Source organism: Lytechinus pictus, chromosome 18 (genome assembly GCF_037042905.1).
Source record: "Lytechinus pictus isolate F3 Inbred chromosome 18, Lp3.0, whole genome shotgun sequence".
In the NCBI taxonomy this organism is placed as follows: Eukaryota; Metazoa; Echinodermata; class Echinoidea; order Temnopleuroida; family Toxopneustidae; genus Lytechinus; species Lytechinus pictus.
The window spans coordinates 19,122,586-19,187,500 of NC_087262.1; the positions used below are offsets into that span (position 1 = coordinate 19,122,586).

Genomic DNA, 64,915 nt, shown 5'->3' on the forward strand with positions numbered 1-64,915 from the left:
GTGAAGGCCTTTTTTTTTGCTTGTCAAAATTTTTCGGGAACGAAATATCATTAACGTTTGGTTAAAAAACCTTTTGGTTTTTTGGGGTCAAATTTATCCTCTGAAAAATGTGCATCCCCTTTTGGAAAATCCTGGATCCGACCCTGTACCAAACAATATTGGTTCAGTAAAACCTATTGTACATACATGGACATGTTTCTTGAAACTTTTGCCACACAAATATCAGTAAAGAAGTTGAATTACACATTTACTTTATGGATTTAAGCAATTCCAAACAAACCCACAATATACATGTACGCGAAAGTCAACACACATAATCGTAACTGGCCATTCTCACCCCCTTTCCATTTCATATGCAATTTGAACTAAAAATTTTACTCTTTAAATACTTCTTTTCACAATAATGCCCCATAGGACTATTTTCAAATGAAAGAGATGATCTTGACGTCATCTTCGTGAACTGGGAGATCCCCTAAACAGTTAATAACCCCCTTTCAGATGCTATTGCCACTCGCAATGGGCTATCAATCACCAATGGCGATAGATTGCACTTTCGAATGCCCCTTTACTGCAAGTGGTGATTGAACTCTACTCAAGAACGTGTTTAGTGTTATGGATATAACAAGTGGCGATAAAGTCCGAGAGTGTTATGCCTTCAATGCATGCTACTATTTGCATTTGTCACCATGACAAACTTACATGTAGGGGGTGTTGCAAGGAAATATCTGCAATAAATTTTTATAGTCACAATTATACAAATTTAAAAGAGATAGATAAACTTCAAATAAAACAAACCAATTTCTTTTTGTTGATGCAAGAAGCAGACCTGGGCTCCGTCTTACAAAGAGTTATGATTGATCCAATCAATTGTATCTCTATGAAAATCCATCAATGTCATAATTCTTTCAAAAGGAAATTTGCAAAATATCCTTTGAAAACAAAGGAGAACACACCAAATTGTCAAAAAATATGTTGACTTTGCAGGTTTTCCATAGTTGCGATTGATCGGGTCCATCGCAACTCTTTGTAAGACGGGACCTTGAGATCAATAGTAAATTTGCAATCAATTGCAAGACTTATGATTGATTTTTGGACCTAACATTGACTTGCAATTGAATGCAAGTTTCTTGAAACACCTCATTAGTGTGTTATGCCTTTATACAATGTTATTACTTGCTTTGACACCATGTTCACAGTGTTCATTGTGCACTGCGAGAGACGCATCACACATCACAACACGTTATTAGAATCATGGACTCATGTGCTACATATCGTAAGTGGTAAGAACAGCACTGAATAACATGTTAGTATTACTAGGGACCATCTCATGTCCCTGGTAAAATACTGCATTCTTGTTGCAATCTATATTAAGTGGCCACAACATGCAGATAACATGTTACTGATCACCGGAGGATACTGATAGCGCTTTCCACAATGGTGATAATATCTGAAAGTGCCCAAGATAAAGCTAAGAAATATACAAATCTTGGACAATGCAACATTGATAATTTTCTTATGCAAGGCCATCAGACAAAAGAAAAATACAAATTCATAAAGAAACAGGCAAATCACAAACAATCATGCTTTCACAAACAATGCTATTAATTTAATTGATAAAGCAAACAAACAAAACCATACAAAATATAATAAAAGCGTCTTATAACCACACCAACCATTTACTGATCGTCCTATCTTACTAAAATTCTGATAGAGGTGAAATGAATTGAATTTTTCAAATCAATTTGTGATACATGTGCTCTGCCTTATAAGGATTTACGTGTACTAAAAACAGTGTGTAGCCCGGTGTTTAGCTACATGTACCGTACATACATGTACTGTGCCCATCACTGTTGGGCACCCATTTAAGCTTTTTATTACATACATATGTGCTGTTTTGAGTGTCCAGTCTTTCCCTTGTAGTGCCTTTGATGTCACTATCAACAATGTACAGGCAAATTCATAAATATTGTGCTTTACTGTGGAGTGATGACTGCATCTTCATTCAGCTTCCCGGAGGGGGGGGGGGGGGGAGTGGAATGGAAGTGCCCCCCCCCCCCCGGTTCAGCTTAGGTATCTAAAACTGTTAACATATTTTACAACATGCTTATGGCATGATAGTCCTGCTCATTATTCGTATCGCAATGAAATGGGAAACTTGACTATTATACAGATATTGCCTACCTAGAGTTTGAATATAACATTTCCTCTCCCCGACGGAGTTATATTTTTCCCAAGGGATTATATTTTGCCCGAAGCGCGCAGCGCTGAGGGAAAATATTCTCACGAGGGAAAAATATAGCTTCGGAGGGGAGTTGAAATGTTATTTATTAAAACGATAGACCAGGCAATATCTGTTATATTATATAGTCTATATGGATTCGCCATCAGAGATTGCCTTTATCATCTGGCCCCAACCCGAAATTCTTGCTACAGCTCTGATTCGTCTACGTCATAATAGAAAAAAATTTGGAAAATACATCAAGCGCGTTCTTCATGCAATCGACGCATTAACACTAGCGCGTACATCAAATAAACTACATGATTACGCAACTTGTAAGCAGCGAGTGACGTCACCTTAGTGAATATAACGCCGCAATTGAAAATACAACGCAGTTATATTCACTGAGGTGACGTCAAAACCTCGAATATACCAAATGCGATCCTCGCAGCTATGATCACGTGATGGCGTATTGACCTATCACTGATTCGAACCTACATAGGCTATGTAATATAAATCCATATATCATACATGTATAGGTTCAGATCATGTACACTGTACCAGAAATGCAAATTGTAAATACATGCCAAAATAATTGCCAAGTTTATAATAAGGGGTTTCAGACCGCCTTGAAGATCATCAGTTCCAGGTATTTTCTGAGCGGGAAATTTACCACGATTAGAAAATACATGTACCAGGTAATTTTGGTAGTGTGAAAGCGAATTAGGCAAAATATCCCCAAAAGAAAATACCCGGTAAATAGTAGGTACTTGTCAAAATTACAAGACTTTCACAGGGAGTTTTCAAAGGTCGCAGATATTTTGGCAGTGTGAAAGCAAATTACGGGAACTTGAAGCCCAGCGTGTAGTTTGGCGTGGGTACCGTGGGTGGCTGCAGAACTAGCAATTTTGAATTTCGCGCCCTGCTTGCTTATAATCAGACCATACTGCTCATGTTCGTAACTTCAAGAACTTGAATACCTAGAAGGGTATGTTTCGGGGCCGCGTGAATATGGGAATAATTAATGGGTATATTTTAGCCTTAAAATAGTTATCGTAATTTATTAAACAAAGATTCTTATGATCGAGGCGGTTTGAAACCAGCTACTGTTTCAAAAATATTTCCATATGGAAAGCTTATCCCAGGAGGCCTAATTTTATCAAAATACACTACCAGCAAAAGTAACCGTGACAATATCATTTCATGTTATCACGATGGAAATAAACGAATAGATATAATACTTTGGCAGGCACTTTATTCTAAAGAGCTGTCTGGTCAAATTGAACTTGGAATATGAATACGGGAATGGTAATAATACAATACCTGGGAGCACACACACACACACACACACATATATATGTATATATCTTTTTTTTTTCCATATATATATATGTATGTATATACTTCATTTAGGAACTAGTTATTAATCACAGATTATGTAGTCTTTTGTGCATTCATTATTCTAGGGCCTGTTTCACAAAAGTTGTTATACTAAGTAATAACAAATTCGCAATTACAGTGAAAAGCTACTGAAATCATTTGATTTGATTGGCTCACAGTAAACTTGTTATATAAATTGCGCAATTCTTATTATATCAAGTCTTCATGAAATGGGTCCAGTTCTAATTTTGACTTCTCTTATACTAGAGGTACATGTAGACTTCAGTATCGGGGGGGGGGGGGGGGCAGGTAATGTCATACTTTTTGTTTGGAATCACTTATGCAAAGCCTTGCCTGTTATGAATTGGGTTTTCAAATTTGCATTGATCAGTGCCCTTACAATTAACTGCACAATTTATGTAATGTACATTTATCTCCTTCACCCATTCTTTACAATGTAAGAATAAAGATATCAATAACAGAATGGGTGGAGGAAATTTAAAAGAAAAAGATGATTGTTACAATAATCCCCTCAATTCGACACAGATTTTTTTCACTGACTATCATCTATTGCATCCTCGGGTTACACTTGGGTACACAAGTAAGACAAATTTCAAGTAGGTACATGTAAAATAAATATCCATATATTGCACTATAATATTGTTACATGCATTTAAATATTGCATGTTCAGTATACAACATGCCTCGAAAGGATTGATTTACATGTAATTTTCAAACCTAAGGTAATCATTAAGCGTTTGATAATAAAAATAACTCTGTGAAGTAAGTTAGTACACACAAGTGTAAGCATGAAGAAATTTTCTACTGAAAATAAGATATCCCATCTTACAATCTCTCTATAGTCCTGACCAGTGTGTTTCATTGAGTTGAGCTGAATTTCCTACATGTATATTCACTACTTAACATATAAACTTGGCATTCAAATGCTTAAAGGTCAAGTCCACCCCATGAAAATGCTGACTTGAATAAATAGAGAAAAATCAAACTAGCATAGTGCTGAAAATTTCATCAAAATCGGATGTAAAATAAGAAAGTTATGACATTTTAAAGTTTCGCTTATTTTTCACAAAACAGTGATATGCACAACAAGGTGAGTCAGTCGATGATGTCCATCACTCACTATTTCTTTTGTTTTTTATTGTTTGAATTATACAATATTTCATTTTTTATAGATTTGACAATAAGGACCAACTTGACTGAACCATTTAGTGTTAAACAATGTCAACTTCACATGTTCAGGGAGGAATTAATCGTTGTATCACTTGACAATGAGGAGAAAATTAGAATATTTCATATTTCATATAATAAAATACAAAAGAAATTGTGAGTGGATGACGTCATAGTCTCCTCATTTGCATACCAGCCAGGATGTGCATATAACTGTTTTGTGAAGTTAAGCGAAACTTTAAAATGTCATAACTTTCTTATTTTACATCCGATTTTGATGAAATTTTTAGTGTTATGCTTGTTGGATTTTTCTCTTTTTATTCAAATCAACTTTTTGTTGGGGTGGACTTGTCCTTTAATATTAAGAATTTGTGTTGATGAGTACCAAACTCAATTAAATCAAATCTATGGGAATAAATACAAAATGATTGCATAACTCATTTAGCACCCAGGAACATGTTCCAGAATTTTATGAAGTCAAACAAAAATTCTTAAAATACTTGTGGCAGATTTTGGGGGCAATTTTGAAGAAAATGGTTGCCCCAAACAGCAAGGTTTTGAGGATATTTAGGAACGACTCAAGCTACAATAGGGGCAAAATCGCCTGTCAGTGCACCCTGGGTTATTTTCTACCCTGTTAATTGCATTGTGGAAGGATAATGAAAAGGATATGATAATACATGCTCCTTAATTTTTATTTAATATTTTTGAATCCCTGTACACCCTGTACGAAACTTGCTATTCCCCCAATGCATGGAGTATGAAAATGAATTATCAAGACATATCCAGTTTCTATCAAACTTGGCAGGAAAAACTATATTTGATTTGAAAATTATATTACAATGTATGCATTAATAAATCCCATTTTGAGTTATAATACAAATTGCACAAATTGAATCCAAGTATATCATAATAAACTATCAAGACTTACAATGTTTGGCAAAATTTGTACAGAATAATTTATGAAATATTATGATGTAGTACCGTAATACCTACTGTCAGTACAAGCAATGAGTTCACATGTGAAATATGAAACTGTCATCATTTTAATCTACATTCATTGCTGGGATATTACCCTTCTAATCAAATTAATTATCTCCTCTGACAATGCGACATGCAATTTTTTTGTTGACATTCTCCTACAATGTACATGAGAAACCAAAGAACCCCCAGTACTGGTTAATGCTTAAGTGCAGAACTATGATTTAAAAAACCACCATTTTGAAGTATGGCACATCATAACGTAACCCACCACCAAACCAAATACCAATTACAACCCACCACAAATACACGTACAAGAAATCATATGAATTGAACAAGTTAGTGCAAAAAGACTCATGTTACACCAAAATAAATGCCAGGATGTCCCGACCCTTTTATGTCATGTAGATATTTAATGGGAGCAGGCTGGGACTCTCATTTTCCGGAAGACTACATGTAATTTGATAGTGAATGAATCTCACATCATTTACCGATTTCAAATGATATACAGTCCTCAATGAGATCCAGCCCCTCCCACCCCACCCCAGCAAGTCTTTAGAGATCCAATAGAAGCACCCAACACCTGCTGAAGAATTTGGGGCAAAAATCTGTATCAAAAAGATTATCTGACCTGGTAAAGTATTAAAAGAGGAGGCTGGCTTTTCGGGTCAACCTTATTAAAAACGTTTTTTTATTAGTGTCTTGATCTCGGCAACATGTAATTATTTTGGTGTAACATGAGCTAAAGGCTTGAAAATATGAATTGATACAAAGTAAAAATGTTAGTACTGGCCTAGATGGAGTCCATGGTGTTAGTAGTGCGTTAGATGTTAAGGTGTCTATAATTAGCTCGATGAGCGGCGCGCTGTTCTTCGGTGTATCCATCATAGTAAAAAAGGAAGATGTACAATATGCCCAGGCATGCTATTATAGCTCCTGGGAGGGGGGTATGGAGTGTAAGGTGGGGTGGAGGGGAGGGGAAGAGAGAAAACAAACAAGGGGGTGTTTTAAAAATCATTACACTATACTCCAAATCATATGGTAATGATGTCACAATGGTTTTGATGGGTGAGATGATTTTGATTGGTTGATGGAATGGTGCATGAGAGGAAGATACATAATATTTTCAAGGAAGGTTGGCTAAAAAGAAGAAGATATTTTGATTTTTTTTTCCTAATTAAAAATGAAGAAAGAGGTGATGCAAAGGAGTGGGTGATGCAATAGGGAGATTCAGTATGAGCTTATTCACATATAAAATATATGAAAAGTTACAAAAAGTTATCCAGAATACAAAATTTAAATTGTTGGGATACATGTATTTTTATAAAGTTGGGATGGTTCTAATTCACAATTTTCCACTTAATTGAAATATTCCCATTATTAATAATTTTCAATACAAAAATTAATGACAATATATTCATCCAGCCGTATCACTGATCAAAAGTTTGGGTCACATCACTTGGCTTCGTGGGGGGGTATGTACATGATTTCAGTTATTTGAACTGCGTGCCTTTCAAACTGATAAGGATTGAGCAAGCAAATCAGGAACCTACAGAGCTGCATCCATACACATGGGTCAAGAAGATTATATACTGCACCCTAAACAAGTATTTTCCATGTTCTGAAAATGCACCCCTTAACAAGTATTGGCGTGTGAAACTCTACCGTTAACAAGTATTGGAAACAAAACCCTTGACAAGTATTCCCTGAATTGACCCCCTAAACAAGTACAATGATATCTTAATTGTTATATCACGGACGTCGGCTTTACCGTTACTTTCATTCGGTTTTGTACCACCCCACACATCTCGCTCAAATCAGACCCTAAACAGGTACATGTAGTGTTGGGGCAAAAAGATATTGTAGTCTTTTTTTACCCTTGCAAATTGGACCGTAAACACATAGGCCTGTATTCTGAAGTCAGGTTTAACTTAAGCTCAGGTTTAAAGTTGTGGTTTAAGTATGGATAGCCAATTGTTACATAAATCACTAACGGTAGAGATATCATCTTTCAGCTCATTTGGCTCTGAAATCATTCATAATTGTCTAGGAAGTATAAATAGATGATTGTCTTCACCATCGATGAATCAGGAAAGAGTACAGTAAACATAAGAAGCATACAACTTAATGAAAAAAAATGATACTTTTGGCTTCCCATACTTAAACCACAACTTTAAACCTGAGTTTAAGTTAAACCTGACTTCAGAATAAGGGCCATAGTTTTCAAGGCGAAATATATGTACCTTTTTTCATTATTTTAGTGTTTTTTATCCTCTTATTACGTTACGTACGTAACGTGCCCTATCTTGAAAAAGAGATCCTTTTTACATATTTTTTGGGTCACGCATGGTATCCACTTGTCAATGGAAGTGGCCCCCTTGGGGGTAGCATGAACATAATGGTTTCCATCAGGAATCTTAACCAGAAGGCGAATGATGTGCAGTTCTAACTAAAATTGGCATTCTTGCAAGTTAACACATTCGCATGAATACAATAATCAGTATTGCTTGGGCAATACAATATTGCCAACTGTGTACTATTAAGCATTTCAATGGGTAGCTTGCCAGTCTGCCGAGCTGTAAATTATTGAATCCCCTCATCTGCTGACAAAACTTTCCAATGCTTCCATGATTGTGCAGTTTTGACATTTATCATTTTGTTAATTAATACACACTCTATATTAATACAATTACCAATATAAGTAATAATACAATTCAATACCAAATGTACTGTAAATGCCCTGATGTTAAAGTTGCTTTGGGAGTGCAGGAGTAAAACAAACATCGTTTGCTATATAAAAAAGATTGATTTATTTCAGATGATTTGCAAAATATTGATTACTTACAACCTCAAAATAATTTTTACATTTTCAATCCCAGTATTTTATATCAGGTTTAGTAGAACAACCTACATGTAATGTATAATCTTATCACTCCTAATATCAGAAATGTTTTTTCCAGACACACACCAATTATTTGCATCGTGCAAATATTCCTGTTTGATAAAGTAAATACATTAATCATATTACAACACAACACTCGATCTACTATCATTATGAGGTATACTGGTACATATGCATAATACCTGCATTGTATCGTACACATGTTGTATGCTATTTCATGTACACAATTACAGTATTCATTCACAAAACTGTTCAGTACAGCAAATAAAAACCAAAAAAAAAAACCAGACACTAGCCTATTGTGATTTCTGTACCGTATGCCTGCACATGATATTACTTGTGTTGCCAGTGAACATTATGTAAAAGAACATATTAAAAGTGGCAAAAGGCCTTTTATTTACCATGATTCTTAATTGTATGAATCTTTATCTGAAAAACAAGAGGGAATCCCCCTTCTTTTTAATCTAGATTATAAATACAAACTACAGATAATGAATGACGAACACCATGCTATGGCATACATGTACATTACATCAGTCCAAACAAAAATTAATCAATTTTCAGGGGCTATTTTACATAACCCACTGCCTAAAGCTATAACTTTTAATAAGCTTTAAAAGTACATGTAGTGCATTAGGATTTTCAGGGGCTTTTTTTAATTTCCCAGGGCTCTCGTGAGCAATTCAGGGGTGAAATCGCTCCGATCCCCCATGTAATTTTTTTCTGTTACATGTACATGTAAAGCTCACCTGCCCATTTTTTACACAATGAGCTAAAACTTGCTTCTAGTGTAATGAGAGGAACATGCACCGTATCAAGTCTATACATGTACATACATGTATGTATCTTTATAAAAAGCAACAAATAATCAAGGAGGTTTCAAATGAGATGGAGTAACAGCATATAAAATCTCTTTGAACAAGGTTAAAAGCCGCCAGCAGAAAGTATGTCAGGCATGCACTTTGCTCAACATATCTTGCAATTGTGTAGACAAATGATTCCCGCATGACTCGTAGCTATAGGTCATACATAAAAGGAAATATGCTTTTGTGATGATAATTACTTTTTCGCGGCATCTTCATGATCTTGGTCTATATGAGTAGTACATAATTCGGGGCATGCGAAAATAAACTATGCAATATGTCCTGAAATATGACTCAAATCTGCTCGGCTGGGCATGTGCGGGCACTCATCTGGCATATACAGTAATAAACAACAATATTCCACCGACCACATTTGACATTTTTATTCGCCGCAAACGATCGGAAAAGTGTTAAAATCTTGTTTAAGTAAAGGTCAAATTCTTTCTTTTTTCACCAATTAAAGGTTAATTGACATAGTCTGGGCAAATATCTTGTCGTAATATTGCTTGGTTATTGATGTTTTGTCATGCATTCAAATTTCAGTTTGTTTATTAATATGAAAGATGGAAAATTGATACAAATGGATATTCGTAAAATTTCACCCCTCGGATATCTTCACCGAAACTGGCGGCTTCGAAGGCGGACATCAAAAGGTCCTTATTGCCGTTCTTTCTTTTGTGCTTCTTTAGAAATGAACATCTGCTGGAATAAATTTGTTGCCTGTTGGAACTCCAGTCATAGAATCTTCTTGAAATAATCCATATAATCTTGCCGTATACCATAACATTCATGTGAGGGTTGGAGCAGCAGAAGCCTGCAACACACAGAGAGCAATGCCAACCAGAAGAATAGATGTTACATACATGCATTGACATCATCATGCCTCCATATTAGAGGCTAGTAAAGGCTTTACAGTAATCTGCAGCTGGCGCATCTCTGACAACTCCGTTTACGCGTATTCCTATATCCTCTGAGGGAGGGCGCTATGAGATTTTGACATCATATATTTTCTTAATGGTTTGAGACATGAATTCTTTACAGTAAATAGCTTGATACATGTATATCAACGTCCACAGTCTTTAAAGCTCAGTGCCGACCACAAAGAAACGTTGTTAGCCTAACAGAGTATCTGAGTATAGATAAATCAACTGGGGAAGATCATGTCAGCTGCAAACTTTTAAAGATGACAAAAAATGTTATCGCAGAGTCCCTTTGTGATATTATTAACAAATCCCTTACTACTGGAGTTGTTCCTCGTGAATGGAAAAAGGCTCGGGTAGTACCAATATTTAAATCTGGTGATATGTCTTCGTTGAATAATTACCGCCCAATTTCTATATTACCAATCGTGAGTAAAATTTTAGAAAGGGCTGTTCACCAACAGCTAAGTGAATTCTTGGACGTGAATGATTTATTACACCCAAATCAATCTGGTTTTCGGCCTATGCATTCAACAACTACTGCCCTTGCAAAACTTGTAAATCAGTGGTCGTTAAACATTGATAACAATTTAATTTCTGGAGTTGCGTTCATAGATCTTCGGAAGGCCTTTGATACCGTGGACCATGAGCTGCTTTTAAAGAAATTAACTTGCATTGGTTGTAGTAAGAGGACTATCACTTGGTTCAAATCATATTTATTTGATCGACAACAAGTGACACAATTTAAAGAAGCCAAATCGCACCCTTCAATCGTCAAATTAGGCGTGCCACAAGGGTCAATTCTAGGTCCCCTTTTATTTTCAATATATGTTAATAGTTTACCTGAATGTATTCATGAAGGTATTATAGATATGTACGCTGACGACACGACACTTACCGTCAGTGCGAATGATGCGACAGTTTTGGAAGAAAAATTAACTGTTGCATTAAACAACGTCATGGCATGGATTAAAGATAATCAGCTCGTCCTCAACACTGAAAAAACTTGTGTCATGATAATAGGTTCTCGTGCTAATCTCAGGAAAATAGATTCTTTCACGATTTTGTTAAACGGTGATTTGATAAATAGAGTTCAATTCACCAAATGTTTAGGAGTTTTGATAGATGAAGAACTGAAATGGTCAAAACAAATAGAAAATGTATGTAAACTTACTCAGAAAAGCATTGGCATAATAAAGAGAGCGAAAAGTTCTTTGCCTGTGCAGTCCTTAAAGTTGCTTTATAACAGTTTAGTGTTGCCAAGATTTGATTACTGTTCTGCTGTATGGTCGAATAGATTTCAATCCCATACAATTAAGCTGCAAAAAATTCAGAAGAGGGCTGCAAGAATTATATTGAACAAGACATACGACACACCGTCGGCTGATTTGTTCACAAGTCTTAAATGGATGACACTAGACAAACGATTTGAGCTCAGTCGCGTTTTGATGATATTTAAATGTGTCCATAATTTAGCACCTTCTTACCTTCGGGTAAACTTAACCAATCCAAATGATGTACATGAACATCATACCAGACAGAGAGACAGTGGATATTTACGCGTGCCCAAGTTTCGCACTGATTGTTATAAGTGTAGTCCAATCGTATCTTCAATATTTAAATGGAATAAGCTTGATAATTCAATTAGAACAGCTCCTTCTGTCATTTCATTTAAGAGAATGTTTAAAAGAACTTGTAATTTATAAATAACTTGCGGAACATCCACTGTTGTGCTTATTTTGTGTTAGCATGACCTTGATGATTTGGTGTATATTATCAGTATTTTCAAGATGTCCTTCTTAATTAATTTGATTTATTGATATTTTATTATGCGTCAAACGAGTGCCCGTCTGCGTTTTGTTTGCTGCTAAGTTTGTTAATGTTTCGTTTTACATTCAAATCCTAATGTGAATCTTAATGATGTAACATTCTGTACATACGTTATGCATTTTGTAAATATGTTTATTGTTATTCAGGGCCTCATGGAAGACCACTACTTATTGGTGAATGGGCTACCCTGTCAAAATATCAGAAATAAATAAATAAAAAATAAAATAAATAAAAAAACAGAGTGCCAACAGTAAGCTCAGTCACATCTTTCGGATTGTTAAGTCAAAACATTATTTACATTTTAAGCAATGCATTGTTCTAACATTAGGCATCGCTGCCACATTACCGGTTGTAACAGGGCCTCTGTTAGTGCAATGTTTAATAGCGCTAACAACGTTTCTGTGCGGTCAGTACAGGTAATTCCCTTTTAGGAAATTGGCAAAGCCGATCTCCTAATATTTATATAAAAGTTAGGTCCTACCTTAATTCTTGCTCGCCAGAAGATAGAATGGGATCCAGCCGCTCAGAATCTCAGATAAATTGCACAAATCCGTGAATAGAAATATATACACTTCACAATTTCAAATAGAGTAGAAAAAGGGACAGATGTCACAAAATGTCTCGCGAAGTAATGAGCTCATTAAATATGCAGAGAATATAGACTTCGAAGGAGTGGAAGTGACGGTAAGGAATAAGATTGGAAAATGCAGAGAAATAATTAAGTATAAGTTGATCCTCCACAAGATTTGATTCAATCCTCACTAGCAGCTGGATGAGATGGTCAGCATGAGTGGACAGGACGAAGGCAGAGAGTAGAGTGATGATGTGGTGGAGAAAACAAGTTGTTTTTGACCAACATCAGAAAAGATGAGACAAAGAAATAAGCGCCAAAAAGGGAGGCAAAACAAAGTTGAAAAGAACAAAGAAGAGAGAAGCAGACTGTGAGAAAAGCAAACATGCCAGCATCTCTGTAGTGATGTTGTATACCTGCAAGTTTATTGCAATAAACAAGGAACAATGAAAGGATGTTTGCTCCAAGTCTAGGAACAAAAGAAAGGTTGTTTCTCAATATAAGAATGTGTTTGCCAAGTAGATTTGGACAGAAAATGAGTTGGCTTGCTCTGTGAATGTACAGTATTGTAGTACATACACATGGCGTGAACAAGTGAGAATATATGAAATTGGAAATAAAAGAAAGAATTTATATACATATACAGAATGTTGAAATATAAATGAAAATATATACAAGGAAAGAATATATAGATGTAGATATATAAAAAGATATAGTCAAGTCACTACAGTAGCTCCCCCCTAGATTTGTACCGAATAGAAATGTAGTAACAAATCGACAAGGGAAAGTAAAAGGGAACTTGGCTATATAAAACAAGAAAATAAAAGGAGTGGAAACATCAGTGAATTTTGAGAAATGTTTCAACCGTCTCCGAAAAATTGAACGTACTTGGCAGGAAACCTGACCTGGCGACCAGAACGGGTCTTACGAATTTCGGGAGGCATATGCTTGTCATCAGGATCCCCCGCCAAGTCCGTGGAGTTGGATTGTTGATGAACTTGGTCAGGTGGATCTTGATGATGAAATGGAGTGGTAGCCTCCTGCTCGATGAAAGCCGGTTTCAGTCTGTCGACACTGACATTTTCATGTTTACCATTATAATCAATGGTAAAATACTTGTCAGTGCGACGGATGACTCGGAAGGGTCCTCTGTATGGAGGCTGCAATGGCTTTGTAACCGTATCATCTCTAAGAAAGATGTGAGATGAAGAATGGAGTTCAGGATGTACCTGCGTTCGAGTTTGCTGTTTTCTAGTAGGAGTGGGATGTAATTCCCGCATCATTCTCTTTAGTCTGTGGGCATAGTTAGATGGGTCATCGGCAGAATCAATCTGTGAAGGAGCTACAAATTGTGCAGGTAGAGTGACTGTAGTCCCAAATACTAGTTCTGCTGCAGAGCATCCAATGTCCGCCTTGATTGCTGTGCGTATACCTAGCAAGACTAAAGGGAGTGACTCAGTCCAACGGACCTTGTTATGAGCTTTGAGAGAGGCTTTAAGTTGGCGATGAAAACGCTCCACTAAACCATTTGCGGCAGGATGGTATGCTGTTGTGCGGATGCGTTTAGTGCCAAGGAGGTTGGTGAGTGAAAGGAAAAGTGCTGACTCAAATTGCCTACCTCTGTCTGTTGTGATGGTAGTAGGTGCGCCAAACACTGCTACCCATCTGGCCACAAATGCTCGCGCTACCGTCTCCGCAGTGATGTCTGGGATAGGGATAGCTTCTGGCCATCTGGTGTAGCGATCAACACAAGTAAGAAGATAATTGTTACCCTCTGATGAAGGAAGCGGGCCAACAAGATCAATGTGCACATGAGAGAAGCGTGCATCAGGTGAAGTGAAAGTACCAAGTGGTGCTTTGGTGTGCCGATGTACTTTACACTTTTGACATTCGAGGCATGTTTTGGCCCATTTTCTGACATCAGCGTTGATGCTAGGCCAAACAAAGCGCTCTGTAATGAGCTTTTGAGTAGCTCTGATTCCTGGATGAGAAAGTCCATGAAGGGAATCAAAAATAGCTCTTCTATGTTTGACTGGTACCAGAGGCCTGGCAGTACCAGTTGATATATCGCACAGAATAGTAGTGCTAGAACCTGGGAGAGCAATTGACTTGAGTTGAAGTGAGGAGTCTTTCACCTCAGTTTCATCTTCCTGATCTTTTGCGATGGCCGCAAAGTCTATGATTGAGGAAGAATCAACTCTGTCAATATACAGACGAGAGAGGGCGTCTGCTGCTGTGTTCTCCTTACCTGAAATGTGCTGTATATCAGAAGTGAACTGAGAAATGAAATCGAGTTGTCGGATTTCACGTGGCGAATGCCTATCCGGTTTCGATTTGAGTGCATGGGTAAGAGGTTTGTGGTCAGTGTAGATAGTAAATGACCTACCTTCAAGAAGATGGCGAAAGTGCTTGATACCCAGATATGCTGCAAGCAACTCCCTACCAAAAGTGCTGTATTTGGTTTCAGCGGGTTGTAACCTCTTAGAGAAGAAAGCCAGAGGCTGCCAAACTCCATCTACTCGTTGTTGGATAGCTCCCCCAACTCCTACGTCAGAAGCGTCGACTAGTAGGCACAAGGGAACATCAGTGCGAGGGTGCACAAGAACAGTAGAGTTAGCCAATTGATCTTTAGCATGATTGAAAGCAAGAAGCTCTTTCTCTCCAAGATCAATTGGCATGTTCTTTTTTGTTCTGTTTTTCAACAGATCAGTCAGTGGTTGCAGCACCTCTGCGCAACGAGGAATGAATCGCCTGTAGAAGTTTATCAATCCCAGGAATTCTCGAAGTTTGGTGAGTGACGTAGGTGCGGGAAAATCACGGATGATTTTCACTTTGTCGCTAAGAGGGCGGATTCCGGTGTTGTCCACCATATGTCCGAGAAAAGATAGCGATGAAGCACCAAACTGACATTTCGAGGGATTTACGATGATGCCATACTCCTGCAGGCGATCGAAAAGCTGACGGAGATGTGTCTCATGTTCATCCTTAGAGGAACTGGCTACCAGTATGTCATCCAGATAAACATAGACAAATGGCAGGCCGCGAATGACGGTGTCCATCAATCGCTGGAATGTTTGTGCTGCATTCCTAAGGCCGAATGGCATTCGAACGAACTCGAATAAGCCGAATGGAGTGGTCACGGCAGTCTTGTGAATGTCGCTAGGCTCGACTGGGATCTGATGATATGCCCTAACGAGATCAATTTTGGAAAAAATTGTCTTACCTGCAAGAGTTGAAGAGAAATCTTGCAAGTGTGGGATAGGGTATCGATCCGGGACCGTGCGAGCGTTGAGCAAGCGATAATCACCACAAGGCCGCCAGTCCCCTGGCGTTTTCTTGGGAACCATGTGCAATGGACTTGACCAGTTGCTCTCAGATTGTCGGATAATGCCAAGTTCAAGCATGTGCTCGAACTCTGCCTGGGCAATTCTCTGACGATCTGGAGCAAGTCGACGAGGGCGCGCTGCCGCGGGCGGGCCTCGAGTTGGGATGTGATGCGTGGTAGTATGTTTCACTTCTGAGTGCTTGTAAACCGGTCGTGTGATATCCGGATACTGACGGAGAATGGAGTGAAACCGCTCCGATGAGTCGTGTTGAACATACATCGGGCTAATAGTACCTGTATATGAACCACATCCCTGGACTGTAAGAGTGGTTTTGGTGTCTATCAATCGGCGGTGTTTGATATCCACCAACAGTCCAAATTGGTCAAGAAAATCGGCACCCAAAATCGGCGTGGGTATATCTGTCACAACAAATATCCAGCGGAAAACACGCCGTAAACCGAGATCAAGTGTGAAAGACTTTTGTCCGAAAGTCTTGATTGGTGATCGATTTACAGCCTGTAGTTGGATATTTGTCGCGTCAACCCTAGCCGGTTTTCCCAATTTTGAATGAGGGAAAATGCTCACCTCAGCACCTGTGTCGACGAGATAGCGCGTACCAGTGTACTTATCGTTGACAAAGAAAAGGCGACTGGGTTGGGTGCTGCCAAGGGGGTTAGTCGCCGCTATTCCTTGGCGGGGTCGTTTCCCTGGGCCTGTCTTGCTGAGAAAGAGCAAGGACTAATGCACTTTTGAGCACTGCTCCCATATTTCCAGTGATACCAGCACTGGGCACCTGCATGCTGTTTACAGTGATGCGGGCTGCGCGAAACCGACTTGCGCTGTCGACTACGAGTCCATCTCTGGTTTTCCAGCATGGAGCAGGTTAATGCTTGAACCTGCATTGTGAGCTGGTCAACCTGAGCGGAGAGTTGGTCGATTGGAGAAAGGAAAGATTCAGGAGTAGAAGAAACATTAGGGATAGTCATGTTGTAGGGTTAAGAAAACTTGAGGAGTAGAAAGGAAACAAAAATAGTGAAGTGAGAAGCAAGAATAGCGAAGTGAGAGAAATGAATAAAGGGCGATAAAAGAAAATTAAGGATTCAGGATCACGTCGGGGTCACCAGTTTAGGAAATTGGCAAAGCCGATCTCCTAATATTTATATAAAAGTTAGGTCCTACCTTAATTCTTGCTCGCCAGAAGATAGAATGGGATCCAGCCGCTCAGAATCTCAGATAAATTGCACAAATCCGTGAATAGAAATATATACACTTCACAATTTCAAATAGAGTAGAAAAAGGGACAGATGTCACAAAATGTCTCGCGAAGTAATGAGCTCATTAAATATGCAGAGAATATAGACTTCGAAGGAGTGGAAGTGACGGTAAGGAATAAGATTGGAAAATGCAGAGAAATAATTAAGTACAAGTTGATCCTCCACAAGATTTGATTCAATCCTCACTAGCAGCTGGATGAGATGGTCAGCATGAGTGGACAGGACGAAGGCAGAGAGTAGAGTGATGATGTGGTGGAGAAAACAAGTTGTTTTTGACCAACATCAGAAAAGATGAGACAAAGAAATAAGCGCCAAAAAGGGAGGCAAAACAAAGTTGAAAAGAACAAAGAAGAGAGAAGCAGACTGTGAGAAAAGCAAACATGCCAGCATCTCTGTAGTGATGTTGTATACCTGCAAGTTTATTGCAATAAACAAGGAACAATGAAAGGATGTTTGCTCCAAGTCTAGGAACAAAAGAAAGGTTGTTTCTCAATATAAGAATGTGTTTGCCAAGTAGATTTGGACAGAAAATGAGTTGGCTTGCTCTGTGAATGTACAGTATTGTAGTACATACACATGGCGTGAACAAGTGAGAATATATGAAATTGGAAATAAAAGAAAGAATTTATATACATATACAGAATGTTGAAATATAAATGAAAATATATACAAGGAAAGAATATATAGATGTAGATATATAAAAAGATATAGTCAAGTCACTACACCCTTCTCATCAAAAGGTTTGCAATAATTACAAAAGTAGCTGAAAAGGTGAAATGTACTATGAATCCTGGAATTTAATATCTGCCTCTAAGACTATTTGTTTTGATAAACATAGGTTTGGAAAGACAGGGCTCGACACTAGCGCCGGTCCAACGGTCCCAGACCGGTAAAAATCACTGTCGGGCCGGTAGATTTTCAAAAATAGCAAGATTTACTGGTCCGACATGACCAGTAAGAAAATATCATTGTCGGGCCGGTAATTTTTCAAAAAATAGCAAGATTTATGGGTCCGACATAAACAGTAATAAAAACCATTGTTGGGCCAGTAACTTTTCCAGAAATGGTCAAATTCACTAGTCCAACATAAATATAAAAATATTCCATGACTCAAATTGCAAACCATTTTTCCTCCCGTTAAATTTTGTCATTCACACACAGAATACACACAGAATGAATCGCATGCAATTTTTACTTGGGTAACATACAGTGTACATGTGGCTAGCCATCCACACAGCCCACATGGTAAATTTTCTACTGGCTGCACGAACGAAGCTTGGCAAACCTCTGGCAGAAATCTCTCACAGAATTGTCAAAATTCACATTTCACACTAATGAAAAGCTCTTATAATGTCCATATTTCCTAAAAATTGGGGTAACTCTGTCATTTGTAAGCAGTAAAAGGAAACATTTTCACTTCTGTTTTAGTTCAAAGAGATCGGGTTTCGAGTGATATCGTTTGAATACATGATAGCCCCACATATGCATTTGTGTGTGTGTTGAACTGTTGATACACTTGGGTTTCTTTCGTAGCTATATCTTAATTGAGCCAAAAAGAAACTGATAATTTATTTATGATAGTTTTAGCTTTCTTCCTCTGTTTTCTTTCTATCTTTCTTTCTTTTCAATCTTTCTTTGTTCCCTCTCTTTTTAAATTTTTTTTGTTACTGTCTTTCTTTTTTAATTTTCCTTTTTTCTTTGTCTTTCATTCTTTCTGTCCTTTTAATATTTTTCTCTTTCTTTTTTGATTTCTTTCTTTCTTTAATTCTTGAGTCCATCCATCCTATATTTATCTCTTCTTTCTTTCTTCCTTTCCTTCCTTCTTTTTACCCTTTTTTCCTTCATTTTTTGTTACTTCCTTTGTTTCGTTCTTCATTCCATCCATCCTTCACCATTTCTTGTTTTTTATTTCTTCCTTCTTTCAGCCCTTTCTCTCTTTCATTCATTCATTCCTTCCTTTCTTTCTTCTTTCTGTCTTTTGTTCTAAATCTTTTTTTCCCTTCGTTCCATCTATCCTTTTACCTTTTTTTTTTTTTTTTTACTGCTTGCTTGCTTCCTTCCTTCATTCTTTTTTCCTTCTATCTATCATTTTACCTTTCTTTATTTCTTCCTTCTTTCAATACTTTCTTTCTTTTTTCTTTCTTTCCATTTCTCCTTTTACCCTTTCTTTCTTTCTATATTGCTTGCTTCGTCGATCATTTCTTTCCTTCTTTCTTTCTTTCCTTCATTCCTTTATTTCTTCTTTTTCTTTTGTTCTTTCTTTCTTATTTTTGTTCTTTCTTTCCTTCCTTCCTTTCCCTCTTTAGTTCTTTCTTTTTTTCCTTCCTTCACATTTATCCTTTACCTTTTTCTTTCTTTCTATCTTTTTTCCTTCTTTCCATCTCTCCTTATACCCTTTCTTTCTTATTTTATTGCTTCTTTCCTTTTTCATTACTTTGTCTTTTGTTTCTTCCTTCTTTCTTTCCTTTTTCTTTTGTTGTTCTTTCTTTCTTTCTTTCTTTCCTTCCTTCATTTCTTTCTTTCTTTCTTTTTTCCTTCCTTCACATCTATCCGTTCTTTACCTTTTATTTTTTCTTCTTTCCTTTCTTTTATTATTTATTCCTTTGTTTCTTTTTGTCTTGCTTTCTTTTTGTCTTTCATTCCTTCATTTTTTTTTTTTTTTTGGGGGGGGCGGTAACAAGAAAGGACAGCAAAATAAACTCACACCTTTTTTTAATGTTTTCTTTATTTTGGGGGACCAGTAGATTTTAGGTTCGGACCAGTAAAAAATGGAAAAACTGGGTATCTACTGGTCCAACATGAATAGGTTGGACCAGTAGAAAAAAAGGGTTAGTGTGGAGCCCTGGGAAAGATAAACACAGTTTTGTGTCTACACACTACAGAACATGCAATATGTATGTATACATTATAAAATAGGCTTTGATAGCAAGTATGCCCATCAATTCATACTTCTATCGCTATCTCTACACATCATCATGACTGAGGCAATTGGCCTGTAGTATGGCCCGAGCTGTAATACTAAAAGCACCTGTTTGTATTACAATGAAAATACAGTAGATGCATGCATCAAATTAGGTTCACTCTACATGTAGTACACTACAGAGAAAAGATGACATAAGATGAATGATTCATGCATCAAAACTAATTGTGAAGTCTGTTTACAGGTTATGAATCATATACAATATGACCGAGAAAAGTGGATCAAATGATAGGCACGTGTATGAAAATTCATAACCGTCCTGAAAATTCAGAATGGCCACATTGTGTACTGCTTGGTCCACTCTTGAATGAAAATTTATAACCATCGTCTTTATGATATTCTAACTCCAATAAACTACTGTTCCAATTTCAGGCACACTCATACGTTTATCAAAGGAAATTTGCATAGAACCCCCCCCCCTCCCAACAAGGGAATGTACATGTAGATCTAGGGGAACATCCGACAGGGTTTGGTGAGTACTTCATTAAGATTCGTCATCCTGACAACTTTTCTTGGCTTTGATTGGCTGAGAAGATGACCAACTATTACTATGGTAACAATCAAATAAAACATCCAACAAATCTTTTCCTTGAAATGCCCAACAGAACCAATGAATTGCTTCATTTTACAGGCTGAGCCCCCCCCCCTACGAAAAAAAGGAAAAAACAAGAAAAAACAAGAGGAACGCCTCTGGCAGTCTCGCCTGTATTACGCACTTCGATATAGCAGCAGTGCTGCCTTTGAAAACAGCTAATGAATAATTATTCACAGACGAAACACTAATTTGATAATAAAATATGTCCATTGACCCAAAATGACCTTTGACCATGATCATGTGACCTAAGACATGTGCAAAACAACCATTCATACATGATTACCCTTACATGTATGTCAATGTTTCATAAGCTAGATCCATAAAATTCCCAAGTTATTATGCCAATTCAACACATACTCCCAAAACGGCCAGAGTTCATTGACCTTTAAATGACCTTTGATCTTGGCCATGTTCCTTAAATGCACACAGGGTATTCAGGGATACATTGCTGCTCTTATGTCCAAGTTTCATGAACTAGATCCATAAAATTTCAAAGTTATGATGACAATTCCTCAAATAACCCCAACATGGCCATAGTTTGTTGACCATAAGTGACCTTTGACCTTTGTCATGTGACCTGAAACTCAGGCAGGATCTTCAGTGATATACTATTACCCTTATGTCTAATTTTTATGAACTAGGTCCATATACTTTCGAAGTTATGATGACATTTCAAAAACTTAACCTTGGTTAAGATTTCGATATTGATCCCCCCAACATGGTCTAAGTTCATTGACCCTAAATGACCTTTGACCCTGGTCATGTGACCTGAAACTCAGGCGGGATGTTCAGTAATACTTGATTACCCTTATGTCCAAGTTTCATGAACTAGGTCCACATACTTTTTAAGTTATGATGACATTTCAAAAACTTAACCTTGGTTAAGTTTTCAATGTTGACGACGCCGCCGTCGCCGTCGGAAAAGCGGCGCCTATAGTCTCGCTCTGCTATGCAGGCGAGACAAAAAGAGATACATGTATTCTGCACAATGGCTATTTTCCTACTCCTGACACTGCCATTTCCATATTGCTTTTCAAATAGAAGCAAATGATGCAAGGGTTATTTTGGATTTTTGGGGGGTGAAATTGCCCTAGGCCCTATGTATGAACCCCTACCCCAATCTGGATGGCATAACGGGAAACATATTGAAGCATCATATTTACCTGCTAATATTGCTAATGCGTTAGAGTGTCTGATATAACAGAAGACGGACAAGAGAAGATATAGTATGGCCCTCTTCCAGTTGTCTAGCCAGTTCATATACTCCCAGTATACATAACACCTTCCATCTCTGTAAAAGAAAAAATATGTACATAGACGATCATGGATATTGAAAGACTAATTGGAAGCATTAAAGCTAAAGCCTTAGCTCCATCCCCACCCCTCTCCCTCCTGAAAGGTAAAATATCTGCTCTCATAAGAGACGACTAAGATATATTTTATATCAATGTTTGATGAAATCTAATTATCTTTAGATACTTGGGCACCTGACTTCTGATACATGTACAGAGGTATAAGAAAGGAATGTTATGAATGGAGTTTACATGTTTCATGCTTTCAAGAATTTTGTTATTTCAGTTTTGTTATCGTATTCATGCATTCATGACAGGTGCATGTATTTGAGAATGTTCATAATGCTAATATTTTTCTAGTTTATAATACTTGCTTGTTACATTTGTGCATAAAGATCCCTGAGATAAAATTTTAGATTAATGATGAGGTACCCTTTATTACATAAATTATATTTTTTTAAACTTGAGAAAAATTGTTGTCAATGTACAGACACATTTTCATTGGTTAGTTTGGATACTTGAAATATTCGAAAATTTGATAAATTGTCATGGCAACATCGACTCTGGACAGCTCAGATCGTCCACATTGCAGCAGAGGGCTTATCCAGTCTAATGAATAAAAAAAACCATTTTAATGAACTATTAAATAAAATAAATTCATAAAATAAAAGAAATACAGAACAATTTGTACGTACCTACTACAGCACTTGTCACAACATGGAGCAATAAATATCATAAGCTCTAAGAGAGATACAACCAATGCAGCAAATCTGAATGTGTGACATAGAGAGAAGAGATAGTTTAGAGAAAGGGAGAAATTCAACATCAATCTTCTAAACTTCTGTATCAAGATTGTTATAAATGCCTTTTCAGTAATGGACTATACATGAATGAGCTCTAAATATTCTGGGCCCCCGTCTTACAAAGAGTTGCAATTGATCCGATCAACTACAACTATGGAAAGCCAGCAATGTCAACATCTAAAATGCATGTTTATTCAAATTATTTTCTAGATATGATGTATATTCATACATTCATTGTTTTCTTGACAATTCAGTGTGCTTCTTTGTTAAAAAAGTACATTGTGCAAAATTTCTGAAGAAAAAAAAATTATGACATTGATGGATTTTCCATATTGTTGATGTTGATTGGATCAATCCTAACTCTTGAACAAGGCCCTGAGCTCCTGAGAGATTTAAGAGTTACAGTAATAAAGTATAAAAGAACCTTGTGAAAAAAGCTCCGCAAGAATGTGCTATTTGCACTGGTAAAGAGTTTTAACCATTGTTGGATAACACAAGTAGATACGTATCACTACTCCCTGAGTGGTATACATGTATAGTGGCAACACTGGTTGTCATAGTGCTATGACAACCAGCGTTGCCACTATATACCACTCAGGGAGCAGTGATACGTATGTACATGTATTGTTAACATTCCTTCAAATATATTCATTTTACTTTCCCTAAACTCTAAAATAACAATTACCGGTAAGTTGAATTTATACTTGAAAAAAAATAATAAAGGTGATTCTTCTTCTCTTCTTTTGTGGAAACCTACATTAAAATAAAAACAGAAAGAGCTAGCTATGAAATTAAAGATTGATAATATTCATGAATGTACTTACAATATATAAATGAAGAATAAATCTGTATCCCCGGTAGAAGCATCATATATCTGTGTGATACCTATGGCCCATAGTGCTGTTGATGGAAAAAATATGAGGAAAACAAAGTTTGAATGTAGTATCATCAAGATCCAATTTTTAGTACAATGTTTGTACACAAACATATGCACAATATTCAGTCAGTGTGCTTTTTTTTCTCATTTCAACAATTGCAAACCAGAAATGCCACGTGCAGACACTTCACAACATGAAAACACCTTTTAACTTTTTTTTTTGGGGGGGGGGGGAGGAGGGAGGGGGGAAGTGTGCGCCCCAAACTTGATCTAGTCTCCTCCCATAGCATTTTGCATTAAAACAAATGAACAGTACTCTATGAAAATGCATTTATAAGGATTCACTGTTAGAACATTTATCCTTAAAATAAAAGAAGTTCCTGCAGCAGAGTCTCGAGAACACCTGTAATCTAATACCAGATTGCATAATCTTACATTACATGTATATCATGTAAAATTACAGGAAATTGGTATTTGGTGTATGGAACCTTACAAATTTCCTTAATTAAAACACCCTTTTCCCCTTTTTAAACAGACCTGTTCGATTAAATTGCAGAAAAATTCCTGTTTTATAAATTTACAGAATGATTCTGTTATTTCTGCAAAATCTTTTTTTTTTTCCTGTAAAATCAGTGTTGCCTACGATGTGCAGTTCACAGAGGAAGCATTTAAATGCACCCAAAGAGCCAAGCCTTTCATTATTAGTTACAGATTTCAAGCAAACTACATTTATGCCTCAAAACAGTACTGAAATATGATCATGCTTATAGTCATGACTGGCTTCCTCTAAAAATGCAACCAAGAATGGGATAATTACAAGTCAAACTGTTTGACCATCTGGAGTGGTATCCTACTGTGTAGTATCCATGGACATATGGTTAGAACAGTCAGATTAGTTTCAAAGATCAGTTATGATGGTTTAGACTGCCTCAAAGCTCGTCAGTTCCAGGTATATTCTGATCTGGAAGTTTTCCCTGATCAGAAAATACCACTTAATTTGGGCAGCATGAAAGCAAATTACATGTAATATCCCTGAAAGAAAATACCTGTTAAATAGTAGGAACTTGTCAAACCTACAAGAACTTTCGCGGGGAAATTTCCAAGGTCGCAGGTACTTTGGCAGTGTGAAAGCAAATTACGGGAACTTTCTTGGTTGGGCACAGGCGCCGTGGGAGGCTGCTGAGCTAGCGATTTTGAATCTCGTGCCTTGCTTGCTTATCAGACCATACTGCGCATGCTTGTAACTTCAGGAACTTATCCTGAAGAGTATGTTTCAGGGCGGTGTGAATGCAGGAATAATTAAAGGGCATTTTTTAGCCTTAAAATTTTCTTGTAATTTAACAGGGATTGTTGTAATCGAGGCAGTTTGAAACCACCAATTGTTTCAAAGATCTACATGCAGGCCTCTAAAAAAAGTAATGCGAATTCCATAATCTCACAAAACCATGGAGGCATGTGTATGTAAAACTCTATATATACATCTGTTTTTCCACATAATGTAGCTCCAGAGTAGATGGTTTACATTTAGGCCTACATGTATGTGTATATGAGGAATAAAGAGAGTACCTAGAAATTGCAAAAATGAACACTAAAACAGAAACATTTATTTATTTGTATTCATTTACATGTATTAACATATTTATTCAGTGCAGGATAAAAAAAAATCAGCACAGAGGCTGTACAAGCGCCGTACATGTATAAAGTTTGGGAATGTATCAAAGGGCTTATAATAAACATTCCAGTCACATTCTGGTCATGCCGAGGAAATTATTGACAAAAAACAAATATCCCTAATTCCATGTTATCTTTAAAGGGAAAAAAGAACTCATTTAAACTAAATTTCATAAACTGCAATCATTCATTTATTATGTTTACAACCAGAAGTATACACAGGTTTTCAAATTGAAATGGGGAAGAAACTACCCATGGCTACTGTATGTATACACCAGACTAAAGGCCAAGAAGCTAACCCTGATAAATGATCCAGTAAAACTCCATGTATGGCATCAAACATCCTGCACACAAGTCATTCATTAAAGTACAGTATCTTAGGAAATCAAGCTTTCTGAAAATATGCTGGTCCTATACATGTATAAAGTACATGCCTGATACATATAGAGATTCCACTTATAATATATAGACTGTGATTTTTCAATCCATACTTAATACTTTTCAACATGACAAGTGCTAGCCTAGAGAAGGGCTGGATGATTGTTTTAGCCAGCCAAATTGTTCAATCATGGGGATCAAACACATGTACGTGTATCTAAAATAATGTGTTTTATTTTTTCCCTTTTCAAAAATATATCATAGATGATGAAAAAGATGATAATTCTTTTCACGGTTATTATTAGCTCTATAAATTAATAATTATAAATCTAAAAGGCCTATGTATACAGAATACAATACAAGATATATTCATTTTTATCTTGATTGGAAGAGGAAGTCCACCCTACCAAAGAAAGACAAATAAAAGACAGAAGACCCTGGGATGCAGACCTGTGCAAGGAATAAAATTATATGTTAGCCCAGGTAAGATTCAGACCAGGCTCAGATCAGCAATGCTAATGAAATGGGTTTATATTTACAATTAAAGAATAAAAATTAAAGAAAAATTGGCAGAAAAGCTCGTTTTCAAAATACTCTTCTTCTTCTGATAAAGTACAGTCCACTCTGTGCAAACTACAAATAATGTATGAAATGAAATCAACATCTTTATTTAAAAAAAAAATCTAAAGGAAAAAAATTACAGAACAAAACGATATCATTGAAGATTAGGAAGATCAAATCATGGACCTACTAGTACATGTAGGTCCATGATCAAATCAAGGATCAAGTAGGGAATGGATATGGATGGAGAGGACATGAAAGGGGATCGTGAAAGATTATTAAAGAGTTAGATCATGATCATGGTAATCACCAAGGGGTGGATATTATCTACAAATGTATTACCCCTGGCTGTGGTCTAGCCACCTATTTCATTTATTTGGCTTTTAACTTTGTGTGATTATTGATCACATAATCTGTTGTCTCACAATCACAAACCTCTCTCATCATAGAGCAGATTTATAAGGCACATTGTGCACTTAGCAACAATCGGGGTTTGGCTCAATTACAAGGTACACGTATGTAATAATTGATCAATTGCATGTATGTAATTAATTACATTTATTTGAGTAATTGTAATTGCAATTGAAGTTTTAAATGGGAGGGTAATTGTAATTGAAAAAAAATGTAAATGACTTCAATTACTGTCAATTACTTTTAGTTACATTCAATTTACAATAAACATACTTAATTTATGATTTAATATCATGACCTTTTTCATGTCAACTGCTTCAGCATCACTGCAAGTTGTCTGCAACAGGCAAAATCAGCGCTCCTTAACCTAAACCTTCATCTCGTCAGATTCTCTATAACTTTATTATGTTGAAATAGGTGGTGCTAATGCATACAGAATACAAATTGATTTCATTTATGACTTTTGTAGAAAGTAATCGAAATTGTAATTGACAGAAGTATTGGTAATTGTAATTGAAAAATATGTAATTTAATTGAAAGTGATTAATTGAACATTTCTTCAATTCCATAATTGTAATTTAAGAAAGCAATGGAGCCCAACCCTGGCAACAATAATTTCAAAAAACAAAAAATTGTTATGTTACTTGGGAAACTTCTACTAGTACTAGATTTGTGACACCTAAACAAACATCAACTTCCGCTCAATAATGAGCAATTTGCAGATGTAAGAGCATTCTAAATCTAAGTGTAACCTAGCCTTGAGGAATCTGTCATGATAATATTTTCATATTCCAATATAATATTATAATATATTTCTTTTACATCTGTGATGTAAAAGTATTTAAAAATATCATCACCGAGTCCTCAAGGCTATAAAGTCTAACCATTATTAAAGAAAACTTTAGTTAATAGTCTAGATGGTAAATATCATTCAAGCTAAAGATAAACAATTAGATCTAAATCTAGATTTAATCAGTAACAAACTGAATGAAAAAAAATATTACAACTTGTGTTTTCCTAGTCTCCAGAGTCCAGGCTACATTGGCCTTTCTTTATAATTATATGGATCATCAATCAGTCTTACTCTTACTCTAGTCTCAGATGGTCTCCAAATCCAATGGTAATGCCACTGAATGGGTTTGATCTTGGCCAATATGTTAGGCCTACTACGGCTAGGCCCTAGATCTAAATTTTGGTTTTATCATTATTCATTTCTCATTTGTAATATGTTTGACTTGTTTTCCTCATCTAGTTCAAAGTCATGTTCGGCCACATTCCAGTTCCAGTATTATAGTCACGTATTGTATTACCGGACACTATTGTGATTCCGGACGCGCATATAAATGCGTTCGAAAACAATTTCGTACCGTAAGACTTCCGCAATTCATAAATTCACAGATCAATACATAGAACAAGATTGCAAAAACAAGGCGAACAAATCAAACTTTTACCTTATTTATCTCTAAAATGACAGAAAATGCTTAAAATATCATATAACATAGTTTTGCATTAATAATTTATGTATTTTCTAACGGAAATATTGGCCTGATTTGCCGAATTTCAATCTCGTCGGCTCCTTCGGTCAAATGATGAGGTGAGGTGTATTGTGGGTGATCGTCGACGGCTAGTTCTCAAGGTACCGTGCGCGAGGTTTACCGTGAGTAGAGCCGTCGACGATCGGCAGCGCATCGATAGAACTTGATGAGCGTCACGATACGAACGAGCACTGGAAAGTGCCATGAAACATGCAGCTAACCAAAAAATAAAAAATAAATTAAGTTATCAAACACGAATTTATTACCAACATCTGCTCAGATTCGATATAAAAAAAAAGCAAACAAAAAGTTAGAATTTATTCATGATATGATATAAGAAGAAAAAATCACAGAAATTTGTTCTTACATCATTATAATCAAGGATATCTTTACCCGTCCGGCGCGCGTCCGGAATCATGATGTAATTTGTCGCGCACGAAAATAATTGTTTTTCGTGGAGGGGTATGCGGCAAGTGCGATGCAAAGAAAATGGTTGGTAAATATAAAATAATTTTATCATATTATTTTCATAATATTTGGAATAGCAAGTGCGATTTTTTCTTGATTGTATTTCCTCTAGTTGTCATTTTTAAAGCACTGAAATAAAGGTGTCCGGCAATAGGATACACTGCCATACTATTAGTATTATTGGCAGTAAGAACTACTGTACTGACCCAAGACAGTAAAAATCTGTCATATTAAAATTAATCATGTTAAAGTATTGGGACTATTTCGACATCAGAACTTAACAAATTAACGTTTTTAATTTTAAGAATTGTCCGCCTGAGTCTGAGATGAGGAGTGCAGTTCTAACTTTGGGGGACGTCGACACGTCTTCAGACACCGTCTTCGGGCTCCCGCAGTAAGCCTAAGCTTCTGCCTTAGGCCTTTAACATGCTTAATTAACGCCTAGGCTTAACTAAGCAACAGAAAAAAACCAATCACCTCCTCCGACTAAAACTCCACACGTCCGAACAAAAGGTGAGTAATATCTCCAAATACAATTGCAGCAACCATCTTCACAGCAGCCTTTACCCATGATTTCGGAATAGAGTCATCAACTGGTCTGTAATAAAACGGAATTTCCAGACATCACACATTTGGTGGGTGCGGCACCCGGCTTGGCTACAGTTAGCTGCAGTCACTGTGTAGATCTCGACCGGGTTGGAGCTGCGTACGGTGCCGGGCCCGGCCGGGGGATGGAGCGTTGCCGGTCCGGTAGCTTCGTGGAGGCCGAGAGTGAGCTGAAATTTGGCTAACCCATTAAGCTGTCTCGAATTCAGCGTAAGTGGCGCTAAAACAAATAAAATTGTCGTGGGAGTTGATTTGTCAACAGAGCTGAGGCAGAGGACTGGGCCACGGGGAGGGCTGTGCATGGAGGAGGGTAACTGATTATGACATTGCACATAATTATGATTATCATAAAAATCACGTGAATATCAAATTCAAAAGATGTAAATTTAGATTACACGTCACATTTGCACAAGACACAAACAACAATTGCACAATAATATTCCCCATCTATGCTGAAATGAAATTATACATATTTTCCATGTCAGTGTATGAATTTTTATGAATGCCAATTTTCAATTTCCATGAAATTTCCAGAAAACAATTGTGTAACATAAAATAATTATACCAATAATGCTCTATATGCAGTGATAGAAAAAATTGGACTTATTTTTCTTATCACGCGAAGGAAAGAGAAAGCTTATGTATTTTAAGAGGAAATTGAAAAAATATTGTTCATGCACTTCGGAAGAAGCGAAATAAACGTGAGTTAAACCATTTTCTTATCTTTTTCTGCCATGTGTATTCTTTTTATTGATTATAATATGATTGAACCTTTAATATTTATTTTTCTTATCCTTCTTTCACATCTTCTTCTTTCATTCTTCTTCTTCATTTTTCCCTTTAGTCTCCCATTCCTCATATTCAATTTTTTCTTAATAAATTATCATTACTTTTCTTAATTTTAGCGTGTAAATCGTAAAATTTGACTCCGGCTCATTAGTGTTATTATTAGTTGTATTATGAACATCATCATTATCGTTATTATTATCATTATTATTATTATTATGAGCATTATTATTGTTTTTATTATTTTTACTATTGATAATAATAATTATTATTATTATTAGTCAAGTAATAGGCTTACTCTATAGAATAAGGTGCTTGCGAGAGGTGTATTATTTATCCATAAATTTTATTATTTTTTTTAAGCATTACGACAATATTAGCGGGTCTGTGTACGAGGAGGGGGCCGGGGGGTCTCAAAATGCCGGAGTTCCCATTCATTCCACCCTTTGGCTCCCGTCCGGCCCCCTTGTAGTTTGATGGCGAAGTATTAATTTTTGTTAGTAAATAAAAATAGAAGGTGAAATGTAAATTAGTTGCTTATGCTGGATTAATCTTACATTAAAAATAATGAATTCTCTATCAGGGCGATTCACAACATTTTCAACCTGCTGTCCAAATGAACGAAAAACTTCAATTTGCTTCAGTGTGGTAATATTAAAGTACTACTGGGTAGACATGCAAAAAACTGACAACCAACAAAAATATGTCGTCCATAGGTGAATTAGAGCTAAAAGTGTTGCGTGTCGTGCGGGACATCTGCGTCCTGTACGACACACATTATTTTCACCTCGGCTATAATTTACCCATAATCAATTTTTTTGTGTTGGTTATTAGATTTTCACATGACAACCCACTATAGCTTTATCATTAAAAAAAATAATATTTTATTGCTCAAGCATTCGGCTAGGAAACTAGAAATTGTTGTCAAAATGTCCCGTACGACACGTATGGAATCGCCCATCATAGATTTAGACATGAATCATAATAGAAGGCGGATTGAATCCGGATTGAATAGAATTATAATTTATTAAATCCTTAGTATGTTAATCAGAATGACTCATTATCATTCGTTTGATATAGAAGCATGCAAATTTCCACGTAGGAGAATCGTGTGGAAAATTGATAACGATTACATTTTAAATAAAGTAATTTTGTAATACAATGAGTCATATGAATTGTGTTATGCATGTCCTATTTTCTATATTCATGTACTAGTACATTCGTGATATTTGCCACGTAGTGTAGTTTTTAATTGAAAACAGCGCCATCTTTGAGGGACACTAGTCTACCAATACAGACCCTGTTTTGACATATGCTACTTAGTGCTCGCCGTTTGGTTTGACGATATGTGATTTCCTAACCAACGGGGACGCATTTTACAGGATGCCAACCAATTGAGGTAAAAATGATGGAGCTACAACGGAATGCAAAAAGTTTCGAATTTCTAAAGAAGTACAAAAGAATACTCAGGTGCACTGTAGCCTTTGGTGGCGACCTGTGATGCTGCCAGTTTCATGGGGAAACTGAAAAGTGATTTGTGTTAAAAACAATATTGCGAATATTAACATTTTCATTTCATCACAAAATAAGGATTTTAAGCACATGACGAAATACTCATTTACCATCCGGCCATGGATCCGCCTATTGTGCCTGTATTTTGCTCACTGGACTTACACTATTCAAGGAATGACTTCATCCGTACATCTTTGTATTGATTATCATTACATATCTATACAATAAGATTGTTCACTAATTTTGTGGCACGAATGAATGAGATTTCTTTAACGCTAGCAGGCTAGCATTGTCCGCTACGTAAACCAAAATACTGGCGAACATGACCGAAACTAACCATTATGGCACAGATTTTGACACTTTACCAGTCTAGAATAAAGACTAGCCTTCAAACTCTGTTTGAAAAAAAAAACACCATTATGCCAAAACATGACAGGAATAAAAAAAGAGATAATCAAAAGAGGCGTAAATATTCTTTATTTTTAATTAAATCAATGAAAGCCTTTACATTTAAATTTAAAACAACAACAACAACAATTTGAAGCAGCACTGTATATGAGTGAATCTAGTCTCACTTATCATGCTTACCTCAGTTACATTTCCCCTCCGGTGCGACAGCCGTGCGGCGAGTCGAAAGCAGCTGTTTCAATTTTATTCAAATCACCTAATTAAAATATATGTAGCTGGTACAAAAAGTTAACCAAAACGGCTGTTTTCGACTCGACATACGGCCGCCGTAGGGAATGTGACATTGCCCCGGGACATTGCGCCATTTGTGATTTGATGATTATTCATGTATTCCTTTTAACATATTCTTTTTTTCACATCCAAACTGAAGAGTAACAATGTCTTCATAATCACTGGTATTTGACAATAGCCCCCGGAATAGCCCAAACAATAGTCAAATGTGTCAAAAGCAGACAATAAAACAAACATATTTCCAAACTTTACCCCTCAATGCTCTTCTAGTTACCTCGTCTTTACAATGCCTTTCGTTCATAGAATTTTAATGTTTTGCCGGGAAAGCTTCCGGTAAAATCTTCATATTTTAAAAATGTTAGTGCTCATCCTAATAAAAATCGCAATCATGAGCGAACCGTGAACTGGCTTATTGTGCATGTTATGTATAGTGCGAACGCCAAAGGTCTGTTCCTGTAGACTAGGGTCGACCAGATGATGCGGACCCACGCGTAGGGGGATTCCCCTATGACGAATAGGGGAATTCCAATGGCATATGAAGTGACATTGGACGACCAAAAAACGAATAAGGTTCATTTTTTTCATCAACCGTCGTGCCGTACCAAGGGGATTTTAGAAGGAAGGCCGCGTTTTAGCGTTACTATATTGGAATATATTGGGACTTCATTCATGTGGGTAAGGATATTATCGTATTGGAGGTAATGATTATTTATGACGTCAGCTCATATCTCGCATGCCAATATAGCCTACTTTAATTCTGACAATTGTTGGCTATATTATTATACTCAGTAGTATAGGACTGTGTCCTTTGATAAAATCTTTGATGTATTTATTAGCTTTGATCATGTTAATTATTTAAATTATTGTACCAATAATCATTGATAATTCTACTACACAAATTACTCCACATGCAGGAGTTGAAAATTAGGTAGAATGCAGGCCCACTTGTCCCTCTCAAGAAATGCAAGGTTATGTCTGGCAGGCAACAGCAAAATTTAACAGGATTTCCATGATATTTATCATACTTTAGAGCATGCATTGATATAGGGCGTCATAACAACAAAGGTGCATGGACATAGGTATAAAGGTGTATGATGTTAGCGCTGTAATCGCCAATGAGTATGGATTGCATACCGCCATTATGCACAGTGTGTAGTTACTTTACTGGCAAACCGTCCTGGTAAACGCAGGCCTATTGCGAAAGGGATTTGTACAAGGTATTGCCTGTGTGTTGCATGAGTTGAGCTGGTTGTAACCGTTATCGGCTGTTGCAATCATGGAGCTATGATAGCTTCATGTTGCAATCATGCACTTTGCACATGTACAGACTTGTATACAGGGGATTGAATTTCATCGATCTGCAATAGCCTGTATACAATCATGATCAATAATATCGTTGCTGCTGTTGTAATTGGGTTCTTTTGCATTCATTCAGCACAAAGAATATTTACGCCATGATCAATAATGTGTCGATTACGTATAGGCCTACGGATACCCATGATGCCTAATCTGGAAATAAAATAATTCGCAAATTCCCATTCTAAATTATAGGTCATGCCATGCATAATTATGCCAATGGTTTTGGATCATGAATGTATTTGCCGATGTAATAATCAGGATAATGTTATATTACAGATTATTTCGATTTTTTTCCTTGCTTTTTAATTATTACCGTGGAGGGACGTAGGCCTACGCGACGGGAACGTGTAATGCCCCTTAAAACAATATCTAAAAATAAAAAAGGGGGTTTGTGTGTGTGTGTTCGGAAGATGGAGAACGAATTCTGCTTTGATCTGATCCGACATCGAACATGCATGAATATGCCTAGCGTTGTTCCACCACAATCAGGGCGACAGCACAGAGTGGTATGGAGTGAGTGAGTCACATGGGATGTGTCGAGATAACGACCCCTTTTCATGATGACTTTCTCAGAAATCCGGAAATTTCCGCTGAATCATCTTCAGTCTTTCTATGGAGAGCTAATATATCCACATCCATTCCAATACACCCACGTGTGGTTGCACGGGGGGGGGGGGGGGGGGTCACTCTCCATAATAGTTGGCGCTCCTATATGCCCAACAGTACATTGTCGATTACGCCATTCCGGATTGCAAAGTTTTGGGTTATGTGGTTATGTCATAGCCAAAAAATGCGCCCTGAGACATGCTATTGTGATGGCGTGAACAGCGAAAATCCCCTAATGTGATGCCTTTGCTATATTAACATTAAGAATCGACTAATTTTTTAAATAAAATAGTGCCCTTCTCATTTTAAACATCTGATTTACAACTTACACGACCCAAAGCGGTTTAAGTTAAAGTTTTGTTGATTCATAAAAAAAATTATTTGAACAAAGTAAAATTTACTGTGCAATCTTGTCGGCAAATGGTGCTGAAAAGGCGACCACATCTTCCATTAAAAAGACGTCGATGACTCCTGGGTAACTGAAACAGGACTCTTTTCGACGCTCTTTCTGGACGCAGGTAGGCAATTTGGAGAGTCGTTGGTTTCGAATATTGTGCAATATACCCCAACCACGTGCCTCTATTATTGAAACTGTCACGTGCAAATGTTGACTCATTTACAATCAGCATGAAGGATTGGCAGTTTTGTGCGGGATTTGTAAATGAATATATTAGAAACTTTTGGACTTTCTATAAAAAAAAAAACATATCACCAAAAATATAAACAGATTTATCAGTTTGCAAACTTCTGTTTCCTCTGAGAAAGATGGTATCTAGGCAGAAAACTAACTAACACCTATTCCCCGTATCTTTTAGATTATATTGAGGTGTATTATATCATTGTAATGTACATTAAATTGAAATCGAACAAATCACACCTATACCAACCCGATTTTTTTCTAGCCCATGAACTAAATTCCAGTTAACGATTGATACCCCTAAAAAGTCTTACGCATTTGCTAGTCTTTGAAAATGCTTCCCAACATTCACAGTAGCTGCGTATCAAATTCCAGAGAAAAACTTAAATCAATGATTGAGTTCGAAGTTATCTAACTTTTGATCCCTCTGTAAAATTAACCAATGTACTTTTTCAAATGTCAATTATTAGCACTATCATTGGATAAATGTTTAAAATATAGGAAAACTAACCATTTAGATATCATTTACCATGTGGAAATTAAAATCTACTCGTTTGTGATTTCCAAAAAATTTATTAATTTCTGCAAAATTGAGGACATGCAGCTACGCATCGAAAACGAACTTGTAAAATATTTCGATTCCTTTCAGGTTTAATCTTATCAATTTCAAAATTGAAAGAGAAAAGCGAATCGTTTGAAAATATGCAGAGTATAAACTATTATTCGCTTGGCCGGTCTACCTAAAATTATACGAGCCTCGCACTTTTGTTGATTTCTTTTCCAATAATTGTCTTTAAAACAATCGCGTCAAGCAGACATTTATACATGTTGAAGAAAGAGAGGGCAAAATAATGATGTATGTTAATATTACGATAACAAATGTTATATATGTCTCCTTTTTCAGTGTGTTGGAAATAAAACAATTTTTTGTTTGATTTGATAACAGTAGTACTTTTCACAACAGTTCACTATATATTTCTGTTAAGAAAATAATAGATGTGCCTTTTAATTCATTAATAGAAAATGTTTTAGAACGATATCTCGTCTTGCAGAATGCAATTTAAACGTGGGAAGGTAATAAATGACGCTGTATATTTTCTCGCTACATAAGAGGTGCATAATACGTAAGCAAGTGGGTGACCAGATTGAAATTTGTTTTTAAAAAATGCATCATTATATAGGATTCTTTCAAAGTGTAAACATTTTTTTACTGTAGTTAAGAAAACACAAACGCGTTAGCTTGGACCTAAATTGAAAAACATTTATAGGTGTTTATTCGGATACAAATAATATGTCTTTACACGCCCCCACTAATAATAAAAGGACCCCGTGGGCTCTTGACGTGGGAGTTGAGCAATGAACTGAGAAATAAGAACATATTAATAAGAATAAAGAATCGATTCAACCACACCTAAAATTACTACAGTCTTTAGTCACAGTTAAATGAAAATGAAACCCTTGAAACAAGATAGCTTGTACTAACACAGAAAAATCAAAGAAACAGATGAACAAAAGTTTGAGAAAAATTGAATGAATAATAAGAAATTTATGAGCATTTGAAGTTTAGATCATTATTGTAATGTAGATCCTCTCGTTGGCAATGCGACAAAGATGTGTGAGGTCACATGTGAACAACTTTCCCATAACTTTTCTATATACTTCACTTAAAATGCCTCTTTTATCACATCTATCAGTAGATCACATATTCCTCTAGAGGAGGGTATGTAATACAGATTTTCAAAGAATACATTATGGATAACGAGTTTGTATCACCCAAAGAAAGAACAAAAACAGACATTTTCAGGGTATTTTATAGTCCATCAAAGGGAAAGTTGTTCACATATGACATCACAAATATTTGTCGCATTGCCAATGAGAGGATCTCCATAACATTAGTGATCGCAATATTCAAATGTTCATAACTTTCTCATTATTTGTCCGATTTTTCTCAAACTTGCTTTGATCTTATTCTGTGATTTTTCTGTTTCCACAGAAGCTAACTTGTTCCAAAGGTTTCATTCCCCTTTAAGTCAGAGTGGGGGTGATTGAGTAAACATACTTGAATTAAGTTAGTGAAATATAGTCAAAGCAACATTATCACGATTATTGAACAGAGTTGCGGTACTGTATATATATATTTTTTTTTTTAATTTCATTTATTGTTTCTGCTCCTTTTTCATAAATATACAAAGTAACAAAGAAAATACATAATACATAACAAAATATTAACAATGATAAAAATGTGAGCAAGGTCGTATTTTCTATAACAAAGAGGTTGCAGGGGTTGCTACTATAGCTTAGCTTGACTTTTTGGCAACCCCGTAAAACAATTACAAATGATATTTGACAATACCATCTTAATATGTCAAACTGTTATTTCAAACGAATCTGTAAAGTATATTTGTTGTGCATGATACGTATGAAGTATATTACTTTTGTTTTTTATATACTTTGCTAAGGTGTTGCTGATCGAGGGGTTAGCTGGGCAGGTATTGGCTTGGGAGCGGGGGGGGGGGGGGATGGTTGACTGAAAGTTCATTTTTACCCCGTAACACGTTTGTGCCCTATATCAGTGCTCATGAAGGGTATACCAAACCAAGGCCATACACGCCTCATCGGAATTATGTTCAGCCTTTGTAACATTTTCTTTAGAATGATTTACGAACCTTCATTGACCGATCTACTTCCATAAAGTCGGATTGGTCATGTTGGTGCTATACATTAATTGTTATTATTATTGATGTCGGGACAGTGTTAAAAACAAAAACAGTTGGGTTTTGTTTTGATGGCTAACGTTATACGTTATAATATTTTAATGTTAAAAAATACGATTATTTCTGCTAGAAGGCAGAACATTTTAGTAATTTTCTAATTATGCATATATCATTTTGTTGACATGTTAGTATTTCATTATTGCGGAAGCGATGCTATATATACATGTATATATATATATATATATATATACGTAAAACATGTATATCGCAATTTCACATATGATATAAAAACCAACATTTTTGGTTTTCCTCCTAATAGTGTTCAATTCTAAGAAATCCCTTTTTCTAATTTCTCTGCATGTAGAGATGAAGGAAATGATGCAAGATTTTCCTCAGTAGGAATATGTTCCTTAATTGTATAGGAATGGAGATCTAATCATACTGTATTATGCGAAATGCTTAGAAACTAGATAAATGAACCCGATTTTCTGTCATTTAGACATAATTTATAGTACAAATTATTGGAAAGTAAATATATCTTTTTAGCCTTTTTGTATATTGCCTATGAGGTTGAAATGATGTTGAATCCTTAATTTCATAGAGCATAACAATTAAATGTGAGAGCATTATCATAAACCAACTTACATTCCTATCACCATTACCTTATTATATGAAATATTTTAATTTCATACATTAATATAAAAAATATCTAGTTGATCTCATGATTTAATTTATTTTTTCTGCCGATTTTTGAAATAGATACCCACTTTCAGTGTTTTGCATATTTTTTTTTTGTTGTATTTATGACTAGAATTGTAGATGGTATTTTAAAACTTTATTACTTAAATGTTTATACACTTTGTAAGAAGTTATAAAATAATGTCGACCAATTTCATTAATACTTTATCTTCTCCATTTGTGCTACGAATGATTTTTTTCAAGTATCATAGTAATAAAAGAACATTATCTAAAGATGAACAGTAAATTGAAATTCCCCTTCATGCCGAAAATGAAACTTTGGTTGTACTTCGCATATTTGCAACCAATTTATTTGTACTTTGTATTTCGATTGTAACTATAATTCAAAGTGAGTTCAACTCTAGGAAAAGTTCTCATATAGACTTTAAATGAAATAGATCAAGATTGAATTGATAGATTAACCTTATATGCATGTAAGTGAGGCCAAAAAAATAATTTGGAAATAATCGATATATTATTTCATGACCAGCAATTCGGCATCTCTCTTCAACATGACAAAAGAGCTCATAGACATTAAATTCATGAACTTCCATGTGAGGCGGCAACTATGCCCGGCAACTATTTTTATAACTTTGTCTTATTATATAAACCCTCAACTTACAAAATTTATACAACCCCTTAAAATATCAAGAAATCATGCTGTCAAATGCATTCCTTTTTAGTGATTTTTTTTTGTATTAGGGCAATAAAAATATTAGCTTTCTTCCTTCTTGGCACGTCCATAATAGTGCATCCGGGATACTGGTTTTCACAACCCTTATAAATTAGAGATTCCGCCAATGTTATGTTTTCAAAGTCTTTTGGGGATATAAAATTAAGTCATTCCTTTATAGGGACTTTATAGCATTTTCCCTTTTCATCAATAGTTTCCTCATGCCATTGGTCAGCTAGTTAGCATGTATGCGTGACAGTAAACATAACGATTGCTTGATCATTATTGATTTATTTTCGAGTCATGCAGTGTAATTAACTTAATTAATATTTGTTTCAAGCACAAGTACTGATAATAGGCCTACATGTAAGGTGAATTTTAAGATGGAGTTTGTGTGATTTGAGAACAATTTTGTCACTATGTGGGTGTCAATGAATAACCTTTAATGATAATAATAGCCCATTTTTATAAAGCGCTTTTCACAAAATGGCTCAAAGCGATTTACAGCATATTATTACCCCGGTCATTTGATTCATTTCAATCCCGCACGAAAAGTGCACAATTTCCACTCATGCGGAGCATTCCTTGCATTCATCGCAGCTTCATTATGGCGCTGGCAAATTCAAACATACAATATCTTTCGCATCTTACCGGGCACCCATTTAGCACCTGGGTCGAGAGTGGCAAAGTGTGGATTAATGCCTTGCCAAAGGACGCTAGACCGCGGTGGGATTCGAACACACGACCCTCTGTTTACAAGACGAGAGTCAGAACCATGCACTACACCACGGCTTTTCCACTACCTTCATTACTACATGTATAGATGAAAGTTGAATGTCTTATTTAATGTATCGTGTGTTATTTTGTTTTTCAAAGAGACGTTAAAAAATTGTGATTTTCTTCATTTTATCTTTATGCATGAATTTACCTAGACGTAGGTAACATGGCAAGCAATGAAATTTCGTTGACTCCTAGTGATGTTTCCAATCAGACGGTTGCTCGCATCGTCAAACCACCAAACTTCAGTGACGTAAGCAGCAGCGAAGAGGAGGACGACCTCGACGAACCTCGACCACCGCCCAACGAGCGTCCTTTACACACGAATGGACACCGGGGAACGGAACCAGGGAAATGGAATGACGCTAATGGCAGCATTCTAAACGGAGAGAAGAAAGGGAATCATACCCAAGCAGTCAACGACGACATCGAGCTCGACAACGCCATTGAACTCGACACTGACACCGTTCACGATGGAGATACGATTACGGAAGAACCAGGGGAGAAAATGAAGGAGGGAGGAACACCTGCTCCGGAAGGAAAGGTCGGAAGGAACGATGGGATGAACATAGAAGAAAAGAAGGAAGGGGATGGATCTAAGTCACGTGATCATAAAGATCCATTGATTCCCAAAACGAAAGATGGCGAGGTAATAAGAAAGATTAGACAAGAAAATCGAATTTCACAAGAGGAGATGGTGAATGAGATGAATAAATGTCACATTTTATATTATTTCAAGATATTTCTATGACACTTAAGGCCTACAGTAAGCGGGACAGTAAGCTAAATAGCAAGACACAAGATGCGTGATGAAGAATATAGCTACCAAGGAGGGGGTGGGGTATACAGGGGTACATGTCATACCCCGCCTTTTTGCATTAATTTGGCTTGTCGGGAAATGGGTCGATGAGATTTTTGATTGGCAAGGATTAGGGGACTTTTGGAGGGAAGTTTTACAGAAAAAAACTTTATCATAAACCCCAATAAAACTTTTGGAAGGGGGTGGGGTGTCTGGGTCCGTCCCTGAATTAATATATTTTCATATTACACATAATTTTATCGAGTACTTTTTATTAATTTCAATTTCGTCCTTTTACATCCGGTGACAACAGAAGATAAAAGATGTCATCGATGGCAACTTCGAAGCCGACAATGTACCCGAGCTCGTTGACCGATTGGAGAGCGCCGTCGAGGCGATGTCGAAAGGCGAGCCAGAGGCCTTCGATCGCCTTGTTGCGATATTCCAGGTGTTTCTTCCCATGACCCTTTTCATGGCCGACGAGGTGAAAATGTTGAGGGTAAGTCACTAACAGCTTCAAAATTTCTCCACCCCCTTTAAACCATGGAGCTATATTAGCTTCATGGTTAAACAGAGACTCATTCCGCAGACAGATGCTCGAGACCGCACCATGTTCTGACAGGACGACTTGGTTTGGTTTGGTTTTATTTACCGTATAAAAATCACAACAAAATACATTGCACAAGATATTAGATTAAATAAAAATATATAAACACTTAAAAATATACGGATTGATCACTCTATTCAGAGCCATTGATACAATGGCTCTGTTCTTCCTAAAGGTCCAGTCAAAGAAACATGAGAAATAATATGATATATATAATGATACATTAGCGCTAACAAGTATTTGAATTTTTAATAATTAAAAAAATAAATAAATACTACACAAAAGCGAGTGGTAAACAAAATAGTAATTAGACACACACAGAAAAAAAATACACAATAACAGTCTTGTTTTGAAAGTTGTGAGGGGTGGGGGCTGGCTATGTAAAAAGAAAATCGCATAAGATGGTTGGTCATTTTTACGTTTTGTACACGCTTATTGAAAGAAAAAAAAAAGGGGGGGGGTCTGAAGCCCCAGCCCTCTGTTCCACAGCACCTGTGATTGAGGAGGGGGGGATAGGATATATCGTGATGATTCACAAGAGTCAAATTACAACTTAACGTAATATTTCACTTGCAGAATAGAAACACGACTCGTCTCTAATCTCTATCATGTCTACACTCAAACGAAGTAATGGGCGATCCTAAAAAATGGTGGTCTTGTCAAGAAATATGGATGCAATCTAGACTAATCTATCTGAAGTAGTCAATATATAAAACCTGTCTAGGCCGTCAACGATTCGCGCAATATTTTCACCGATTTTTTTTTACCGCGCCGCTTGCTGACTGTTTTACTTTCAAGTCTTGCGCATCTTTTAAGACCAAATTTGCGACGCCTGGGTACTATAGTACGCGGTTCCGAAATTACGCAAAATTTTGTAAGTGCATGTCACACCAAACATTGCTCAAAAACGTGATTTCGTGTACAAAGTCAATGCAAATTGTGTTTTCAACGGAAAAATCAGAGTTTATACACCAAAAATTAGAGCATTTGGAGCTTTATTTAGGGAGTTAGAGGAAAAAGTATAATTTTACATACTAATCACGCATAATTAATAGCAATTTGCATGAAATAAATTAATATAGAATTTTGTAGATTATGTGTGCAAATTTTCGGCGCGATCGACGGCCTAGATCTCAAGGTGCCATTATGATCTCCCAAATTGCCCCCGCGCCCCGGCCTAGATAGTATTTAATACTGGCGTTATACTGTATAGCGGGACACATGAAACTGGAATTTATATCTACATGCGTAAAAAAATGGCGTTATATAGCTGTTCATGGCAAAGAACAAAATAACGTCATCGTAACACAAGTGACATTTGTCGATGGTTTCTTTATAGTAAAAATAAACATATTGTTTTCCATGTTTTACTTAGGAGAATAAGAAGAGCCTCGTTCTTCATATTCGCACTCTCATGAAGGAAAATCAACAAACTCGTCTTGAAGCCGAACAAAGGTATATGAAGGTTCTTTCTTTACACAAAAGTAAAAATATATTATACAAGTATAGAATTTCAGCTGCAAGTTGCATGGAAACTTTGCAATCAAACAAAATTAAAACAAAAGTTGAAAGAACGTTTTAAATGGGTGCTCTGATTTGTTGAAACTCAAGTTGTGTTTGATTTGTTCATTGCATTTGATCTTAAGGTTTTGTGCAACGTATTATAATTTCATATTATTTTGACCCATTCACTACCGTCGTTTAATATTATCTTCTTCATATGCAATGGTCAGTTGTTCTTAATTAATATTAATGAATATTAGAATTAAGGTATCTAATTTTTGTTATTGTAGGAGTATTTTCATTATTATTATAAAGATATTTTATTCTTATATATAATATATTCCTTCGTATATTAGTCCAGTCAGAAAATATTATCATTCATTCGATTCGATTAGGTCTGTTGTCGAGACGAAGTCTGTTGGTACAACCCCACAAAAAGCTGAAGTAAGTACATTGAAGAATACGTTATAGTTAAGGAAATTTAAGGTTTTATTCTCATTGGTCTTCAAATTTACAGAGATAAAATAAAGAACGTCAATAAACTAGTGTGAAATGAGTAAACATAAAACATAAATTTAAGATTTCTTTTTCAAGCTGAACTTAATTATTTCAAAATCAAGGACATCTGAAATTAAACAAATGGATGTCCGAGTATTATAACTTATGCCTATAATTAACTCGTCTTAGCGGGGTTTTTGTAAAAGGACATTAAACTATTTTGTAATAGATAACGAATGGTTTCCAGCACTTTCTATCTTCATTCATCTTCAAATCGAGATTTTGATCTACGTTTGGATATATTTCCGGGGAACATAGTGACAAGGTACTCAATTACTCTCTAGTAATGATACTTGGAATCTGCAGGTGCGTGTTGTTATGTCAAACAAGCCTCTGGCAAGCTTTAGCATGCCAAGAACAACTAAAAAAAGAATGCCTAAAATTATGAATTTTACGCAACAAAAATGATTATGTGAACGAATAATACTAATGAACCATCGTCTTTCACTCTTATGTACAGGAGACATGTGGACAATGCACCGAGAAGAAACCTGACCAAGACCAAGAAAAACAGCAACAGATGGAAATAGATGGTCTGAAAAGAGAGACGAAGAAGCTCCGAAAGCAATGCAAAGAGGTAAATAATTTATAATGTAAATTTGTATTCCATGCAATTAATGGTTCTGCTCCACAATACAATACTAATTTAATTAACAAAATAATACACTCCTGTCAGGTCCCTTCGATCATCCAACTCTGGTTTCTTAGTTGTTCCCAAATCTGCTTAGACATGGGGGTTAAGACGCGTCCGTTCAATGCTTCCTATTCTTAATTGTTCCTTAATTTATCTTTGTATTTGTACTGTTCTCTCTCTCTCTTTCTCTCTTTCTTTCTTTCTTTCACTGCGCCTTGGGCACTCTGCAGAGTGGATTTGGCGCATAACATTTATTATTATTATTATTAAATTTATTTCTAAATGCGTCGAGTCACGTGACTGGGGGCGAATGTCCCCCTTTTGACCAAAATTTACACACCGATATCCAATAGTACCTTGTGGTATTATTAAGTGCACATGGCCATGGGAAGCGGGGGTGCTGAGCCCCCGCCACCCCCAAAGATTCTTTAGAGGGTGCTGCGTATGTTATTTACCATAGACAGCACCTCCTGAAAATCAGATTGATGAGAAAAAAGAGGGTGTTGCTCCCAAATGACGGAGGTTGGGGAGCAATAACCCCTTATTTGTCTTTTTCTGACGACAATCCCCTGAACAAAACCCACAGAATTCCCTACTTAAAAATCGTTCCCATGGCCTTGTTAGTTTGTTTGCCCTCTCTTGCCCCTTCTTCTTGAAGTGATGATGTTTTGCAAGATGTCCTTTCCTGTTAATAGTTAATGTAGAGAAAATTTACCGATTTCAGAGTGCTCGTTTTTTTTTTTTTTTTTCTTTGCTTTTGGGGAGATATTGCGACCGATTATCTTTTGTAACCAACCAGGTAATTTCTTTTCTTACCCCCCGTCTTTCATCAGCTCCAACATGTCAACCTGTCCTGGGAGAAATACAGCAAGAAGAAATCAAGCCGTCATGAGGCAGAGATCAGAAAGATGAACGAAAAGCTGGCTACCAGTGATGGCAAGGCCAGTAAACTCGAGAAGAGACTTGAAGAAAAGTTCCGTCTCTACGACCAGACATTGATGCAGGTGAAACACTCTGAGGAACGCCAGAAGGTGTGTAATTCATAAAATGCATGAATCTCAAAATGACGTCAATAATGATGTCTCAAAATGACGTCAGGGTCAGCAAATCGTCACCCTTTCACGAATAGCGGATCACTGACGTGTTATGATTTGATAATAGTTTTCATGGCATTAGTGGGTGGCATCGGGATTTTTAAGTGTAAAGTGACGGGAAGAGGAGGGAGCAAGTTGAGGGCAAAATAAAATGTTGGGGCAAGGGCAGATTATTATTATTTTGAGGGGGTGACCTTATACTCTCCTTGATGCCGCCAATGCATAGCAACAGTGCTTCTCAATCAGTAAAAACCAAATAAATGGTTGAAATAGATGACAAAGAATACTTGCGACTGCAGTTTGATTCGCGAACTATTCTGCTGATCGTTGTAAACACTTAGGGCCTACTATTGTTTGTTTGCGACATCAGAAGCTTTTTATGAAATGGTTTTGAAACGGAAGATAACTATGTTTCCAAACGGTTGACGATATTCGGCCGACTTCTATATGGAAGCCATGGCGTCATGACTGTGATCACTGATAACATTTGCGAATCAACAAGAGCTTTAGCCTTTTTGAAAATTTTCAACATTAATCTTCGACATGAATTTTTTTCGACAATCGAAACTGTATATGAACTATCTATTGTACATTGTACAAACGTTTTAATAAACTTTTTCGACTCCTGGCGAAATCCCGAGTTCGCTTCCTCCGCAAGCATAATTCGCCGATTAGATTGCATCATTTCTTATCTGTTTATTGTATTTTTTCTGCCGTCATTGTAAATACAATGATTTTGGACACCATATATGATCATGAATTCACGATCCCATTACTTTTATCGGTTTATTTTATCATTAGCTTGTTGCTGCTGAGTATAAGAAGGAACGTGATGTCGTAAGGATGAAGTATGAGGAAATGAAACGGCAGGTAAAGGACCAAGAAGAGGAGATAAAACGACTCAATGAGGTAGGAAGTAATCTAAGAAATCATAAAGATTATCATGATTATGGTGACGAACTATATTGATGTGATTTAGTATAGGTCCATGTTATATAGATAGTGGCTTATTTGGTAACGACGACAGCGACAATTATGATGATGACGATACCTGATTATGAATGGTGATAATGATGGTGATGGCGATGACAATGATTATGATGATGATGATGATGATGGTGATGGTGATGACGATGATCGATGATGGTGATGGTGGTAACGATGATGATGATGATGATGGTGGTGATGATGATAAAGATATGATGATGATGATGATGATTGAAGATGATGATGATGATGGTAATGATGGTGATGAGGATCGATGATGATGATTGATGATGATGATAATCATGATAATCATGATGATAATAATGATGATCGATGATGATGGTGACGATGATGATGTTGTTGATGGTGATTTATTTATTTATTTATTCAGTTTTATTTAAAAACAGTGTAGTCCTTTCAGAGCCCAAAGGCCTGCTTTACAAAAGAGCCCTGTAGACATACAAAGATTTACAAAAGAAACAAAATATAATTAATATAGAATAAAAAAAAGTACACAATAAAATTACATGACATATCAATGATATCACATTAAATGAATTGAAAACAAAAATTAAAAACCTAGATTAAGATGAAAAGACAGTTTAAAAGACAAAGAATATCATAGATATAAAGAAATTACTTCAAAAACATGTGACTAAAATCAAACTGAGTAAAATTAAATAAGTTATAAAATTGACAATTTAAAAGACAATGAAAAAATAATAATATAAAATGGCATAAAGCACATAGCACACAAGTAGAAATAAAAAATGGGTTAAATTAAACAAACAAAACAAGTATCACAAATACATTTAAAAAAAAAAAAAAAAACCGTCACGATAACATCAAAATAAAAACAAAATAAGTTAACCTCATGGCAAAAAACATAAATAGGACCAGTGCATGCGTTAAAACAATAGGGGGAGTGGCCTGATTGAGTGAAGTTGCCGTGCGTATTTGAGTCGGTAGATTATTATAGATATTTGGAGCGATGTAAGAAAAAGATCGCTTTTTAAATTCTGTCTTAGGTTTCGGAATAGATAAAGGATTTGAGGTGGAATGACGAGTAACATAGAAGAGTGGTCGTTTATGTGCGCAATATAAATACCCTATATTAATTATTATTATTACAGGCAAAAGATTCTAAATAATGTGGGGCTAGATTATTGAGTATTTTGAATACGTAGTGGTAGTTGATACGAGTTTCAATACTTTGCCATTGAAGATTGTTTAAAAGGATATCCTTTGTGGTACGATAGTCAGCATTGAGGACTAATCTTGCATATCTGTTTTGCGCCCTCTGTAATTTCAGCAAATCTTTCTTTTTACACTTACCCCAAACAACCGAACAATAATCTATATGCGGGAGAATAAGAGCATGGTAAAGGTGTTTAAGAATGCGTCGATTCAAGTAACATTTAATCCTTCTAATGCATGCAATGGCCTGGTTGATCTTATTATATGACGATGATGATGATAATGATGATGATGTTATAATGGTGATGACGATATAATTAATAGTGATGATGTTGATGATGATGATGATGATGATGATAAGGGTTATGAATGATGGTAATGATGGTGGTGATGGCGATGACAACGGAAATGATGATCATGATGGCAAATTAAATTCTTATTGATGATGAAAAATAATGTAATGATGTAAAAGAAGGTGATGAAGATTGTGATAATGGTGATGATGATAACGGTGCTTGATGCTGATTATGAGTTGATGATGATGATAATAAAAATAATTATCGACAATCGTAATTTTACTTCTTGATTTAGTTTCTTCTAATTAATATCGGCTGTCGGATAGGCGTATAGGTATCCTCGTTGAAGAACACATGGCTTCCCTTGTATACCACACTTAATGGCAGGCCTATTGTGACAATATCTTTGACTTTTGAAAATAAAACAATGACTCCAATGGATTTCCGGTAATTAAGTACCAAATTCTATTATCGTTATGTCTTGTAGGTCATAGCGCGCAAGGGCACGGCTAAAGTTTACTTGAAACCAGGAGCCCTAGTTGTCACCCAACAAGCCAAATTCGACGAGAAGTATGCGAACCCACCCCGCAAGAGGCCCGAACACACCGAAAAGCAAGGCAAGGCTACCGCAGCGGATCCTGGAGCCAACGCGGTTGAACCGCCGGTAAACCGTGAGAAGGTCAAGGCGAAGGATAGCAAGCCGCAGAAAAGCAAGCCGGTATCACCGCCTCTGTCTCCACGGGATCCACCTGGGTACAAGAAAGCAAACAACCCGATGAGCCTGACCCGTGAGGAACTCAAGGATCAAGTTGTTCTCTACAAGGAGCAAGTAAGTAAAATATGATGTTAACATTTATTTATTTATTTATGTATGCATGTTTTATTTATTACAAATAAATAAATGAATAAGGTGAAGGGTAGTCCGGTTCAGTTATAAAAACTGCTTTACAAAAAATTGTCGCGAAATTGATCAAGGTAACTTTTTTGGTGAAAAAAGAGAGGTATGAAAATTTCCATCGATATTTCCCTGATATATCTGAGACCCGTAAACTCCAATCAACAATTAAAATACCGGTAGTCCACAGTATTTGTACACTCCAGGTTATTAACTGAATTTGGGGAATTAAAAAAAACCCAAGGGAATTCAGGAATTCAGGAAAGTCTACAATTTATATTGTGCACAATATTTGAAAGTAACAAGTTAAGATATTCTTATCACTTTAAGGTAAAATGATTTGCATCATTATGTAGGATTAGCTAAAAAAAATCCTGCTCGCGCTTCGCGCTGCATGACTGATTTTGCCTCTATTTTAGGTAGTGTGAAGGCAAAAGAAATATTGCATTTCTTGATTTCTGGTCATTTTAGGCCTACTTCGGACTTAATACATGTATATCTTTGTCTGAACTTTGTTTGAAAAAAAATGTAAAGAATCCAGGAAATGTCAATTTTGGATTCGATTCCAGATGGGAAAGTAGCATTGAGCTGTAGAAACACTGCACACGCTGTCCACTGTTCTCATGCTTGTTATCCATTTGACCAATGGTGGCGCCCTATAGACCCCGTGGATCTCAGGTTCCTTCTCTATTCAGATCTACTGTGGATCATCTTTTTTTCTAGAGCGACATTACTAAAGTATGTTTTGTTCTGCTAACATCATAACCGCGGCAATTACAGCGCGAGAGCGGGCCTGGTGTAGGAAAATGGATAGGCATATAATATCGCCAATCGCTCGTCAACTATCAGTTACAGTGCTCTATCATCATGCATAGAAGGTAAATAGAAATGCATATTCCATTGGAAAACGGGATTAATGTGTGTTTCTTCTGAACAACAGTGCTATCTGTCTCTCGTCTCGGGATATTATTGAATATGAATTTGAAATTCGTGGATGTTTTTTCATGAATTTTTATGGTTGAATTTATGTATGTTAACGGATGTATTGTTTCACTTGTAAGTCGTTGTGTAAGTATTTTATTCTCTCGATCGGGCTTTCCCTTAGTTATAATGGATCATGATTACGGATATTCTATTGGTTGCAGTTTCAATATCATTCTTACACCGCGGACTGGAATTTTTATAGTATCTTTCCGTTGAATACTCATTGTTTGATTTGGGCGGAAATGGTTTCCGTTGAGAAAAAATGTCATTGAAGAACGGCATCCCGTTTGAATATTTAAAAAAATAGTTGTTATTTCTCCAAACTACTACTACTAATACGTTTGCTATCAAACATTGTTGTATGAATACCTTTATTGGTTTAGATGTTTGTAATATGCTGTCAGAATATGCCCATAGGATACTCAGGTTTATAACATCTACGATCATATATCAGCCACAACAAGTAACGTATTTGTTCAGTTTATTGACGGATGAATTCGGTTCAAAGTCCAAAGCAAATCGATTGGGAAATTGCCATAACGTATTTCGCAATGTTTTTATGTATGATAATTTCCGATAATATTCGGAGTCATTGTTTATCAATTGAATGGGTGAAAACAATAAAGCGCGGGAGATTAACGTATACTATAAACGACCCCCCCCCCGGTTACACCCCAACCCCCAAATGTATCCCTAAAACCCTACTTTGTATAACAGTGAGTAGCATGTATGGCATTAATGAAAGGAATTGGTATGGATTTTGTAACATGCAGTGCATTCATGCAGTTCATTCAGAAATCGTATTCATTACATTTTATTGTATAAGTCATTGTGTCGGGTAAATTACGATTGAATGGGTAGCTATTGTGACGTCTATAGAAGCAAGGCAAAGTTGTTCGAGTACAATGTTAACAAAATCTTCAGTGATTATCCAAACGGAACTCTATTCTACAAGAATTTTATGGCATGACAATTTACATAGGCGGATCCAGCTTTTGGCGAAAGGGGGGGGGGGGGGCGCACTGCCGAGCGGCGCACATATTTTTACACTTCACCGGCGCCATAAAAGAAAATGTTGAAAAGGGGTAAAGTCTGACCCTGTCAAATACTCTTTTCAAAATATAGGATAATATCTTCGGGGGGGGGGGGGGCAAGACTCGAACATATTTTTGAAAAAAAAATAAATAAAAACGATAGAGTAAACGGACCGAGCTATAAAAGTATTTGGTGCACATCTCACATTTGCACATTTTTCATAATTTTCATGAAATGTTAAGGAAAAAATGTGTTTTCACAACAGCTGATCAGGAATTTGCCCCCCCCCTTCCCCCTTGCTGTGTACGACCATTCCCTGAAGTTCACTTAAACATATCTCATTATAACAGAAAATATACATCAATTTAAACATATAATCTTTTTAAAACATATAGAGAGAGAGATTTAGAAACTTATTAAAGAAAGAAACAAGCATAAAGTAACACAAATTTATGTTATGTGCGATTTCAAAATCTCGTGTACTTACACTTTTATTGCGATGAGGCCATTATTTTTGTATATTAATTGAGATACAAATGATTTTTTTCTTAACTATATATATACACACACAGGGGCGTCCATCCTTTTTTCAGATTGGGGGGGGGGCAAAATCATGAATCAACTTTCCAAAGGCGCTCGATCACAGAAAGCAAACTAACTCACACACACACACATGACTCATGAGATAGAGACACATATCTCACCGACAAATTAATGCGAGCGCGAAGCGCGAGCTGAAATTTTTATAGTATACTGACCTGAAAAACAGGACTCCTCATGAGTTACTATAATAGTAACTCATGAGGAGGATACATATCTCACTAAACAGATAATGCGAGTGCCGAGGGCGAGCTGAAATGTCTTTATATTCTGACCAGAAAGCTTGATATTCTAAGCATTTTTGGTACCAATTATTAAGATGGGTATCTAAAAAAAAACAATAGATGCCAGCGCGAAACGCGAGCTTAAAATTTTGATATTTCGATCTGAAAAAAAATGAGTTTAATGGACGTTTTTAATAAAGAACAAGATTATATCCAACAAAAGATTATTGCAAATCGAAGCGGGAGTTCTTTTGAGGTTCAGAACTGAAAACGGGACATTCTATTCACCTATCTAATCATGAAAAGTATGGGGTTTTGCTACGGAAATGATGCGAGCGCGAAGCGCGAGCTGAAAATTTTTATATTCCAATCTGAAAAGCGGACAATTTGAGCACGATTTTAAATAAAGAACGAGTTGTGTAGCTCATTCTCGTTTGCTGATTTCTGCGTAACATTACCATCTTATTGTATTTTTGCACATGCGGAATTATTGGGTGCCGGGTGCCGCTGATCATTCTTGACCGGCGCCGATCTAGATTTAGTTAGCAATAGGCCCTTCTTCATTATTCTACCGGCGCCTATTTATTGGAATCAGGGGACGCTGATCATTCTTGACCGGAAACGATTTAAATTTAGATGACGCCGGTTAAGACAAAGGCAGCACCGATTTGTCTTGACAGGCGCCGATTTAAACAAGTAGCGCTGATTATTTTTACCGACGTCACGTAAGATTCAGACAGCGGCAATTCATAATCGACTGGCGCCGATTTAGAACCAGGAGGCGCCGATTATTCTTGACTGGCGCCGATTTATAACCAGATGGCGCCGATTATTCTTGTCTGGCGCCGAATTAGATTTAGGTGGAGCTGATTATTCTTGATCGGCGCCGGTTAAGACTCAGGCAGCGCTGATCTCGGCCGATCTATAACCAGATGGCGCTGATTATTCTTGACCAGCCCCGATTTAGATATAGGTGGCGCTGATTATCCTTGATCGGGGCCGGTTAAGACTCAGGCAGCGCCGATTTACAACCAGATGGCGCTGATTATTCTTGACCAGCCCCGATTTAGATAATAGGTGGCGCTGATTATCCTTGATCGGCGCCGGTTAAGACCTCAGGCAGCGCCGATTTTTCTTTACCGGCGCCGATTCATATCCAGATGGCGCCGATTATTCTTGTCCGGCGCCGATTTAGATTTAGGTGGCGCTAATTATCCTTGATCGGCGCCGGTTAAGACTCTGGCAGTGCCGATTTTTCTTGACTGGCGCCGATTTGTAACCAAATAGCACTGATTATTCTTGTCCGGCGCCGATTTAGATTAAGGTGACGCTGATTATTCTTGATTGGCGCCAATGAGATGCAGGCAGCGCACTGCTGCCGTCGAAGTTGTTTGGAAAAAGGTAGTTAAAAGAAAAGATAAGGAAGATGATATGATTGTGCTTTGCTGGGGGATAGTCTTTCCTTTATTGTTGCTCATATCAGTGTATAATGTTTTTAAGCAGCGCCTTTTCTTTTCTTTCCTTTATTTTTATTTTTTCAAGCGGCGCCTTTTCTTTCTTTTACTTTTCTTTTATTTTTTATTTTGAGCGGCGCCTTCGGCGCCGCTCAGATATTAGGGGGGGGGGGGCGCGCGCCCCCTGCGCCACCCCCCTGGATCCGCCGATGGTTTATATGTAGTTTCCCAGAATTTTAATGCTTGTTCTTTGGGGGAAATTCAATGTTTTATCCCCTAGATCCACCGTCATGATTGGAATATTCATCGGTCCAAATTTCAATTAGAACTGACATGAGGTATAATATAATCGACAATCTTGGAGGAGTATATAGGGGCAGTTTTGTTGCTTGGATATTGCACTGCGCTTATATTTATAACCAGTGGCATAATTGCAACGTTGACTCAATTTTGAAACGAAGCAAGCGATTCAAATATATCGTGATTTTGAAAACGCCTGCACACACGTTAAAAACGTGGTGTCAAAACTGACACCCGTGTCCCAAGAGGACTTTGCCGTAATAAATGTTAAAATTACACCTTAGAAATTGAATGTAACACCAAAACAGTGGCGGATCCAGGGGGGGGGGCAATGCACAGCCGGCCCGTGCCCCCCCCCTTGAGCAAAAATGCCGTTAAAACAGAAGTGTGCCCACTCTTTGGAAATGAAAACTTTTGTTTTGTTTTTGTTGCTTGTCAATTTTTTTCGTGGACGAAATCCCCTTAATTTTTTTGTTAAAACCCTTTTGTTTACGCTTGTTTATTATTTTTTTTTTTGGCTCGTCAAATTTTTTTCGTGGACGATATCGTCTTCATTTTTGGTTGTTTTTGCTTGTCAACTTTTCCTTCGGGAAATCCTCGGGAAATTGTGCCCCCATTCGAAAAATCTGGATCCGCTCCTGCACCAAAAGATTGTAAAAGTATCAAACAAAGGTGTTGGAATAACACTCATAGGTGTTGGAATAACACTCATAGGTGTTGAGTAACACAAACACAAATAACACCGCAGAAAAATGACTGGTGTGGCGTATTAAATTAACGCCACAGTTTTTACTGTGCAGGAATAATAAAGCGTATGGCTATACATTCATATTTTTCAAATTATGAAAATAAATATGGAATCGATTTGTAGAATCGTCTCAGTATATCGACTAGAATGCCGGGTTAAAACAGCCAGGATGATTAATAATAATTTTCGGTAAACTTAAAAAATCAAAATACAAAGAAATGTATCTTTTAATGACAACATGGATAGCCAATGCTTTTTTATAGTAACATAAGGTAAATGAAAGCCTCATTATGGATATTTTTTCTCTTTAGGAAAGAATAACAAATTGTTTAATGAACTCTTGATTAATAATTCATATTCCTAACAATGATAGAAAATGAGTCTCAATGATTAATCTATTTCCAAATTTTATATCATGTCTTTTATTATTCTAGATGGATATTTTCCGGGCTGATTTCAACCAGGAGAGAAGAGACCGAGAAAAGGCAGTTGGGCAGGTCGATTCCTTGAAGAAAGAAGTGGAGAAAACCAAGAAGAAAGTCCGAGAAATGCAAAATGTAAGATTATTTGCTTGATACTTCTTGCTAGTCGTAAACATTCCATCTTTTAATTATTATTCTGCGCTCATCAGTCAGTCCCAGTGGCGTACCTGGGATTTTTCACAGGGGGTGCAAAACCGTCCGCCAAAAAAATTCACAAATGAAGGATTTCGTACCAGAAAAAAAATTGACAAGCAAAAAAAAAAAAAAAAAAAAAAAGGTCTTCAAGCTCGTCAGGGGGGGGGGGGGGCAATAAAGGTCTTCAAGCTCGTCAGGGGGCAGGGATACGTCCTTTGCATGGGTTGTGGCTCGTCAGGGGGGGCAGACTGCCCCCTCTGCCCCCCCGTAGGTACGCTAGTGGTCAGTCCCCTCCATTTTGTTAAATGCATCAATTCTTTCTTGATTCTTTCTGTATTGCTGTGATAAGAACCCTTTTTGTGTATGCGGCAGCGATTTCCTTTCAAATCAACTACTCATTAAGCCCGTCCCAAACTGTTCGATCTGATACAACATTATCTTTTTAATAAATCACATTTTGCGTTAAATATGAAAGTTCCAAAAAGAAAAATTACTTTATTTGAATTTCGGCGTAATGTTAGGAATAATGAAATCATAATTTTGCTTTGCGGCAAGCCCTTTTGTCGGAGTAAAGTCCAAATCGGCTTCAAGTCGCAGTCGATGATGACGTCATTACGATTTGGAATTGAATTTGCTTTTTTTTCCTACATTGAGGCTCGAACTACATTGAATTTTGATTTCAGTAGTTCTACAACTATCCTGACCTCGGATCGCTAAGATTTTATTGGTTGGAATGTTCATGTCAAATTTTATGATTTATTTGAAAATCGGATCGCAACAGATCGCATAGTGTGGGCCGGGCTTTAAGCTGCTTAATATATTGTCACATTTATTATTTTCTTTCCATTGTAAAATTGTTTTTGTCATCGGGGTAGTTGGAAAACAAGTAAATCATAAATTCATCCTTTTCTCCATAGCAACGAATGGAAAAGGAGCACGACCTCTACGTTGCAGCCCGTGTAGGAGGTCAAATGTTCTTTCTCCCGGAAGATACTCAAGAGATGAGAATGAGAGAAATCGTAAGTCAAGAGAGAAATGTAACAAGTCATACTTCCTTATTGTGACAATTTTCTTGATACGCAGCAACAGCAACGAGCACTATATAGAGCGTACCATAAAAAGCTGTCTTTCAAGTTTTTTTCAATTTCTTTCTCTTAAGGCCACCGCACACCTTACGATTGGTCTGCGACCCGATTTTGGAATAAAACGTAACAAAATTTGATTTTATATTGAAATGGAATATCTCACTGTGTAAAGTTTTAAATTATCGTACAAATACTTATGTTAAAAATTTTGTGACTATATACTATAATCCGTATTAGAATAAAACCCAATAGAATTTCTAGTAATGACGTCATAGCAATCGTACCAATTTGGCCTTTAATCCCAAATAGATGCTTGCAATCATCCGCAATTTTTATCATTATTCCTACAGCTAATTGAACCTCAAATAAAGAGATACTTTTCACTCATATTTTCAGAAAAATAAAAAAATGTGATTTGTTCCAAAATCGGATTGTGGACCAGTCGTACGGTGTGCGGTGGCTTTTAATTTGCCTATACGTTTTCGCCGCCCTTCTCCTTCTTCTTCTTTTTCTTCTTCTTTTTCTCCGGTTCTTCCTTTTCCTTCTTCTTTTCCCTTCATTTTCTTATCTTTTTCTTTTTTAATAATAATATATTCGAAGTACAGAATAAGTTCCTAAAAATTCCCTTCCTAGAAAGCAACGGAAGTTACGGAACATGCCTATATATACTCTTCATTAAGTTCACTTACAAAATACCGGCACCCCGGAGCCGAAATTCCTTTTTAATCTTCAAACTGAATAGTTCAATCGATAATGAATGCTTTTAATAGGTGGTCCAAATCCTAAAAATATGTTATCATCCACTCCTGTGAGACAATTAATTAACCGCCCCACAAAACATAAATATATAAAACAAATCAATAAAAAAAACGATGAATAAGTTAACATCTTGATTTCCTTATTTTATGTTTCAGAAGCAGCAAGCTCACGGAAAGCGTAAACATCCAGCACATGGGAGAAAGGACCACTACGAAGGTGATCAAGGCTTGGCTGAGGTATATCCCGACATATCCCATATCATTTTGAGATCTCCCTATGAAATCGAAGAAAATAACCAAGCCTATGTACACGGGGGGGGGGGCGAATAGCAATATGAAGCCGTTCTGTTTTTCGTTTCTTACAAGTTCATAAGTAATAAGATGTTTCCCCAAAATATGTCTTATATTGATGTGCACATCCTGAATCGTTTTGATCGGGGGGGGGGGGCACCTTCCGCCCCCGATCAGCGCCTGTATATAATGCGTTTGTTACAGGATGTGATATCACAGATGACAGCATTCCTAAGTGGCAGAAGATTGAAATGAACGTTAGTTCCTTCTTACTAAAATTTGAAACAAAATATGTTTGGACGTTAGGTCTTATAATGGGATTTAGAGAATAAATATAATTTTGTATATTTCAAAAGTATAAGCATGGACTGTCCTGCTTAAATATAAAGCCACTTATTGAGTGATTTATTAGGCCCACATAAGAGAATTATGCATGAAAATATATTTCTGGAGCATTGTTTTTATCATTTTTCATTTGGCTTGGCAGGAACATTTCTACGCAGAGATCGAATAAGACCTTCACCGCGAGAGGTTAGAAGAGAGCAGAGGAGGTTTCCTCCAACTATTAACCAATCACCTAGCTATGTTTTAGCACGTGACCTGGCTCATGCTTTCGAATGCGGCGTTAGTGGTTCTTCGTTAAGCGTGTGTGTATCTTTCACTCCTGAAGACGGCGTTCTGAATTTATCTGACATCTCCACGCCCCAAATGCTGTATATCGAGAGTTACGATGCACTCATGGTCTTTTCGTATCTTACATATTGTAATTCCGGATGTAAATCATCTCGGCAAATAACGCTTATGAGGATGAGCGGTATGAAATATATAGGCCTAGTTGGGAATATTTTTCTTCTGTTTAATCAAACACATTTAAAGACTTCGGTTGAAATGCTATTTTGTATGTTTAAGCATTCAATTTTATGACGTATCATTACATATTTTAATTATTCATAATTGATATTATATATTTTTTTTAAAACTAAGTTATTATGGTTCAAGGGTTGAAATGAAAATAATGAAATGTAAATAAGTGTTTTCGATCGTTTAACTATTAGAGTAGTAAAGTGATTTCGTTTGTTTGCGGGCAAAATTTTTAGCATTATCGTGTACTTTCTCCAAAGTGCCAGCCTTTCCGCAGTTTCTTCTATTTAGCATAATAGCATAATGTTATGTTCTGTTTTGTTTGCTGTTTCCAATTATTCTCTATGTAAACTTGGATCTTTGCTATTTGGATGATGTTCGTATTGAAAGCTCATAATCATTATTAATATGCAGTTTGTTATATGATTCGGAGTGTGTAAAATAAACGTTATATTGACCGTTTCCAACGAATATTGGTGTATAATTGGTATTTGCAGTATAATTGCGTTTAACCATTGATAGCTAATACAACACCCGACCATTCAACAACAAAAAAAAGAGACTGATATTTTTTTTAAGAGACTACGCTTTATGCTTCACCAGTATACGTCGGGTGTATACCCTGTTTTACTGCTAAAACATTGAGTATACAAAACACCTTTTTTTCTGGGGGGGGGGAATTGTTGACTGTTGATCTTAAAAATGAATGCACATGGATTGCACTGATGGGGAATTACACATTTTGATAAATTTGAATAGGCCATTGAAGCAGTAGAAAAAATAGCATTCAAGCTCGACATATTCAGACAAAATACAACTCGAAAGAATTAGTTCTTTTTGGGGCCTATATAAATAATTCTGTAAATAGAAGGGATTATCCTGTGTGGTCATTTTGTAAGTTTATTTCTTTTTCGATTGGTGTGGGGTTTTTAATGATGGACAGTTAAAAAATTAATTAAATGAAACCGAAACGACAACAAAATGAAAGAAAAAAAAGGAGAACAGGATGATCTCTTAGATGACGAAAGGAGTTGAAATATATTTAAAAAAATAATTTACGGTTTCTGTATGAGTTAAAATATCCATATTCATTTCGTAAATTGATATTATAATCAATTGAAATGAAATGTCACGATCGAGATCACATTTTTATTTTGAATAAAAAGTTACTATGAAAACGCATTTTTAGACATTGTGAAAGCAAAATAAAATTTAATTATGTTTTAGATTCAGAAAGAAAGAAAACTGATAGCAAAGTCATCATGGAAAACGATGGCAAAAAATATAAAAATAATGAATACGATGATGGTGATTGATTCAGCAAATTGATAACTATCTACTAGTATGAACTCTTCATCATTAATATAATATCATAACACGATCAATAAATCTGTACCTTGTAATATTCTTTTTGAGTAGCTTTAAAGATTCAATCAATCATTAAATTCATCATAGCACCTATTTCCAAGCTCTGTGACATAACGCAATTAAAGTCTTAGCAAAAACAAGAATGTATGTTTTCAAATGTTTTATGAATGAGTGCATGTGCATGGGGATAGTAATTAATGTGATTATATTGCATAAAGAACACTTTCGTGACTTTACCGTGTGTGTGTGGGGGGGGGGGGGGGGATATGTGTGAATATCATGAGGGAGAGGGATGGAGAGAGAACAGGCGCGCGGGAAGTGACTTTCACTTTTGACGGGGCAAAATTTTGAAGGGGGCACAATTTTATGACATTTTGAGATCCTCAGCGGGAGGGGGGGGGGGTGATTTTTGTTGGGCTAAGGCCTAAATGAATAATCAAGCGCAAGCTCACATTTTTTACTTTCATGTATGTAGACCTTAAACATTCTGAGCAGTTTATGTAATCATGAGCAAGATGCGTATCTAACCAAATATGAATGCAAAGTGCGAGCTGAAAATATTTTCGATATATACTGACCTAAACAGAGGACATTTCGAGGACAGTGTGGGAATTCATGAAGGGGATATTATCTCACTAATCAAATAATGCAAGCACGTAACTCGAGCTGATTTTTTTAATACTCGGCACTCTTTTGCAATCATGAGCAGGGTGCGAATCTCGCTACAGGAAATAATGACAACTTGAATCGCGAGCAGAAACATTTGTACATATTGCCTTGAAAACGTAATAATAATGCCCGATGTTACCCTCACGAACAGATTGATATCTCAACAGGCAATAATAAAAGCGCGAGCGAGAATTTTCTTTTTATTAAATGAACTGAAAGTCCCCCATGACTCCAATTACCTTTTTCATTCAATTGTCTTCCTCCTCTTATTTTTTTTCTCATCTTCCCCCTTTTTTGCGCCGCCAACGGGGGGGGGGGGGGGGGGGGGGTTCAGTTAAAAATCACCGGGAAGGACTATAATCATAACTTATAAAATTATTAAGAAGTACGCGCTGAGCGGGGGATCGGTCGCTTCAGAATATGTACTTAGTCTGAAATGAATTCATTAAGAAGTTAAACGTGATCGCACTGTTCGGGCAATTAACAATATTCTTCAAGAAAACGTAGAAGAAAATGAAATAAAAAGCGAATGGGGCATACTCGTCGACGGACGCGAAGCTACCATATCTTTAGATATACACTAAAGTTATTTATAATCTGATAAATGTAACTCGCCCCGTCAGGGTCGGAAGAAATACCATTTATCGTACCAGTACACATAAAAGTTTAAAATAAAAGACCCGGGGTATGAATGGTATTCATGATAATTTTTTTATAAAAAATGAAATTGTTGATCCATTAGTACACATAAAACCTTTTCTTTAAAAACTATTACGGCGTCGTGCCAGACAGAATGAAAAATTCTAAGATTATACTACTTTACCAAAAAGGGAGAAAAGAATTATGTAAGTAATTCATATAGACCAATAAAATAATCAAATTGGTATAGTAGAATGACGTAAAAATAAAATCATAGATTTTAAAAGGAGCGTAGCTCTAAAAAAGGAAAGGTAAAGTCACACTCTTCGTCATCATGGTCATGATATTATTTTACGGCATTCTACTATTACCAATGTGATTATTTTATTCAATAAAATATTATGCCGAAGCAGATTATTTCTATTTTATATAGACCAATATCTTTATTATCATCTCTTTCAAACGTTATGGAAAGAGTGATCTATACAAGACTTTTAAAATTCTTGAGCAAATGTAATATTTCTGATTTTTCAATTTGGATTTCTCAAAAACCATTGTACATCTCATGCTATTCTCTCATTACGTTAAAAATACTAAAGCTACCAATGACTTTAACCATACGATAGTTATTTCTGTAGACCTCCCCAAGGCTTTGAAACTATTTACCATAAAATATTTATAAATAAACTTGAAACTTACGAATTTCGTCGAAAGACCTTGGAGTGGATTAGAAACTACCTAACAAATTGCAACAGTCATGAGCTTAAATATTAACAAAATTCTTTTCTACAAAATGTGGATTGGGGTGGTCCCCACGATAATCTACAAGGTCCTTATTTATTAATAATCTATGTAAATGGCATTCAATTTTTTTCTAATTTGTTTCTTTATTCATTATTGTTTTTTGGCAGATGATTCGAATGGGCTCCATTCCCATCCTAATTCCGATAGGTTTATTTCCAATTCGTCTAATGACAATTCGTCCAATTGCCAACTCGTCTACTATCATTTGGTCTACTATCAGTTCGTCCACTATCCACATGGTCTCATTGCCAATTCGAATACTCACAATTTGGTCTAATAACCAGTTGGTCAAATAGCCATTTAGTCCATATACCATTTGGTCTAATTGGACTAAGTTTTCATTGAGCAAAATTAATAAACATGAAATGGATATTATGGATATTAGACCAACTGGCTATGAGACGAAATGGTCATAGACGAACGAAATTCCTTTTTTTTTGCATGTCAAATTCACTTCAGCACCCTGTGGGAATATTATAACGACTTGATTGAAGACTAACACATGTACAGTGAAACGGAGTAAAGTCACACAACAAACCGTACTACTACCCTTGTATTATCTGTTTATTCCGAGTGATTCTACATGGTGGCAGCGTCGTGATGAACAATGGAGAGTTCAAGTTTACCATTGCCAGACAGTTTTGACAAAGTAGGAGGACTAAATCAAGCTGAACAATGGCCAAAATGGGCACGACGATTTGAACGCTATCGCACGGCATCGGGCCTGGCGGCCAAACCCGACGGGGAACAGGTCAGTACACTGTTGTATGCTATGGGTGATTGTGCGGATGACATCATCGTATCTCTCGGTGTAGAAGAGAAATCAGCGAAGTATGATGAAGTGATAACGGCGTTGAATAAATACTTCAATGTACGGAAAAACATCATTGTTGAAAGAGCAAAATTCAACAAAAGAGTACAAAGATCAGGAGAGAGTGTAGACACATTTATCAATGATTTGTACAGACTTGCTGAGGACTGTGACTACAAGACGCTTAAGGAAGAGTTAATAAGAGACAGAATTGTAGTTGGAGTGCTAGATGACTCACTTTCGGATCAACTGCAGTCTAGAGAAGACCTTACTCTCACAAAAGCAGTGCAGTTGAGTAGGCAAGCAGAAGCCAGGAAACAAGACAAGCCTGTCGTGAGAGGTTTTCCTGAGAGTGAGAGTTCAAACTCATCCGTAGAGCATGTCAGACACAAAAGCAGGGGAAATTTCTCAAAGAAAACACCTCAGACTCAAAATCTGCAAGGAAACTGCAAGTGGTGTGGAAGGCAGAATCATGTACGTGCCGACTGCCCCGCAAAAGATGCAAAATGCCATCAATGTGGAAAGATGGGTCACTTCCAGTCTGTGTGTAGAAACAAAAATCCAGGAAAAGGAAAACAAAAGGAAACAAAAGGAAAAGCTAGAGTGAGCGAAGTGGATGCTTCTGATGCTTTTGATGACATTGACATCCCCTTTCTTGGCGAAATCAGAGAGAATGAGAAGACATACTGGAGTGCAGCTATTCTTGTAGATGGGCTTGAAACACACTTCAAGCTAGATACTGGAGCATCAGTTACTGTTCTGTCTGATTCTACTCCATGGCTGAACAGAAATAACCTACAACCAACAAACAAGAAGTTACTTGGTCCGGGAGAAAAGGTTCTGACTGTAATTGGACAGATGACAGCAACCCTCCAGCATAGAGATAAACAGATCAAGGAAACTCTCTATGTGGTTGAAAATCAGAGATGTTCATTGCTGAGCAGGAAGGCATGTTCAGACTTGAATCTAATCTGCAAGGTGGAGGAAATGATTTCAAACTGTACAACCTGTGCTATCCATCGACCACAAGTCCAAGAGCCTTTGATGACCTCGTCCTTCCCTTCAAGGCCATGGGAACGTCTTGGAATGGACTTGTTCGAACACAAAGGAAAAACATTCCTGATAGTCGTTGACTACTACTCAAGGTGGATTGACATCAAACAACTGCAAGGTCAGACAACAGCAGCAGTGATTTCTTCCCTGAAAGAGATCTTTGCAACACATGGGATTCCAGACCTTGTAGTATCAGACAATGGCCCACAATTTGCCAATGAGAACTTCAGAAAGCTTGCTGAAGAGTATGGATTTGTCCATACTACCAGTTCTCCAAGGTACCCACAGGCAAATGGTGAGGCAGAACGAGGAGTTCGCACTGTCAAGGCATTGCTGAAAAAGAACCATGACATCAACCTAGCCCTTCTCAGCTACCGAGTGTCTCCACTCCAAAATGGGCTAGCTCCATCAGAACTTCTCATGGGCAGGAGATTGAAAACTCAGGTTCCTGTGTTACCACACACGCTCCTGCCACAACTACAACAGCAGGACCTGAAATCTGTGAGAGAGAAAGAGGAGAAGTACCGGTCAGATCAGATGATGACCTACAACAGACGTCATGACTCACGTGAGCTTCCAGAGCTACAGCCAGGAGATCTGGTTTGGATCCGTGATCAGTCTCGCTATGGGAGAGTTATCCAGAAAGCAATACAACCAAGATCCTACCATGTCCAGACAGAGCATGGTACAATACGTCGCAATCGGAAGGCACTGATTTCCATTCAGGACCAGGCAAAGACGACAGTGCCAGATCCTTCCAGTGACGTGCCAACCAGCCCTGATGATCCTGATGGTGAGCCAGATACCCTGCAGCCTACCCAGCAGACTGGCCCGAGTCAGCAAGGTGCATCACCAACAAGAGGTATGACGGAAACACGAACAAGATCAGGACGACTTGTAAAACCGCCCAACAGACTGTCTCTTTAATGGGGTTAAACTAAACAAGATTTTTGAAGTTGGACAGTAATATTGGGATAGTTAATATTGAAATTAAAACAGAACTGGACTCAGACTGAAAGAACATTTTCAAGGAACTTATCAGTGAACTCTATAGCCGGATCTTTCTTTGGAATATTTTGGACTAAGATTTTGGACTCTGAAATTAATTGGAACTTCGTGGAACTCTGGACTGTTAATAAGCTTGGGGGGAGATGTGGGAATATTATAACGACTTGATTGAAGACTAACACATGTACAGTGAAACGGAGTAAAGTCACACAACAAACCGTACTACTACCCTTGTATTATCTGTTTATTCCGAGTGATTCTACACACCCCACTAACAAATCTTTCCCAGGACCCTGCACACACAAACTTTTCAGATCGGCCGAATGTCACAACTTTCAGCTCGCGTTATGCACTGTAAGTGATAAATTAGCACATCAATTTTTACAGTGTGCGCTTGCATATAACTTTTTCGGTAGATACTTATTATATTCAAGGTTACAAAAGTGCTTAGAATGTCTAGTTTCAGATCTGAATCTCAGAAACATTTCAGCTCGCGCTTCGCGCTAGTAATATCTTTGTATCTATAAACATTGGTCCTCGGACGTTGGTAATAGGTACCGATATTTGTCGGCAATCAAGAGCCTTCCCCCACTTGAAAAGGCCTGTAGGCTACGCCCCCGCTTGCATTTATATTTGGAGAGCGACCAGCGATGTTACCATTTCAAACTCCTTAGTTTGTAACTCCACATATTCTGCGCATTTTTCATGTACAACGTGTATATAGTCGAGAGGTTATTTCATGTATCTTTTTCCAATTACATAGTATATTACGAAATAAAATTTAACAATATTTTTATAGCGATCAATAAAGGGAAGCAGGTGTGTGGAAATTGAAGGCTGATCAAACAAAAAATAAATCTGCAGCCCATAAAGACTCACGGAAAAAGGAAATTTGATATCAGTAA

General features: G+C 36.7%; 2 protein-coding genes across 4 annotated transcripts; one reads left to right on the forward strand and one right to left on the reverse strand.

Moving 5' to 3' along the window:
- Positions 1–20,123: 20,123 nt before the first annotated feature.
- Positions 20,124–29,870, reverse strand: LOC129281319 (uncharacterized). Its single transcript, XM_064113187.1, has 4 exons — positions 29,502–29,870; positions 23,948–24,023; positions 23,016–23,090; positions 20,124–22,319 (listed from the first exon to the last, which is right to left on the reverse strand). Exons 1-4 carry the CDS (start codon positions 29,593–29,595, stop codon positions 22,088–22,090), a joined length of 477 nt encoding a protein of 158 aa, XP_063969257.1. The 5' UTR covers positions 29,596–29,870; the 3' UTR covers positions 20,124–22,087.
- Positions 29,871–33,084: 3,214 nt separating this feature from the next.
- Positions 33,085–59,169, forward strand: LOC129282153 (TNFAIP3-interacting protein 1-like). 3 transcript variants are annotated; one of them, XM_064112779.1, is made up of 13 exons: positions 33,085–33,302; positions 40,287–40,780; positions 41,244–41,429; positions 42,913–42,992; positions 43,436–43,484; positions 44,059–44,175; positions 45,066–45,263; positions 46,128–46,235; positions 48,294–48,635; positions 54,481–54,603; positions 55,581–55,682; positions 56,663–56,743; positions 57,285–59,169. In XM_064112779.1, the coding sequence occupies exons 2-13, from the start codon at positions 40,298–40,300 to the stop codon at positions 57,309–57,311; spliced, it is 1,896 nt and encodes a 631-aa protein (XP_063968849.1). In that variant the 5' UTR covers positions 33,085–33,302; positions 40,287–40,297; the 3' UTR covers positions 57,312–59,169. The 3 variants fall into 3 exon arrangements, with proteins under 3 accessions (XP_063968849.1, XP_063968850.1, XP_063968851.1); XM_064112780.1 differs by having other exon boundaries at positions 33,099–33,325; XM_064112781.1 differs by lacking the exon at positions 33,085–33,302 and adding an exon at positions 34,893–35,110.
- The last annotated feature ends 5,746 nt before the right edge of the window (positions 59,170–64,915 follow it).

Coding starts and splice junctions, on each gene's coding strand:
- LOC129281319 (XM_064113187.1), bottom strand. CDS start 29,595: ATGGGTAAAGGCTGCTGTGAAGATGGTTGCTGCAATTGTATTTGGAGA. Junction 23,091..23,947: donor TTATTCTTCATTTATATATT/GTAAGTACATTC, acceptor TCACACATTCAG/ATTTGCTGCATTGGTTGTAT. Junction 22,320..23,015: donor TGTGACAAGTGCTGTAGTAG/GTACGTACAAAT, acceptor TTTCTTTTACAG/AGATGGAAGGTGTTATGTAT.
- LOC129282153 (XM_064112779.1), top strand. CDS start 40,298: ATGGCAAGCAATGAAATTTCGTTGACTCCTAGTGATGTTTCCAATCAG. Junction 40,781..41,243: donor CCAAAACGAAAGATGGCGAG/GTAATAAGAAAG, acceptor CGGTGACAACAG/AAGATAAAAGATGTCATCGA. Junction 44,176..45,065: donor TCCGAAAGCAATGCAAAGAG/GTAAATAATTTA, acceptor GTCTTTCATCAG/CTCCAACATGTCAACCTGTC.